We start from the raw sequence: 72,089 nt of genomic DNA, 5'->3' as shown, positions 1-72,089 counted from the left end.
TAATGTGTGGCACTTCCTCATTCTTGCACACTCTCCCTATTGAAGCCTGGTGAAGAAGGTGTCTGCTTCCCCCTCACCTTTCACCATGATTGTGAGTTTCCTGAGGCCTCCTAGCCATGCTTCCTGTTAAGCCTGTGAAACTGTGAGTTATTAAGCCTTCTTGGTTTATAAATTACCCATTTTGGGGAATATCTTTATTGCAATGTGAGAATGGACTAATACAGTAAATTGGTACTGAGGTAATAGGGCGCTGCTATAAAGATACTTGAGAATGTAGAAGTGACTTTGGAACTGGGTAACAAGCAGAGGTTGGAACAGTTTGGAGGGCTCAGAAGAAGACAGGAAGATGTAGGAAAGTTTGGCACTTCCTAGAGACATGTTGAATAGTTTTTATCAAAATGCTGATGGTGATGTCAACAATGAAGTTCAGGCTGAGGGAAACTTCATGGAGAAATTATTGGGAACTGGAGTAAAGGCGACATATGCTGTACTTTAGCAAAGAGACTAGCAGCACTTTGTCCCTGCCCTAGAGATCTGTGGAACTTTGAACCTGAGAGAGAGCATTTAGAGTATCTGGCAGAAGAAAACAAAACAAAACTAAACTAAACTAAGCAGCAAAGCATTCAAAATTTGACCTGGGTGCTCTGAAAATCATTCAGTTATATGCATTTACAAAGAGATGGCTTGAACTTGGAACTTATGTTTTAAAGGGAAGCAGAGCATAAAGGTTTGGAAAATTTGCCGCCTCACCATATGGTAGAAAAGAAAAACTCATTTTCTTCCAGTCAGCTGCAGAAATTTGCATAAGTCATTAAGATCCCAATGTTAATCATTGAGACAATGGGGAAAGTGTCTCCAGGGCATGTCAGTGACATTCAAGGCAGCCCCTCTCATCACAGACCCAGAAGCATAGGAGGGAAAAACTGTTTCATGTGCTGGGCTCAGGGCGCTAATGCTGCTCTGTGCAGCCTTTAGAATTTGGCACCCTGTGTCCCAGCCATGACTACAAGGGGTCAAGGTACAGCTCAGACTGTTTTTTCAGAGGGTGCAAGCCCCAGGCCTTGCTGGCCCCATGGTGTTGGGCCCGCAGGTGCACAGAAGTCAAGAATTGAGGTTTGGGAACCTCTGCCTATATTTCAGAGGATGTATAGAAATGCCTGGATGTCCAGGCAGAAGTCTGCTTCAGGGGTGGAGCCCTCATGGAGAAACTGCTAGGACAGTGAGAAAGGAAAGTGTGAGGTCACAGTCCCCACACAGACTCCCCACTGGGGCACTGCCTAGTGGAGTTGTAAAAAGAAGGCATCTGTCCTCCAGTCCCCAGAATGGTAGATCCACTGACAGCTTGCACTATGAATATGGAAAAGCCTCAGGCATTCAATGCCAGCAGTGAAGGGGCTGCCCAAGGCCTTGGGACCCCACCCTTTGCATCAGTGTGTCCTGGATGTGAGACATGGAGTCAAAGGAGAATATTTTGGAGCTTTAAGATTTAATGACTGTCCTGCTGGATTTTGAACTTGCATAGGGCCTGTAGCCCCTTTGTTTTGTTGCTCCCATTTGGAATGGGAGCATTTATTCAACACTTGTACCCCCATCGTATATTAGAAATAACTAACTTGCTTTTTATTTTGCAGGCTCCTGTTGGAAGGGGCTTGCCTTGTCTTAGATGAGACTTTGGACTTGGACTTTTGGATTAATGCTGGACTGAGTTAAGACTTTGGGGGACTATTAGGAAGACATAATTTTGTTTTGAAATGTGAAGACATAAGATTTTGGAAGGGCCAGGGGTGAAATTATATGATTTGGCTGTATCCCCATTCAAATCTCATCTTGAGTTGTAATCCCCATAATCCTTATGTGTCCCAGGAGGGACCCAGTGGGAGGTAATTGAATCATGGGGGCAGTTCCCCCCATGCTCTTTCATGATAGTGAGTGAGTTCTTATGAGACCTGACTTTTTTTTTAGGTGTGGCACTTCCTTGTTCTTACACACACTCCCTCCTACCACCTTGTGAAGAAGGTGCCTTGTCCCTCCTTGCCTTCCACCGTGATTGTAAGTTTCTTGAGGCCCTCCTAGCCATGTTTCCTGTTTAGCCTGTGGAACTATGCATCAAGTGAAGCTCCTTTGTTTATAAATTATCCAGGTTCGGGTAGTATCTTTATAGAAGTGTGAGAATGGACTAATACAAAGAACAAGTCTCAGACATACACTTTTAAATTTATATATCCTAGATATTAGAATAAATTCAAAACTTGTGAGGTATATAATCGATTTGATAACAATAACCTGAGTTTTTCTTGATCCCTCTAAGAAAATAGTCACATACTATTTCTGTTCACACTAGCTTCTATAATCTCTAATATTCTAATGAATTAATTTTATATATATCCACTGCTTCTCATAAAATGTAATGTAAATATGATTTACTGCATGTGTATAAAGTCATCTTTCCCTTGGCTTTCATTTATTTTACAGAAATCCGTTTTGTCATATTATTTTGTGATGCTTCATTTATCATATATCATACTAAATTTTATAACATGGAATCTTTTTATAACTTTCTATTACAATCTTTTCTTCTAGTCATCCACATCACCACACCATCTGTGAAACTTTTGTTTTATAATGGCATTTAATATCCTTGATATTTTAAGTTTATATGTACTGCAATAAATGAGAAACATTGCCTCTTAAGAGAGGAATATAACTATCTTTTTCCATGCCCGTTACTATTTTTATAGCATGCCCATTTTGCCTTGTAAATCTCATTACAATATTACATTTTTAAACAAAAAAGCAAAGTAAGTCCCTTACTTGCCACACTTTATGATTCTTTCCATTCTATTTTATGATGAAATTGTTTTTTATTTCATAATCAATGATTATATAATTTTTATATCCTGCCTTTTAAAAAATTACTGAACATATCATATCTATTTTTAATGGAGTTTCTTAGGCTTAGGGTCATAATTTAAATTTGTTACTTAAACTGCTTTGAATGGATGTATGCTCATTGATATTTGGTGATTCTTAATATTTCACTCCTGAAAAAGCATTATTAATATGTGCTTCACGTATTTTTGGTTGAGATGTTCTCATTAACTCTGGGGGTCTTGTGAATTTCTATGTATTCTTTAAGACTGAATTCAAACATAATTTATTTAATATGAAATTTATCTGAATCCCAAACTCCAGCTCATTCTTCCAGCAGAGTTTCGCATATCTTTTCCTCACTCTTGTAACTCTGTGTGTACCTACCTTTATTTCCTCAAGCATAATACTGAATTATAATTGGCATCATGTATATAACCTCTTTCTGAATGTAAACACCTAGGGAGTTGAGGATCTGTTTAATCATTCTTTTGCATTACTAATTTTGGCAAAGTGCTTGCGGCATATAAATTTCATTCAATACTAGTAGTTACAATTGTGAACCATGTACGTAAATTATCTGTGTTGAAATCCTGACTTTGGTTTTTCTTGTGTGACCTTGAACAAATTGCTTAACATTCCTGTGCCTCAGTTTTCTTATCAGTAAAATGTAGAGGATAATAATAGTGACTACCTACCTCTTAGGTTGTATTGAAGATTAAATGTATTAATTAGGGCAAAGAGCAAGGAACAGTGTCTAGAGCATAGTATGCACTTATCTTATGTCAACTGTTATTATTATTATTACTACCATTATTATCATCATTATTTTAAAAGTATATGTTGAGGGAATGTTATACCCAAACCTTAAGAGTATATAGGTAATTTCTTTGGGATTAGGATTTAAAATATCCAATTACATTATTATAGACTATCAAAATCATAACTGTAGATTTGGAGTAAATATTGTAAAGTGCCTCATTAAATCACTAGCTCCAAATTTATTTTTAAACAAGTTAAGGATAATTTAAAGAAAATGACCCAGATTACAGATCAGTTTGTAGATGAGGAGGAATCTTACCAGACATGCTTTATTTAAAAAAATGGACATTAGATTAACTACAGTCCCATTATTTTCCCATATTAACTCATAATAACTTGCTAAATAGATAATTTTTTACTTTTCTATTATCTTTGCATAATGAAATAGTTATATACAGGCAAAAAAATGTTCTATATGCCCATGGGGAGGATAGAAAAGCTATCTAATCAACTTTGGATCTGATTAAGAAGATTTTGAGGCAGAATCTTGAAAGTCACAACTGGATTTTTAAAGCTACCTATGGTAAGCACAAGAAAGCATTACATAATTTTCAGGCAGACTATAAAAGACATATAGAGGGCCCAAGACTGTATCTCCAGCCACCAAGTTTCTCAATATAAAAAAGTGCCCCAGGGCAAGGGTCCAGTCCAGGGCAGTGTCAGTAAAATGTGGCCCAAGATCAGGATCAAATCCAGGGTGCCTTTAAGTTTTTACCAATATTTACAGCAAAGCCTCTTAGTACCTTTCTGATAAACAAAAAGGCCTCTAAGATTCTTAGCAATGTCTTCCCATAGTATTCTGACTCACATCCAAAACTAGACTTGAGCCTGATTTGAAGGGGATTTTTGTAGGTGTGGCTTTGTCTAATGGAGTGGTTTATAAGTTTGTGCATAGAAAACCCATAGAGTTTTTAAAGGGATTGTACCAGCTTGGATGAAAAGTGACAGAAAAAAATTCAAAATAAAAGGAAGAAGGCTGGGTAAACTAGTTACAAACATATGGAACATTTCCTTTCCCCAGAGCAGGAGGAACTGATAAAAAGTATCCAGTCGGATACCACAACTGATGTGAGCCAGTGACTGTCCTGTGCTTCTCATTTCCTCTTATTTTAACAGGAGTGTTTATTGTAATAATCCTAACTTCATTTTATCTGTGTGCTGTGTCTGTTGAGGGCTGTGTGGTGTGAAGCAGGTCCACAGTGCACGGGTTACCAACTCATCTGAGTCCAGTGAGATACCACCCACTTACATGCAGCAAGTTGCATAAAATTGATTTATTATTTACAGATAGACAGCAAGGGATGACAAAAGCCTAAGATTTATGGTGAGCTCGTCCCGCCAAGGCACAGAAAGCTGACTGGTGCAGATAGGGTCTTGACTGCATCTGCCCCACTTGCACCACAGATGATGAACCTGGAAAAGAAACTTACCTTCTTGGGTTATATACCTCAGGGTCATGTGACTCGATGAGCTAAAGCGTTGAAGGACGACATCCTGTTGGTGATGGGAAGTAAGTCACTGGAACACAACATAAAAGATAACTCCGTTATCTCAGGATGTTGCATTCCCAGCATATTCTGCAGTTATTCTTGAGAACTATAGGCAAGAAATGAGGGAGAACTGGGTTAGTCAATGTCACCTGGAGAGCTGTCCTGAGGTGGAATGACTCATCAATTTAGTTTCCACATCTTCCAAATGAAAATGACTATATTCATGGAGTCGCACCTAAGAATAGGAACCAAGAAAATCTGGACTATATTTATATTATATATATATACACACACACGCAGACACACACACACACATATACACACATACATACACACACACATTATATATATAATCCTTGATGCTAAGCCAGAGTCTGATATTATAATTGGATCAGACTTTGTAGGGAATTGGGAGGTGGTATGCTTTACTTGAATTGTGTTCCCTAAAACATATGTTAAAGCCCTAACCACTACCTCAAAATGTGGCCCTTTTTGGAAATAAGGTCATTGTAAATGTAATTAGTTAAGATAAGGTCATAGGAGATTATAAAGAGATAAGGTCATAAGGAGTAGGGTGGGTGAACTGTTAATCCAGTGTGACTGGTAGGCTTTTAAGAAAAAAAGAGACACACAGAGAAGATGGCCATGTGATTATAGCGGCAGAGATTGGAATGAAACACCTACAAGCCAAGAAATACCCAGGATTTCAGACAAACTCAGAATTTAGAAAAGGAAAGAAAGTATACTCTTCTCCAGGTTTCCAAGGGAGCATGGTCCTGTGGACGTCTTGACTTCTCACTTCCAGTCTTTGAAACTGAGAGACAGTAAATATCTGCTTTAAGTCACCCATTTGGAGGCACTTTGATATGTCAGCCCTAGAAAACGGACACAAGGTGTGTGTATTTTTGCCTGTGGGAAGAATGTAAATAATTTTTGGTCATAGAGAGGACTATGGTGGATTAAAAGTAGGTATCAATTCTTTGCCCCACCTCTTAATGGAAGGCATAGCTTATTCCTTTTCCTCCTAAATCTAGGCTGAATTTATACCTTTATTTGATCAACAGAATATGAAGAAAATGATTCTGTATAGTTTCAAGGACTGAGCCTGAAGAGATCATCAGCTTCTGCTTTTGTGCACTGGGAATACCCTCTCTTTGACCATGTCGAGAGAAGCTCACGTCACATAGAGACAAGATAGAGTAACACCGAGGTGATCTGGCTACAGCCCCAGCTGAGCTCCATGCTAACACACCAGGCTTAACTGTCAGTCATATGAGCAAGCCATTTTGGATCGTCCACCAGCCAAAGCTCAGCAAACCTGTGGCACAAGCATCTAATTGAACACTGTCAGGTTATAGACTCTCAAGGGCTAATAAATGATTTCTGTTGTTATAAGCTATTGAATCTTGGTGGATTTGTTATATGGAAACAATAAACCAAAATATCTGTATTGAGCTCTCATTAAGTGCCAGATACTGTGCTGGAAAGTTTATATTTCTTATCTCATTTAATCTTCACCAAAATTTATATATTAGATAGTAGTCCCACTTCAGATACGAAGAAAGTGAAACTCAGGGAGTTTCAGTTAGAACATTTCTCAGCTATTAATAGAAAGGAACTGAGAAAGGAATCCTACCCAAGATATATTAGAATGAAAAGCCTGTCTGCTTACACATTTAAGTATAATTTTATTAACTGACTGTATGACCTTGGTGAGTCATTGACTCTCTTTGTAAAAGTTTTTCTCATTCATAAAACAAAGCTCAAAATCTTCACTGTCTAATTTGCAGGGTTATTTTGATGATCTTAGGCACATATAAAGTACCCTGTATAGCTTAATAGCTGAGATATCAATCAATCAATCTATCTATCTATTTATGTAAAGTTTGACACTATTTATTTAAAATGATATCTTATATAAGACAAGGAGGCTCCTTGTATAAGGCTCCTTATACGACATACAAATTTTTGGCTTGAATGGAAAAAGTAATGCCTCTTTTAAAATATTTTTATTAATACACTTACTGTTCCTTTAATTTTGTGTACTATTTTGCCATTATTAGGAAAATAAGCCACATGTAAGAACAAAATAATGCTCCTCAAATTTGAAGGTTTATAAAAATTCAGAGACATTGTTAATGCTTTATTTTCCATTGCTTGTTTGTTTATTCACAAAATCCATTAACTTTCAGATTGTTTCTTCAACCACTATTGTGTATTAGCTTGACTGTTAGTGAATTCACCTCTTCAAGCCATATCACTGTCTGTTCTAGAGCTAAACCACCAAAGCTGAAGGCGTTATTAGTTAAGACCCACATTCACATACCCGCACGACTCCTTCAGTTTTAGAAAGATGGCAAGGAGCAAATTTTAAAGAGTGGAGTGTGTCAGGTAGCCACTTGAAACCTGGTACTTAGAGTATGATTTTTCTGCTTGTTCCCAGGAAACTGTGTTCACTAAAATACATTTACCTGAGAAATATTTCTGTTTTCAGGAAGGCAGTTAGCTTAAGAAGGCATTGTTATTACAGTTTTCAACTGCAGCAATATTAGACAATATACTCACATGTTAAAGGCCAATATTTTTTCTTAGTACCTCTTTGCTACTAAGAAAGCTATGGTTCAGCTTCATAAAAATAAAACAGCATCATCTTTTAGACCAAGGAAGTTATTATTTAATGGGAAAAATAGGTCAAATTATAAATAAATATAGATAGATGCTTGTAAATTCATATATAGTTATGTATTCCTTAATGACAAGGATATGTTCTGAGAAATGTATCATCAGGCAATTTCGTTATTGTGTGAACGTCATGGAGTGTACTTAAATGTAGATGTTACAGCCTTCTACAAACCTAGGTTAAATGGTGTAGTCTTTTGTTCCTAGGCAACAAACCTGTACAACGTGTTACTGTACTAAATACTATAGGTAAGTGTGACAAAATGGTAAATATTTGTATATTTAGATATAGAAAAGGTATATTTAAAATAGAGTGTAAAAGATTTATTTTTTAAATGGTGCACCTCTGTTAGGCACATACCAAGAATGGGGCATGAAGGACTGGAAGTTGCTCTGGGTGAGTTGGTGAGTGAATGGTGAGTGAATGTAAATGCCTAAAACATTACACTCCTCTAGACTTTATAAACACTTCACACTTAGGATATAATACATTTTTAAAAATATATTTTTCTTTCTTTAATAATGCATTAACTTTAGCATGCTGGAATCATTTTTTACTTCATAAAGTTTTTTTAACTTCTACTCTTGTAATAAACCTTACGTTAAAACACAGACACATTGTACAGCTATACAAAAGTATTTTTCCTTATATCTTTATTCTACAAGCTTTTTCTGTCTTTGCGTTTTTAATTTGTTTTTTACTTTTTTTAACTTTTTGTTAAAAACTTAAACACAAACACATACCTTAGCCTAGGCCTACACAGGGTCGGGATAATCAGTGTCATTCTCTTTCACCTTCACATCTTGTCCCACTGAAAGATCTTCAGGGACAATAACATGCATGGAACTGTCATCTCCCATGATAACAATGCCTTCTTCTGGAAAGCCTCTGAAGGACCTACCTGAGGCTGTTATACAGTTAATTCTTTTTTTTTTTTAAATAAACATAGAAGGGCCATCCTCTAAAATAATAATAAAAAGTATAGTATAGTAAATACATAAGCCAGTTACATAGTCATTTATTGTCATTACCAAGTATTATGTGCTATACTTTGAGTGGCAGCACAGTAGGTTTCTTTACACCAGCATTACCACAAACATGTGAAAATGCATTGCATTGCCACATTATGATGCTTATGACATCACTAGGCCACAGGAATTTTTCAGCTTCATTTTAATCTTATGGGACCACTGTAGTACATGCAGTTCGTCATTGACCAAAATGTCGTTAATGGAGTACATGATTGTATAGATACACATATAGAAATATAAATGGAGATAATGAAATAGATGATTATTTAATCAGAGACTCTTCATTATAGTAATATCCTCTTACTAGTACATTCTGTTAGATTTTCTTCCTGAACTGGCTTTTCACACTGGTATTCCCTTACTCAAAGCTCTTTCCTTTTGTCTAAACCTAAGGATCAACTGAATTACCTTTATATAGTCTTATGCAGTCATGTGTCAAGTTAAGCTCCTTGTGTTCTTGACACACATCTCCTGTGTTAGTCAAAATGGACTTTTCATTGTCCCTCAGAACAATCACGTGATTTTACCTATGCACCTTTGTACCCATCAAGGTATTCTCCTTGCCTGGAATAATCTATTTGTTCCTTTATACTTGTTCAAGATGAACTGAGCTAAGCTCCATATATCCTGCCATAAATGTTCTTTCAGTGATTTTTTTTTTCGTTCTCTGAAATTCTGTAGTACTCATTGCCTCAACCCCTCTCTTGGCATTTTGCCTTACATTTTTGATTATTTTATATATGAATCCTGTCACACCAAAGAGCTTGACAAGTCTTTAAGAGCAGAATCCATATCTCATAACTATTTATCTTCATTGCCTAATATAGAAAGCCCTGTAGGTAGTGTGCTTATGATTAATATTTGATACTGATTATTTTAATAAATTTCAGTTATGCACAGATCATATGTTCCACTTAAGTTCCTGCTCTGTCACAGCTTTGGCATTTGGGAGAATTTGTATTTGTCATGTTATAGTTGCTTTGCCTATATGTTAGCATAGGCAAAGCAACTACAAACATTTTGGTCCAAAGTCATTTTTCTTATAATTAACCAACTTCTAAATTAAAAGCCAACCAAAAGAATTATTGGCCAAACAAGAATAGGCTTCCAAAAACAGCAGAGCTTGATTGGGTTCAGGTTGGAAGACTGTTGCATGAGAAAAAGAAACAGGGACTGAAAATGCTATAAAAAGGGACCTCTGATGGGTGGAGTTCAGATTTTTTTAAAATATCACCTCATGTGTCGTATTAATCAGGATTCTGTAGAGGGACAGAGTTAATGGAGTTCTTGGAGTCCAATGTTCGAGGGCAGGAAGCATTCAGCAGGGGAGAAAGATGTAGGCTGGGAGGATAGGCCAGTCTTTCTTTTCACATTTTTCTGCCTGCTTATATTCTAGCCACACTAGTAGCTGATGAGATGGTGCTCACCTAGATTAAGGGTGGGTCTGCCTTTCCCAGCCCACTGACTCAAATGTTAATCTCCTTTGGCAATACCCTCACAGACACACCCAGGATCAATACTTTGTATCCTTCCTTCCAATCAAGTTGACACCCATGTTAACTATCACATGTGTTCTTTGTCATGAGGGCCTAAACACCAGAAGGTTTGTGCTATTCTTCATATAGATTGAGTAACTACGAATGGAGAACTGACTGACTGGTTCCTTCTTCCCTTGAGACAGTTTTTTGTTCTCTGTGTGTACACCTCAGACTGATAAGGACTATCTCTTCATCTAAGCACCGAAATCTTAGGTGCAATCTTAGCCTACTTCAAAACCGTCACTGTGTTATCCATGCCTGTCTGCATTAGAATTCCATAATAAACCACTCGAATGTGGTATGAGATGCCAAACAACAGTTCCACAAAATGTCTACATTCTAATTTCTGGAACTTGTAAATAGATTACATAGCAAGGAGGAATTAATGCTAAAGCTAGAATTAAAGTTGTTAATCAGCCAGTCTTGAGATGGGAAGTTAATCCTGGATTATCTGAGTGAAGCCAGTATCACAAGAATACTTATAAGTGGAAGAAGAAGGAAGAAGGGAGAGAACTAGAGATACGACAGCATGGAAAAGACACAGCCCTATTAGATCCAATGGACTAAGTTGGCTTTGAAGATGGAAATAGTCCCAGAATCAAAGAATGTGAGCAGTCTTTAGAAGCTGGAAAAAGCAAGGAAAGAAGTTCTTCTCTAGACTCCCAGAAAAAGTATGGTCCTGTCAACGTCTTGATTTTAGCTCAGTGAGACCCTTCTAACTTTTAACCTCCAAAACAGATTATAAATTTAGGTTCTTTTAAGTCACTGGGTTTGTCTAATCTTCTTCTTTTTTTTTTTTTTCTGGTTCCCTCTTTCTTTTTTTTTTTTTTTAATTAATTTATTATTATTATACTTTAAGTTGTAGGGTACATGTGCATAACGTGCAGGTTTGTTACATATGTATACTTGTGCCATGTTGCTGTGCTGCACCCATCAACTCGTCATTTACATCAGGTATAACTCCCAATGCAATCACTCCCCCCTCCCCCCTCCCCATGATAGGCCCTGGTGTGTGATGTTCCCCTTCCTGAGTCCGAGTGATCTCATTGTTCAGTTCCCACCTATGAGTGAGAACATGCGGTGTTTGGTTTTCTGTTCTTGTGATAGTTTGCTAAGAATGATGGATTCCAGCTGCATCCAAGTCCCTACAAAGGACTCAAACTCATCCTTTTTGATGGCTACATAGTATTCCATGGTGTATATGTGCCACATTTTCTTAATCCAATCTGTCACTGATGGACATTTGGGTTGATTCCAAGTCTTTGCTATTGTGAATAGTGCTGCAATAAACATACGTCTGCATGTGTCTTTATAGCAGCATAATTTATAATCCTTTGGGTATATACCCAGTAATGGGATGGCTGGGTCACATGGTACATCTAGTTCTAGATCCTTGAGGAATCGCCATACTGTTTTCCATAATGGTTGAACTAGTTTACAATCCCACCAACAGTGTAAAAGTGTTCCTATTTCTCCACATCCTCTCCAGCACCTGTTGTTTCCTGACTTTTTAATGATTGCCATTCTAACTGGTGTGAGATGGTATCTCATTGTGGTTTTGATTTGCATTTCTCTGATGGCCAGTGATGATGAGCATTTTTTCATGTGTCTGTTGGCTGTATGAATGTCTTCTTTTGAGAAATGTCTGTTCATATCCTTTGCCCACTTTTTGATGGGGTTGTTTGTTTTTTTCTTGTAAATTTGTTTGAGTTCTTTGTAGGTTCTGGATATTAGCCCTTTGTCAGATGAGTAGATTGCAAAAATTTTCTCCCATTCTGTAGGTTGCCTGTTCACTCTGATGGTAGTTTCTTTTGCTGTGCAGAAGCTCTTTAGTTTAATGAGATCCCATTTGTCAATTTTGGATTTTGCTGCCGTTGCTTTTGGTGTTTTAGACATGAAGTCTTTGCCCATGCCTATGTCCTGAATGGTACTACCTAGGTTTTCCTCTAGGGTTTTTATGGTATTAGGTCTAACATTTAAGTCTCTAATCCATCTTGAATTAATTTTCGTATAAGGAGTAAGGAAAGGATCCAGTTTCAGCTTTCTACTTATGGCTAGCCAATTTTCCCAGCACCATTTATTAAATAGAGAATCCTTTCCCCATTTCTTGTTTCTCTCAGGTTTGTCAAAGATCAAATGGCTGTAGATGTGTGGTATTATTTCTGAGGACTCTGCTCTGTTCCATTGGTCTATATCTCTGTTTTGGTACCAGTACCATGCTGTTTTGCTTACTGTAGCCTTGTAGTATAGTTTGAAGTCAGGTAGCGTGATGCCTCCAGCTTTGTTCTTTTGACTTAGGATTGTCTTGGAGATGCGGGCTCTTTTTTGGTTCCATAGGAACTTTAAAGCAGTTTTTTCCAATTCTGTGAAGAAACTCATTGGTAGCTTGATGGGGATGGCATTGAATCTATAAATTACCTTGGGCAGTATGGCCATTTTCACGATATTGATTCTTCCTATCCATGAGCATGGTATGTTCTTCCATTTGTTTGTGTCCTCTTTTATTTCACTGAGCAGTGGTTTGTAGTTCTCCTTGAAGAGGTCCTTTACATCCCTTGTAAGTTGGATTCCTAGGTATTTCATTCTCTTTGAAGCAATTGTGAATGGAAGTTCATTCCTGATTTGGCTCTCTGTTTGTCTGTTACTGGTGTATAAGAATGCTTGTGATTTTTGCACATTAATTTTGTATCCTGAGACTTTGCTGAAGTTGCTTATCAGCTTAAGGAGATTTTGGGCTGAGACAATGGGGTTTTCTAAATATACAATCATGTCATCTGCAAACAGGGACAATTTGACTTCTTCTTTTCCTAACTGAATACCCTTGATTTCTTTCTCTTGCCTGATTGCCCTAGCCAGAACTTCCAACACTATGTTGAATAGGAGTGGTGAGAGAGGGCATCCCTGTCTTGTGCCAGTTTTCAAAGGGAATTTTTCCAGTTTTTGCCCATTCAGTAGGATATTGGCTGTGGGTTTGTCATAAATAGCTCTTATTATTTTGAGGTACGTTCCATCAATACCGAATTTATTGAGCGTTTTTAGCATGAAGGGCTGTTGAATTTTGTCAAAAGCCTTTTCTGCATCTATTGAGATAATCATGTGGTTCTTGTCTTTGGTTCTGTTTATATGCTGGATTATGTTTATTGATTTGCGAATGTTGAACCAGCCTTGCATCCCAGGGATGAAGCCCACTTGATCATGGTGGATAAGCTTTTTGATGTGTTGCTGAATCCGGTTTGCCAGTATTTTATTGAGGATTTTTGCATCGATGTTCATCTGGGATATTGGTCTAAAATTCTCTTTTTTGTGTGTGTCTCTTCCAGGCTTTGGTATCAGGATGATGTTGGCCTCATAAAATGAGTTAGAGAGGATTCCCTCTTTTTCTATTGATTGGAATAGTTTCAGAAGGAATGGTACCAACTCCTCCTTGTACCTCTGGTAGAATTCAGCTGTGAATCCATCTGGTCCTGGACTTTTTTTGGTTGGTAGGCTATTAATTGTTGCCTCAATTTCAGAGCCTGCTATTGGTCTATTCAGGGATTCAACTTCTTCCTGGTTTAGTCTTGGAAGAGTGTAAGTGTCCAGGAAATTATCCATTTCTTCTAGATTTTCCAGTTTATTTGCGTAGAGGAGTTTATAGTATTCTCTGATAGTAGTTTGTATTTCTGTGGGGTCGGTGGTGATATCCCCTTTATCATTTTTAATTGCGTCGATTTGATTCTTCTCTCTTTTCTTCTTTATTAGTCTGGCTAGTGGTCTGTCAATTTTGTTGATCTTTTCAAAAAACCAACTCCTGGATTCATTGATTTTTTGGAGGGTTTTTTGTGTCTCTATCTCCTTCAGTTCTGCTCTGATCTTAGTTATTTCTTGCCTTCTGCTAGCTTTCGAATGTGTTTGCTCTTGCTTCTCTAGTTCTTTTAATTGCGATGTTAGAGTGTCAATTTTAGATCTTTCCTGCTTTCTCTTGTGGGCATTTAGTGCTATAAATTTCCCTCTACACACTGCTTTAAATGTGTCCCAGAGATTCTGGTATGTTGTATCTTTGTTCTCATTGGTTTCAAAGAACATCTTTATTACTGCCTTCATTTCGTTATGTACCCAGTAGTCATTCAGGAGCAGGTTGTTCAGTTTCCATGTAGTTGAGCGGTTATGATTGAGTTTCTTAGTCCTGAGTTCTAGTTTGATTGCACTGTGGTCTGAGAGACAGTTTGTTATAATTTCTGTTCTTGTACATTTGCTAAGGAGTGCTTTACTTCCAATTACGTGGTCAATTTTGGAGTAAGTATGATGTGGTGCTGAGAAGAATGTATATTCTGTTGATTTGGGGTGGAGAGTTCTATAGATGTCTATTAGGTCTGCTTGCTGCAGAGATGAGTTCAATTCCTGGATATCCTTGTTAACTTTCTGTCTCATTGATCTGTCTAATGTTGACAGTGGAGTGTTGAAGTCTCCCATTATTATTGTATGGGAGTCTAAGTCTCTTTGTAAGTCTCTAAGGACTTGCTTTATGAATCTGGGTGCTCCTGTATTGGGTGCATATATATTTAGGATAGTTAGCTCTTCCTGTTGAATTGATCCCTTTACCATTATGTAATGGCCTTCTTTGTCTCTTTTGATCTTTGATGGTTTAAAGTCTGTTTTATCAGAGACTAGGATTGCAAACCCTGCTTTTTTTCGTTTTCCATTTGCTTGTTAAATCTTCCTCCATCTCTTTATTTTGAGCCTATGTGTGTCTCTGCATGTGAGATGGGTCTCCTGAATACAGCAAACTGATGGGTCTTGACTCTTTATCCAGTTTGCCAGTCTGTGTCTTTTAATTGGAGCATTTAGTCCATTTACATTTAAGGTTAAGATTGTTATGTGTGAACTTGATCCTGCCATTATGATATTAACTGGTTATTTTGCTCGTTAGTTGATGCAGTTTCTTCCTAGCCTCAATGGCCTTTACATTTTGGCATGTTTTTGCAATGGCTGGTACCGGTTGTTCCTTTCCATGTTGAGTGCTTCCTTCAGGGTCTCTTGTAAGGCAGGCCTAGTGGTGACAAAATCTCTAAGCATTTGCTTATCTGTAATGGATTTTATTTCTTCTTCACTTATGAAACTTAGTTTGGCTGGATATGAAATTCTGGGTTTAAAATTCTTTTCTTTAAGAATGTTGAATATTGGCCCCCACTCTCTTCTGGCTTGGAGAGTTTCTGCTGAGAGATCTGCTGTGAGTCTGATGGGCTTCCCTTTGTGGGTAACCCGACCTTTCTCTCTGGCTGCCCTTAAGATTTTTTCCTTCATTTCAACTTTGGTGAATCTGGCAATTATGTGTCTTGGAGTTGCTCTTCTCGAGGAGTATTTTTGTGGCGTTCTCTGTATTTCCTGGATTTGAATATTGGCCTGCCCTACTAGGTTGGGGAAGTTCTCCTGGATGATATCCTGAAGAGTGTTTTCCAACTTGGTTCCATTTTCCCCCTCACTTTCAGGCACCCCAATCAGACGTAGATTTGGTCTTTTTACATAAACCCATACTTCTTGCAGGCTTTGTTCATTTCTTTTTCTTCTTTGTTCTTTTGGTTTCTCTTCTCGCTTCATTTCATTCATTTGATCCTCAATCGCTGATACTCTTTCTTCCAGTTGATCGAGTCGGTTACTGAAGCTTGTGCATTTGTCACGTATTTCTCGTGTCATGGTTTTCATCTCTTTCATTTCGTTTAGGACCTTCTCTGCATTAATTACTCTAGCCATCAATTCTTCCACTTTTTTTTCAAGATTTTTAGTTTCTTTGAGCTGGGTACGTAATTCCTCCTTTAGCTCTGAGAAATTTGATGGACTGAAGCCTTCTTCTCTCATCTCATCAAAGTCATTCTCCGTCCAGCTTTGATCCGTTGCTGGCGATGAGCTGCGCTCCTTTGCCGGGGGAGATGCGCTCTTATTTTTTGAATTTCCAGCTTTTCTGCCCTGCTTTTTCCCCATCTTTGTGGTTTTATCTGCCTCTGGTCTTTGATGATGGTGATGTACTGATGGGGTTTTGGTGTAGGTGTCCTTCCTGTTTGATAGTTTTCCTTCTAACAGTCAGGACCCTCAACTGTAGGTCTGTTGGAGATTGCTTAGGTCCACTCCAGACCCTGTTTGCCTGGGTATCAGCAGCAGAGGCTGCAGAAGATAGAATATTTCTGAACAGCGAGTGTACCTGTCTGATTCTTGCTTTGGAAGCTTCCTCTCAGGGGTGTACTCCTCCCTGTGAGGTGTGGGGTGTCAGACTGCCCCTAGTGGGGGATGTCTCCCAGTTAGGCTACTCAGGGGTCAGGGACCCACTTGAGCAGGGAGTCTGTCCCTTCTCAGATCTCAACCTCCGTGTTGGGAGATCCACTGCTCTCTTCAAAGCTGTCAGACAGAGTCGTTTGCGTCTGCAGAGGTGTCTGCTGCGTTTGTTTAGTTTACTGTGCCCTGTCCCCAGAGGTGGAGTCTACAGAGACAGGCAGGTTTCCTTGAGCTGCTGTGAGCTCCACCCAGTTCGAGCTTCCCAGCAGCTTTGTTTACCTACTTAAGCCTCAGCAATGGCGGGCGCCCCTCCCCCAGCCTCGCTGCTGCCTTGCCGGTAGATCACAGACTGCTGTGCTAGCAATGAGGGAGGCTCCGTGGGTGTGGGACCCTCCCAGCCAGGTGTGGGATATGATCTCCTGGTGTGCCTGTTTGCTTAAAGCGCAGTATTGGGGTGGGAGTTACCCGATTTTCCAGGTGTTGTGTGTCTCAGTTCCCCTGGCTAGGAAAAGGGACTCCCTTCCCCCTTGCGCTTCCCAGGTGAGGCAATGCCTCGCTGTGCTTCAGCTCTCGCTGGTCGGGCTGCAGCAGCTGACCAGCACCGATCATCCGGCACTCCCCAGTGAGATGAACCCGGTACCTCAGTTGAAAATGCAGAAATCACCGGTCTTCTGTGTCGCTCAGGCTGGGAGTTGGAGACTGGAGCTGCTCCTATTCGGTGGCCATCTTGCTCCGCCCCCATCTAATCTTCTATAGCAGCAGTAGGAAGCTAATCAAGGGGGTGATTTCATTGATAGTTGTAACAATCTCCTAACCAATGGTAAGGGGAAAAAAAACCCTAGTTTCTATTTTGCAAAAGATCTTTTATAGGTTACCATCTTCCACTTTAATACCAGTTTCTCACTCTCAGCTTAGTGCTTCCAGCTCTTTAAAGTTGTTTTCACATCTATTATCTCGCTAAAATCTCATATCATGACTACCCAGTTGCTATTATAGAAATTGTTATCCACATTTAACTTATCAGCAAATTAGGGGTAAAGAGGTTCAGTAACTCACATTCATGAACCAGTAGAGAAGACATACAACAGTATAAAATTGAGAGCAGGGGGAAATGAAACAAACATTTGGAATCTCAAATACCATTTGCTCTTCTATTGTAAGTTACTGCAGAATGGATACAACCATCTGTCATTTTCTTGTACTGCTGGATAATTATTCCCACAATTAGTGTTATGAAACACATTTATAGGCCGGGCGCGGTGACTCAAGCCTGTAATCCCAGCACTTTGGGAGGCCGAGGTGGGCAGATCAGGAGGTCAGGAGATCGAGACCATCCTGGCTAACACGGTGAAACCCCGTCTCTACTAAAAAATACAACAAAAAAACTAGCCAGACGAGGTGGCGGGCGCCTGTAGTCCCAGCTGCTCGGGAGGCTGAGATAGGAGAATGGCATAAACCCGGGAGGCGGAGCTTGCAGTGAGCTGAGATCCGGCCACTGCACTCCAGCCTGGGCGACAGAGCGAGACTCCGTCTCAAAAAAAAAAAAAAAAGAAACACATTCATAAGGTATGAGTGAGGTCATTTCTGTAAAGAAACTAAAAAGCTATAAAGGAAACTGAATAGTTTGTCATGATCTATAGTAATTTTGGAAATCATACAGGGACCACCCTTGTCTATCTCTTAAACCACATTTCCGTGTCCATTGTATTTCAGTCTCATCAGCCTTCTTTCTATGTCTTGACACAGTGAGCTCTTCTCTGTCCTAGTGCTTACGTGCTTATGTTCCTTATGCCTGGAATGCTGTCGCCTAGATTTTTTCATGCCTGACTTTCTTATTTAGCTTAAATGTCACTACTCGGGCCTTTTCTGATCAGCACTTCTAGAGTGGACAGTACTTTAATAGTATCTGGTTTGTTTGTTTGTCTTCTTTTTTTATGCATAATGAATTACAATCTATTCCTTTATGATTTTTTTTGTTGTTGTTGTTTTGTTTTGTTTTGTTTTGTTTTTTTTGAGATGGAGTCTCGCTCTGTTGCCCAGGCTGGAGTGTGGTGGTGCAATCTTGGCTCACTGCAACTTCTGCCTCCTGGGTTCAAGTGATTCTCATGCCTCCACCTCCCAAATAGCTGAGATTACAGGCATGTCCCACCAAGCCCAGCTAATTTTTGTATTTTTAGTAGTGATGGGGTTTCACCATGTTGGCCAGGCTAGTGTTGAACTCCTGACCTCATGTGATCTGCCCACCTCGGCCTCCCAAAGTGCTGGGATTATAGGCATGAGCCACTGTGCCTGGCCTATTCCTTTATTTTCTATCTCCCCTTTTCACTAGAATAGAAACTCTATGGAAGCAGGAGTCTTCTCTGTGCCATTCGTTTGTACATTCTCAATACTTAGAATATTTCCAGGAAGACATTAAGTCCTTATTGAAGGAAAGAATGCCTCTCCTATATTCTTGATGCCTCTGGTACCTTCATAGATCCAATGGTCTGAGTTAATAATGAGCAGGACTCTAAGGAATAGATACAATCAGTTTAGAAAAATCAGGCATGAATAAAGGGACATTATGACTTTCCCTACTGAAAGTCTGTTTGGCTTAAAAGTATATAAAATTAGATGCACTTGAGGATAAGTATGCATTGAACCTGTGCTTCGGCATTAGAAATAGATCTCCATTCCCTTTGTCCTGTTTTCATCATTGCTAAACATTTAATGTACTACCAGGTATAATGGAATAAGGAGGAAGAAGTTGTTGTGTCTATTTTATTAGTCCATTTTCATACTGTTATGAAGAAAATACCCAACACTGGGTAATTTATAAAGAAAAAGAGGTTTAATGGACTCAAGTTTCACATGACTGGGGAGGCCTCACAATCAGGGTAGAAGGTGAAGGAGGAGCAAAGGCACATCTTACATGGCAGCTGGCAAGAGATCATGTGCAGGGGAACTGCGCTTTATAAAGCCATCAGATCTTGTGAGATTCACTCACTATCATGAGAACAGCAGCCCATAGGGGACAACTGCCCCCGTGATTCAATTACCTCCCACCAGTTCCCTCCTATGACACATGGGGGTTATGGGAAGTACAACTGAAGATGCGATTTGGGTGGGAGGACACAGCCAAACAATATCAGATATCTAGCATAAACATGATGAATGTTGTTCTGGATCACAGTAAACTAGGGACTACAGAGGCTGTGTCTGTACATGGCAATTAGGCAGTCTCTACCATATGAATTCGTGTCTTAGGTAACTGATGTTGAGATTGAGAGGTTATACTGTTTTCATCTCAGAATGATTTAAAAAAATAACTTTTTTTCAATTTATAAAAATAAAATATTACTTTTGAAGATATTTCATTAAATACAGTTATTTAGGGAAGAAATAAGCCAGGCCTACTCACAATACCCAGTGATAACTACAGTTATCGTTTTGATAAACATTCCAGCAATCTTTTCTTTATATATATGCACATTTATTTATTACTAAAGTGTAATAAGTACTTAATAGATTTTTTTGTAAATAAAAACATGAATAAAGGAATGAATGACCATTGGTGAATCCAATTTGAAATTGACAATACAGGCTGTTTAAAAGATTAGTCACTTGTTCCATTGAAAATGTTGTAAATACTTCACTATTTTGCTTTATTCATTCTAATTTTATTTAGCTATTCTACCAAGAATAAGACTTTTAATTTATCAATCCTGTTCCACTTAAATGTAAGAGGTCTCCAAATTCAATTTGGAAAAATAAAACCTAATGAAATATGACAGACAATACTAAAGCTGAATTTGTTTTCCTCACATCTATTCTAACAGAAGTATTTATTTAACATTTTTTAAAAAGTGTATCTTCATAGAAGCAAAATAAGCATTTAAAAAATTAACATTTATGATATGTACTCCTAGCAAATTGGAAATGAAAGTGAATCTCCACAAAATGAAATATGGTATTTATGGAAAACTTGGAGCGAATATCAAAATTAATGGTGGAAAACTTAAGTCTTTTCTCTAAAGTTGATACATTTGGAAATGTGCAAGATTTGCACACTCTCATCACTTTTATTCATCAGTGTGCTAAAGGTACAATTCAAGTAAAGTAAATAAAAGTCATAGAGATTAGAAGGGGAAAATTGAAACCAATTTTATATGTAGACAGCATGATTGTGTGAAAAATCTTAAGTAATTTGCCAAAAAGTACTAGAACTAATAAGTACATTTCATAAATTAATGGAAGAAATGCCAATAACAAAGATCAATTGAATTTTATATATGAGTAACAAATGGTTAAAGTGATGAAATAGATATGATTTATACCAGCATAGTAAAATAACAAAATGTGTAGATAAATTTAATGTGAGGTTTTCAAATTTCTACAATGAAAACTACAAAACACTGCTTCCAAGAGAAATTAAATAAGACCTAAATAAATGGAAATACATCCCATGTTTATAGTTTGTAATTCTCAAAATTGTTTAAAAGTCATTTTTTCCCCAGATTTACAGATATTATTCAATCCCAGTAAGATTCCTGGAACATGTTGATAGAAATTGATAAGCTGATTCTTTTTTTTTTTTTTTTTGAGACGGAGTCTCGCTCTGTCGCCCAGGCTGGAGTGCAGTGGCGCGATCTCGGCTCACTGCAAGCTCCGCCTCCCGGGTTCACGCCATTCTCCTGCCTCAGCCTCCCGAGTAGCTGGGACTACAGGCGCCCACAACCGCGCCCGGCTAATTTTTTGTGTTTTTAGTAGAGACGGGGTTTCACCGTGGTCTCGATCTCCTGACCTTGTGATCCGCCCGCCTCGGCCTCCCAAAGTGCTGGGATTACAGGCGTGAGCCACCGCGCCCGGCTTGATAAGCTGATTCTAAAATGTATATGGAAATGCAAAGGACTTGAAAAAACAAAACAAGTTTGAAAATAAAAATCCAAGTCAGAGTATCTACATTAGTTGATTTCAGGACTTACAAATTAACACTAATTAGGATTGTTATTAATACAAGAATAGACAAATGGATAAAAGGAATAATTTATAAAATCACACATATTCAGTCCATTGATTTTTGAAAAAGGTGTAAAAGTGGTTATATGGGGAAAGGAAAGGGAAATTCTTCAACAAATGATTCTGGAACAACTGCACGTCTGTATTCATATGACATCTACTTTGCACCAGGCACACAAATTAATATAAGAAAAATGATGACCCAAATGAATAAATTAAAAATAGTAAGAGTATGGAAGAAAACAGGATAATTTTTTATAATGTGTGGTTAAGAAAATGTTTCTTAAATAGAATTGACAAATAACTCATTTGCAGAATATATAAATGATTGCTATAAATCAACAATAGGAAGATAAATAATCTAATTAGAGTGAGCCGAGGACTTGAACAGACCATTCACATGGCAAAATTTACAAATGGTCAATAGTCTGTTAAATGGTATAATTACTTTCTGCACCCAATATATATTTTTCCAGGTATAAGAAGCTCAACTGATACTATCCCTTTGTACTCTCTGCTGTTTTACTCACTATACCCCAAAGGCAAGAAGTGATTTAGTTGTCGGATGATTTTGAGAAGAATAGACAGGCCATACTTAACTCAGCAGTTATCTTTTTAAAGGAGCTTTCCAGAGGCAGCACATACCCTGCTGCCCAAACAGGATGAGGCTCTATTTCTGCAGCAAACTAGTGTAAGGATAGGAAGGTCTTTAGGTATCAAAACTGTATAATTCCGGGGTTATCAAAACTGTATAATTCCATATCAAAACTTTAGGTATCAAAACTGTATAATTCCCAGTCAATTCTGGGGTTCAGTGTTAGAAAGCCCATTAGGTCCTTATACCCAAGCTATTTTTTCTCACTCATAATTTATAAGCAATAAAGTTGACAGCCTCTATATTAGTTTTCAATGCATTTAGAAATTGGGTATGGAAGAAGGGAGCTATTTATTAAATCTTCTGAGGGGCCTCAGATTTGGTACATTGGCTACAGGAAGTGAATATTTAGAAAGGAGTAAAATTCTGAAGCGAAAAAGAGTACATTAGGAAGATTTTGATGGGATCACAGCTCTATCTCTGGACACTGGACTTTTATGTGTCACCATGGTTTTCTGATATTGGAGGTTTTTTAGAGACTTATAGTCAATGACCAATCTTTAGCTGCTACAACTTTAGCTGCTTCACAGTGCAGGCTAAAATAAGGCCAGCCCAATTGTATAAGGCTGCTCAGGCCTCAGGCAAGGACACCAAGGAGTCTGGGAAAAGCAAGAGGGCGCCAGCAGAGGTACATGGCTCAGATGGGTGGCCTCAGGAAAGGTGCACAGGAATCACAAAGCTTCTTAGCTGCAGTATAGAGAGCCTGGATGAACTTCTAACAGTTGTATGTGACCAAAGCTTAATTTATAAACTGAGGTTTTGCTAACAGATATTTCTGTGGCAAAGATTGTACGATAGGAAAAAGAGAATATATGCTTCCTTTGTATTGATAGGCATAAAATATTTGCTGCATTTACACATTAAAAGAGCCAAGATCACATAGTTCTATGATTTACCGTTCACAGAATCTAGTTTAAAGTCTTAGTACCAGGCATAGTTAGGCATTGCCAGATGACTGTTCCAAATTCTGTCACATATTCAGAGCTGAGGAGAAACTGATGAAAGAATTATCTCTAATGTAGCTCTTTCGTGAATGAGAATGAGTAATTCTTAAAGAACTAGTGGAAATATTTCAAGATGGTTGAGTTACTCTTGGTGGCATGCTTGTGCCCTGAGAGAGCATGCTTCAAAAGTATATGGAATTGGGCCAGGCATGGTGGCTCACACCTGTAATTCCAGCACTCTGGGAGGCTGGGGAGGGTGGATCACCTGATGTCAGGAGTTTGAGACCAGCCTGACCAACATGGTGAAACCCCATCTTTATTAAAAATAGAAAAATTGGCCAGGCGTGGTGGCTCACGCCTGTAATCCCAGCACTTTAGGAGGCTGGGTTAGGCGGATCACAAGGTCAGAAGATCGAGACCATCCTGGCTAACACAGTGAAGCCCCATCTGTACTAAAAATACAACAAAAATTAGCCAGGCCTGATGGCAGGTGCCCCTAGTCCCAGCTACTCGGGAGGTTGAGGCAGGAGAATGGCATGAACCCGGGAGGCAGAGGTTGAAGTGAGCCGAGATCACACCACTGCACTCCAGCCTGGGCAACACAGTGAGACTTCATCTCAAAAAAAAAAAAAAAAAACAACCAAAAAAACAAAAAACAAGAAAAACTATCCGGGCATAGTGACACAGGCCTGTAATCCCAGCTGCTTGAGAGGCTGAGGCATGAGAATTGCTTGAACCCAGGAGGCAGAGGTTGCAGTGAGTCAAGATTGAGCCATTGAACTCCAGTTGGGTGACAAGAGTGAAACTGCATCTCAAAAAAAAAAAAAAAAAAAGTATACGGAATTGATTGAAAAGTGGAAGAAAGACTGTCTTGAGGGACGTAGGCAAAAGTATTATTGTATTCTAATCCTCTAGGGTGGGGATCAGCAAACCAGTTATTTTGGTAAATAAAACTTTCTTGGAACACAGCTACAGCCATTTGTCTAAGTCCACTTTCTCTCCACAGGGGCAGAGGTTCATAGTTGTGACAAAGACCATAATGTCCACTGGCTTTTCACAGAAAAACAGTTTTGTCAGCTCTTAGAGGTGCGTAATAATTCTCAAACTTGAACATGCATCAGAATTATCCAGCAGGCTTGTTAACTTACCTATTAATAGGCCTGTCTCCAAAGATTCAGATGCAAGTCCAATAATTTGCATTTCTATCAAATCCTAGTAATGCTTATATTCTTGTCTAGAGCCCATACTTGAGAACCATTTTCCTAGGCACAAGCTTCAGAAGCAACAATAGCAATGTCTATAATTTGCTAAGCATGATTTGCAGTGAAGTTAAATGAGGTGAGAAAGCCTTAGACCAAAGAATCTATCACAAGAAGTAATGACAGGCACTGTAAATGAAAGAAAACAAACAAACAAAAACAGAAAAGAAAGGGGGAAAAACAAACAAACAAACAAAAACCTCAGCATGTTAACAGAGTTTGTATTCAAGTACCGGGATTCAAAAATCATGTGCCTCTAAGAGGAAATGTACAGTTACGGTGGCTCATGCCTGTAATCCCAACATTTTGGGAGGCTGAGGCAGGGGGATTACTCGAGGTCAGGAGTTCGAGACCAGCCTGGCCAACATGGTGAAACCCCATCTCTACTAAAAATACAAAAATTAGCTGAGTGTGGTGGCAGGTGCCTGTAATCCCAGCTACTCGGGACGCTGAAGCAGGAGAATAGCTTGAACCCGGGAGGTGGAGGTTGCAGTGAGCCAAGATCATGTCATTGCCCTACAGCCTGTGGGACAAGAGCGAGACTTCACCTCCAAAAAAAAAGAAAAAAGAAATTTAAAATATACAGACTGCATGGGAGAGAAAGGCTCTCCCGTCCTTCTTGTTCCCCCAACTATTATATATACATAGCTGCAAAATGAATTCCATCCTGGGAGATTTTTCTCAATTCATTTTATCTTTGACAGGGAAGGGTACCAAATTATTCCATTTGAAGGAATGGTACAAATGACAGTAGACTGGTACAACTAACAGGGTAAATATGTATCGGCCCCATGGCCATGGGGAAGCCAGTCTAGGCTTAGCTCTAAGTCATCGCTGTCTCCTGGGATGCACATGTCACAGACACTTGGCCTAGCTGGGGCGGGGCGGGGACAGGGAAGGGGGACTAGGAGGACCACCCCAACGGGGCAGGGAGGGGCACTTCCGTCTCGCGCACCCAATTCTTGGCACCTGCCTATTCCTTCAGGTCGTGAATCTCAAAGAGGGCACTCATGTGAGTATTGTTTTTGGCTGCGGCCAGTCTGCGCAGTTGCCGTAGTGATGGGTTCACACCGTTTTCCAAGTGTGAGCGGCTCTGCAGCTCTCCCACCCGGCCAGGCCGGGCGCTGGGCTTCCTCCGTCTCCCGACGCCCTGTTCCGTAGCTTTATGGGTTTCTCAGCTTGTTTCCTTTCCTCATGATACTGGTGAAGAAAATACTTGGGAAAGTTCCTCCAAGTCACCGCGTCGTGGTCAAAGTAGTAGGTCACGGACAAGCAGAAGGAAGGCTCCTGCGGACCGGCGGTTGGTGGCGCCACGGAGCCGAGCCCTGGCGCAGACGAGGACGATAATGGCGGCGGTGGCCGGTCCCCTGCGGGGCTCTGCGAGTTTGTGGGAGGCTGGCTCTGAGCGCCCATTCCGCCCAAGCTATAAGAAGCAGGACACCCGGCCTCTCTCTGCCAGGAACGTCTGACCTCTCCACTCCTTTTTACGTTCTTCAGTTGGGGATTCTAGATATGTGGACATTGACCTATCTTGGCAAGGCTGAAGCCATCAAAGCCTCGTCAGCCTTTACTGTGGCCTTTTCAGCACTAAGTACCAAGAGCACGGTGTTGCCTGACATAATGGCTCTGGGGCCTGGATATTGGCTTTGTTTCCCACTTTGGCGGTTGTGAGGCCAGTGCTTAATAGTCATGCATGTCCTATCTCTGGGATGTTTCAAATTGGAATATATCAGACTTGGTATTGCAATTTCTGATCCCAAAGAAACTATCTCCCTTTCTGAGACTATTTTAAAAAACTGAATTCCACACCACCAAGATTTTGCTAAAAAAGATGTTTGGTCTTTAACTTAAAAATTTGAGGACTTGGGACCGGGGCACAGTGGCTCATGCCTGTAATCCCAGCACTTTGGGAGGCCGAGACAGGCGGATCACTTGAGGTCAGGCATTGGAGACCAGCCTGACCAATATAGTGAAACCCCATCTCTACTAAACATACAAAAAATTAGCTGGGTGTGGTGATGCGCGTCTGTAGCCCCAGCTATTCAGGAGGCCGAGACAGGAGAATCACTTGAACCTGGGAGGCAGAGGTTGCAGTGAACCTAGATCGTGCCATTGCAGTCCAGCCTGGGTGACAGAGCAAGTGACTCTGTCTAAATAAATAAATTAATAAATAAATATTGAGGATATGGACTTTTCAATCAAGAGGGCAAATTAATTGGAGTCCAATTGGCATTTGAATTTTGGGGCATTATCTTGCAAGAGGACTTAACCATTTTCTCTTGGAATTTGATAAGCAGAGAGTGTTTCCTTCCTCGAATTGGTTGTCTTTACTATTGTGGGCATTTTTATTATTAGAATGTTTTAATGCCATTGTGAATTTCTGGAATGCTATATGGGTGATATGGTTGGTTGTAATTTGGGATGGCAAATTGATTAGGAAATAGATTTTTACTCTTCGGTACAGAGAGGCTTTGGAGCTGATTTAGGTAATACATTGTTGCCATCCATTTTAGCGAAATCTAAAGTGACTACCAGTCGTTCAAGGATGATTCCCAAAAAGCAGTGGTTGGTAATGGACATGCAACCTAAGAAGGTCTGGTAGGATTTTCCTGATGGACCACTGATTCCATCTTCCAAAGAGGACAGCCATATTCTTGCTTGACTACAGGATTTGTGAAAAAGCTTAATGGGTTTTGAATAAAAATAGGAAGGAATTTTATGGGGGAATACTTAATTCTCACTCTTTTTTCTCCCTGTAAATGAATCTGTTTGTCCCTTTACTCACTTCAACCCAGGGCAGGGGAGTGACATATACTGGTAAAATTGGAAAGAAGAAAAACATAAACTTGCTTGCTTAGATCTATCACTTCTTCCTCTTAGAAATGAAGTAAGCTGCCTACTAAGCACACAAGTTGTTCAGCTTTTCCAGAGGTACTTCCTGCTTTCTGCTACCTCTGACCATGAGAGAGACTGGGTGGGTAAGTTTGTCTAATGCTTGGGTTCAGTGTTAGGTGTCTATTTAGTTCTCACAACTAAGCTGTGACCTTTAATTTAGCATTTAAAGTAAAAGAAATAGCCGGGCATGGTGGCTCACTCCTGTAATCCCAGCACTTTAGGAGGCTGAGGCAGGTGGATCACGAGGTCAGGAGTTCGAGACCATCCTGGCTAACACGGTGAAACCCCGTCTCTACTAAAAATACAAAAAAATTAGCCGGGCGTGGCGGTGGGCACCTGTAATTCCAGCTACTGGGGAGGCTGAGGCAGGAGAATGGCATGAACCTAGGAGGCGGAGCTTGCAGTGAGCCAAGATCACGCCACTGCGCTCCATCCTGGGTGACAAAGCAAGACTCCGTCTCAAAAAAAAAAAAAAAAAAAGTAAAAGTATTTCACTCTTCATATGTCATTCTGTTTTACTGATGTTCAGAAACTAAGTGTTAAAGAAAGATACAAATATTTTTGTGGGGTGTGGTGGGGTGAGGTGTCTTCTCCCACAACAACTTCATTTCATTCATTATTCTTAAAATTTAAAAACAAGCAATAGTTTTTTCTTAGTAACCTGATGGATGAAGAGGCTTTGTCAGTTAAGAAAAAACAGTAAGAAAGTTTAATACCCATGGAAATTCACAGTACATGAAAGTGTCAGCATCACTCTGAGGACAGTGTGTACATTTACTTTAAATAATTATTCATTTGCTAATATTGTGGAATTCTTTTGTAGCAGATGAGAGTAAAAGAAAGCCAAATTAAACTCCATCCCTTGCATTATGCATTATAGCATTAGGAAAGAGCATTTTTTTTTTTTTTTCAGAAAATACTCAACAAATAGGCTCTCTTTAGTCCTGGAGATTCTGTAGTAAGAAACAGAATAAAATCCAGTAAAAATTAAAAAATTTTTTTTTATTCTTTGTCATCACCTTTAATTAATGGTATATAATCCTCAATTTTTAAGTACATAGAATATGTTTGGCTGAACTGAATGTTATTATTTTAATTCCCTTTGCTAAGCTCAAAGAATGCTACCAATCCTCTTCTGTCATTCTAGAAATTTTTGCATACTTGCCCTTAGTCACAGTTCTTCTCAGAGCTATTTTGTAAAATATTATGTATCTATAACTTAAATTATACCTAAAATTTGAACAAGAAAGAAAGTCAGAAATAAGAATAATTTTAGATATTATTTTTCACGTATCTGAATCTAATAAGCCCTGTTTAGAGCCACAGCTATCTTTATCAAGGTACACACTGTTTTGCTTTTATTATAACATCAACTTTATAGATGTATAATTGGAATATAATAAAAAGACCCATTTAAGCAAACACTTTGATGAGTTTTTAATTCTAACCCACGTACTACAACCACATTCAAGACACAGATCATTTTCCTCTACCTAAAATTTCCTTAGGGCACAAAACGTTTTTGTATGTGTGAGTACACATGCATTGATTTACAATGAAATTATAATAACATGCCATAAAAGTAACTTTTTATGTGTGTATTGTTTATCTATTAGATTTTTGAAAGTAATTTTATTTTTGAGGGGTTTGTTCAAGGGATTACAACATATATTCTTTTCACAGTCTACTTAGAATGAATATTTTACCATTTCAAATGGAATGTAGATACCTTAAAATCATGTTTCTTTTTACCTCACCACCCCCTTTAAGTTTTAGTTGTCATAAATTACATCTACATACATTGGATATCCCAGTACCCAAAGCAGTACTTTTTGTTTTCTACTGTAATGTGTATTTTAAAGAATTAAAAAGGAGAGAAATGGGCTTATTTATCTACTGAAATATTTAGCATCTCTGTTGCTTTTCCTGCATCCCCCATGTTCCAAGTTTCCCTGTGCTATCACTTCCTTTTGCCAAAATAACTTCTTTTAACATTCTTTTGGATTACATCTGCTGGTGAAAACTTATCTTAGTTTTTTCATTTAAGAATGAGGATGTCTGTACTTTGTCTTCATTCCTAAAGGATGTTTACACTATATGTATTCTGTGTTGACTATTCTTTTATTTTGGCACTTAACAAATGTTCCATTACCTTCTGGTCTCTATAGTTCCCTCTAAGAAATCAGTAATAATTTGAAGAGTCATTTTTCCTTGCCTGTTTTTAAGCTTTTTTTTTTTTTTTGTCCTTGGTTTTCAGCATTTTTATTACAATTTAATTACAGCATTTTCTTTGAAATTTTCCTGGTTGGGCTTTGCTGAGCCTCTTGAATCTCTAAAGTTATGTCTTTGCCAACTTGAGATGATTTCTGCTTTATTTTCTTTAAAATTTTTCTTCAATCACATTCTTTCTCATGGTCTTCTGCAACCTATATGACACCAAATTTAGACCTTGTTATATTGTCCTACAGGTATCTGAAATGCTCTCTCTTCAATTTTTAAAAAATCTCTCGGTCAGATTAGGTCATTTTTATTGATCTGTCTTCAAGTTCATTGACATTAATTTTACTATTGAACTCATCTAGTGAATTTTTAATTTTGTTTATTTTGTTTTCCAGTTCTAAAATTTCCAGTTCCAAAATGATCATTCTTTTTAATATCTTACTTCTCTGCAGAGACTTTCTATTTTTCATTTGCTTCAGAAGTATATGCCCTTTGTTGTTAGAGAAACATTTTAATTTATTTGTCTCTTAAATTTAACATCAGGATCTATTTGGGATTGCTTTGTCAATTGTCTTTTCTACTGAGATTTTGTCAGAATTTCTGGGTTCTTTGAATATTGATTAGATGTTGATTGTATTTCAGATACTTTCAAAATTGTGTTATGAAATGTGGATCTTTTTTAAATCCTATGGAGAAGGTAATTAGTATTTTTATAGTAAACCATTGGCCCAGTTAGGTTGAGGCCGGAGTTCCAAACTGCATTGATTCCATTAGTTGTTTTCAAAACTTTTGGCAGTGCTATTTGCATCTGTCTCAAAATGTATCCAGCCCAGAGGACAGTCTTAGACATCAATGGCAGTCTATTGCTTGATTATTTTCTGAAAGCTCCCTGTATTTTTTTTTTTTAAGGTCAGATCCATGCATGTGCAGCTCAGGGGAAGCCTATGAATTCACCTACATCTTTACGAGATCCCCTTCTCAAGTATCCTCTTCTCTGCTCTTTTCTCAATACTCTCTAGCTTCATACTTAAACTTTTCAGAGTTTATTTAGAATGAATAGTTTACCATTTCAAATGGAATGTAGATACTTAAAGTCATATGTTTCTTTACTTCCCCACCGCCTTTAAGTTTTAGTTGTCATGAATTACATCTGCATACACATCTCCCTCTTCCTTCATTGTCCTTTGTATAGAAAACTGACCAGCCTCCTCGCTCTGCTGTGTACTTTCCATAAGGGGAGCTAAATAAAAGAAAAAAACATAACAAGAATTTTTCCTACACTTTATGGCTTCCTTTCTACTCCTCATACCAGAAGGATAGGGGATTACTTTGGAGCTATTTCTGTCTACACTTCATGTGTAGTTCTGAGAAGTGCACTGCCTTTAAGTACATATAAGCTGGGAAATATGGGAGGAAGGGAAAAATACACACGATCAGTTCGTTTGTACCTTGAGTTTTAACTTCTTTCCCCAATTTACTCGCTACTGTTTTCTTTACAAAGTCCTCAGATGGTTGCCTACAGTGGGAGAGACAAGATGCCATGTGCTTGCTCTAGATGAGCCATATCTGGGGCACCCATAGTTTTAAAATAAGATTTATGTGTCTTCTTTTAATGTGAATACTGTAGAATCACCCTTATATGTCCAAATTCACTTGTTTTAAAAAGGATAATGAAAAACAGTTTCTCCTTTTTCCTCTTGCTTCTTACATACCATCAAATCTCTTTCCTCTTTGACAGAAAAAGGAGGCATACTTAAACAGGATCTCATCACACTCTTTCTAGAACAATAATTCTATTTTTAATGTGTAAATACTTCTCTATCCTGGTAATATATTTTTCTGGGAAGTACATAAAAGAAGTGTCCATACTTGGTAGCTCTCTCTACTTTCTTTTTTTCCCTCATATTGTCAAAATGAGAGAAGTCAAAGAGGAATAGTGAGATAACTACAAATATTAATGGCTTTCATAGAAGGATTCAAAATGTGATTCCAGTGGTATCTTCTGTAGGGTTAGTGTAAGTGAATGTTTATCTCTGTTCAAAAATAAAATAAACTACACCAAACATAAATAATACATTTGAGACGGTGGCAAACATTCAAATGAATTGTGGCTTGGCCCAGAGTAGATTCTGACAGTAAGAGCTATACCTATGCACAGAATAACTTAGGCAACCACCCACTAGACTCTTAACACCATCTACCTACCATCCCCTTCTTTGCCTTTACTCAAAGGCAGGTGAGTTGATGATGCTTCATTGTAAAGAACAAAGTCTAGACATTAATTGTTTGAATACTATATTTTTCCACAACACTCAAGGGCTTATTCCAATGCCTACACAACATTAGTTTCCTATATCCTGCATTAATTGTTTTGTGAAGCCAAAATAAAATCCATTTTCCTTTCTCTTGTCTTCTACCTTTCCTAAATAGCTTCATGCCAAGCTGGAACTTGAAAGCAGGATTCCTATTTCCAAAGCAAATTTGCTTTCCATCGTGTTAAGCTGATGAGCTACTAGGAACAGTTCCTCTAGCCATCTCTGCATGACTAAATCCTAATTTATTTTTTCTAGTAAAGCCCTGATTTCGTTAAGTCATTCCTTGTTATCTAGAAATGTGGGCAGTGGAACTAGAACAAAGCAAATTATATCCTAGTTTTTCCTCTGACCGACAGTATGACTTTGAATAAGTTCACTTGACTTCTCTAAACCTCATGCCCTCATCTGTCAAATCAGAATGATAAGGGGACCTCTCTCATAGAGTTGTGGCAGTGACCCAGCAGTAACTCTGTTAATGCTAGCTGCTTCTGCACTTACCACAGTCAGCCTTTTATTATGGTTGAATAGATATGTTTTCCTTACATGGTTATAGAGTTCAAGGACATTTAGACATTACATACACCATTTTTATTCTAGGTAAAAATACTGAAGCTTAGAAGCTCAGAATGATTTTTTCCTAAATGGCACAGATATAGTTAGTATGACAGGAATTAGCCAGGCTTTAATGAAGTTCCACTGTTAAAGGGTGAATATCGTGGTATTCTAAGAGGATAACAGAGGAAGCTCAGTAACCCATATAGCAAGGAATTTTTAGTTGCCTGCTTGATTTTAGCCACCTGCCTTTCTCCTTCCTGAACACAAGGCAGGGGGCAGGGGAATTGGTTACAGAGAGTAAAATGGCATCAGGGCTTATGCCACACAAAAAGATCTGGTGATTCTCCTTAATTCTGATCCAGTAGGCTTGCAGAGCCCTTCTTAGAAGTGAATTATTTTAGCGTTAATAAGAAGTCAGGCCGAAGATATATTAAATTCTTACTTTTCACTTGTGGTTGCCATGTCATCCTGTATGCTGACTTGCTTTAGCTTAGTAACCTATTTTTCAAGTAGTTAATACATTGATGGTAATGCAGAGGCCTTTGTGAATATCTTTTGGCCACTGGGTTGAGACAAAGTGTTCATTTTCTGATTCTGTGGTGCACAGGCAGAAAAGCGTAGGCTGTGGAACAGATTTTCCATGCACTGCTGCTGCTCTGCATTATTGAACACGGGCTCAGCCACTTGGCTTTTCTTGGGCTTTTCATTTTCAGCAACAGAGCCCCATTTTACTTCTGTTTTTTTTTTTTTTTTTCTGGTAATCAATAAGCTGCAAAAATAATTGCTGAAACCTGATTTCTCTCCCAGAGTACTTTTTTTCTGTGGATGCTTCAGATTCAGAGGGACTGGAGTTTCCAATGAGGATTGTTTTGACTTTTAAAAGAGGAACTGTAGTTCTGCTCCTGAAAATAAAGGAAGTTAACATTTCAAAGTAGGTCTCTGAACAAAACATCTGCTGCAAAAACTTTGTGATTGCTTTTTAAAGAATATATCAGGAAGGCCAAGAATAAGAGAAGATGAGGATATTAGGGGATGGAATCAGTCCTCCTTCTATTCATAATTATTTAGTGTATGAAGACAATCTACACCTCTTCAGCCTTCTTTTATTTTATATCTTTAAACTTCAGCAACATGACCTATAAATTACCCTACTCCTTTCAAAATCTCTTTTCAAGGGAAGATCTAAGAAACTATTTCATATTAAGATTTAAATGACTGATCAAACTTTCAATGTTATTCTTAAAGAGGAGTATCTGAACTTAAATAGATAACCCCTCAAGCCAAATTAATGATGCGTTGGTGGTGTGTTTAGAGCTGCGTTCTTATTTATTATTTGACAGAATTAAAAGGTCTCTAAAATCGTGTGTGACTGCCTTTGTGTAAAACTGTACTAGATTTGAATCATTGCTTTTCCTGACAGCTTCTTCTAATGAAATCTTCCTCATTAACTGCAGGAACAATTGCAGAATCCCACTCCACTCCCTGTAATCGTGTTGGAACCTGGGAAGGAAATGATCCAAGATGTCTTTTATTATAAAGCTTGACAGTAATCACATTGTATAGCCTGGCGTCCTAGAATGAGTTGGGTCAAACAGATTCCTTTCTTGGGAGGAATCTTCATCCCTTTTGTCGCTTCCTCCAGCAATACTGTCATGTTCAAGAGAGGTCAGACACTGAGGCAAATTAAGTTTATCATTACTCTCTCTCTTATTTTTAACTCATTGATTTCTTTTGCTGAGATTCATTCCCATGACAACAACATAGGCCACTTGGGTTAAGAGCTCAAAGGAGCAATGAAACTTGAGAGGATCCCTTTTGTTTTTGTCCTATTTGGTACCATTTCCAGATGCTACTCACTGCCTTATATGTCACACTGTCCCTGAGTCCTCAGGATATCTGTGATAAATTTTGAGATCTTTTTATTTCCTTGCCCAGTAAGAAAGGGCACTTTGTTTTTTCTGATATGGAAAATATTTTTACTTTCTCAGAAGCTTTTGTTTCCCATACTTGGATTAACGTTACTAAGTTACAAAATCTGTGAGGACAGGATGTGTCAAATGCATCATACCCTCCACAGGGACTTTGCATAGGGCATTTTCCCCATCTTTCCTGATCTCTCCCTTCCCTCTTTCCTTAGCCATATCAGCTCACACTGATTGTTTCTCTCAGCTGAAAGGTTACTTCCTCAGGGAAGACTGCCCAGGACACTCAGAATGGATTTGTCCCACTGCTTTTCCTGCCTATCATCTCCTTTTAATTCTTCCTCAAAGCATATACTGTAACTAGTAACTATATATTTCTGTGAATATTTAAATAAAATTCTTTTCCCAACTAGGCTGTGAGCTCCTGAAGATAGGGAACTGGCACTTGGGTTTATGTTTAAATCTCAGCACCTAGCAGAATGACTGACAACTAGTAGACTTGGTAGGTATCTATTTATTGCATGGATGGAAGAATCTCTAATTTCTCCCTTCTTAAGGCTACAATCAATTTGACAGTTTATCTGTGTGTGTGACTCAACTTGAGTTGCTGTAAAAAATATCATAGACTGGGTGGCTTAAATAACAGAAATTTATTTCTCAAAGTTCTACAGCTTCTCACTGTGTCCTCACAGGACAGAGCATAAGAGAGGAAGAGGGAGCTCTCTTTCTCTCCTTATAAGGCCAGTATAAAGAAAAATAAATAAATAAACAACAAAAACATAAGGCCAGTATAATGCCGTATCATAGCTGTGGCTTTCCAGAGAAACATAACAAAAAAGAAGTATGTGGATAGATAGATAGATGGATAGATGATAGATTAATAGGGATCTATATAATGGAAATTGGCTAATATGATTATGGAGGATAAGAAGTCCCATGATCTGCTGTCTGCAAGCTGGAGGATCAGGGAAGTTAATAATGTAATTCAGTTTGAGCCCAAAGGCCTGAGAATCAGGGGAGCCGATAGTATAAATACCAGTCTCTGGACAAAGGTCTGATGACTAGGGGTAGGGGTAGGGGTAGGGGTGGGAGTGGAGGGTGGGTGAGGTGAAAGTCTTCGATGTGTCTGAGGGCAGGAGAAGATAGATATCTTTCAAACACATAATGATAATTCACCCTTCTTCTGCCTTTTTGTTCCATGTGGGGCCTCAACAGATTGAATGGTACCCAGGATGGGGTGAGCTATCTACTTTACTCACTTCATCAATTCAAATGCTAGTATCTTCTGGAAACACCCTCACAGACATATCCAGAAATAATGTTTTATCAGCATCCTGGGAATCTCTTAATCCAGTGAAGTTGGCACATAAAATTAAGCATCACAGTCAACAATCCTGTTGCATTAGGGGTCTATGGTTATGACCTCATTTAACCTTTATCACCTCCTCATATGCCCTATATCCAAATACAGTCACATTGGTGGCTAGAGTTTCAGAACACACACACACACACACACACACACACACACACACACACATTTATTTTAGGAGGGGCACAATTTATTCTAGTAGCACTGGGTTATATTTATTTGACTTGAAGTTGCCTCAGTCCTTCCAGCAGATACTAACTTAGCACTCTATACTTTTCACTTTTCTTTTTTGCAAACAAATGTTTATTTTTTTACAAAAGAGTGTTCAGTTTCTGTTAACTCTACAGGTTCTCTCTTTCTTTCTTTCTCTCTCCCTCTCTTGATTTCCTTCTCTGTGTTGCTATTTAGCTTTGAAGAAAATAAAAATCTTTTTCTGAGTATATATTTTATCTGAATTGAAAGTTGTGGTGCAGAATGGCAACAATAGAAGTGTATTCATATAAGCAAGACTCAGAAATCATTATTTATGCATTCATAGAGTAAACATATTTCCAGTTTTTGTGTGTGCCACTGAATTTCATCGGATTTTGATATTTTTTCTTCTGTGGTTTTTATTTTCCTCCCATTCACATCCTTGATTGAAGGTGAATCCTAGTTCTTATACTCTGCCTCCACAGAAAAGTTGTATTTGTCTCCAAGTGCTCTATTTAATTTTTTTAATGATTTTTATTACTCCGTACAAGGGAGTCATCTGGAAATGACATTCTTTAATAAACTGCCCTTATTTTTTCTTGTGAAAAAAGTTCTGTTTTCTGTTTTTCTTCTTCAAATGGCCATTGGCACTTTTCTGATGGAAAATACAGGGATACTAGAAGAGTAGCTCCTGCCAAGTGAAAAGGGTTTGTTTTCTTAAAATTTCACCCTGTTTTTGTGGTATATTTAATTAGAAACATGCCACTTCATATTCTTCCCCTTCCTCCCGATTTTGGTTTAAATAATTCTTTTGCAGTTGATTTTTCAGTTGCCATTGAACTTGCAAATTAAGGTAAAAATCTGTTAAAAGAAATTTTTAGTTTGTTAATTCTCTGCTGGATTTGCTGGTCTTTCTCAAGGACAAAAAGTTGTATCAGGTGTGAAATAGGTGTGTGAAAAGGCTACTAGAATACTGATTTTGAAAGTCCATGGTGAATAGCATCCCACTTGAAAAAGCAGTTTCAGTCTAACTTACTGCATTAATGAGACTGTCATATTGACTAGACTTGTGGAACAAGAAATAAGCTTCCTTTCTTGTCACCTTACTCTATTTGAATTTTATACCCGAAAAGATTTTTTTAAATGTCCCTTTTAAATGGAGGGACTTTGCATCTTTCTGATCCATTTGGAGTAGAGCCAAGAGCATTTATGATGAAGGTGACTAGGTAACAGGTAATGGCAAAGAGCATTTATGACAAAGGTGACCAGGTAATACAAAGCAGGGTAAAACTCTATCAACTGGCTATGCTGATTCATTCCCTGCTCATGCTAATCCATTTGTTACCTAGAGAGCACCAAAGGCCAATTTATCTATTAAAATGTTAGTACTAAAATGTTACATATATATTTTTACCTAAATGTGTTGAATATTCATTTATGTTCCAAAAGATAATGGACAAAAAAAAATTGGATTGATCATTGTTTCTGCCTTCAAGGGTGTTACAGTCTACCAGAAAAAGAAATGCGTGAATAATTATAATGAGAGAGAGTGGGATCTATGACAATTGAGTGCATAGGAAATCAGAGCAATGAGTGATGACTGTCATTTGTGGAAATTGGGGAAGGCTTTCCAGCGTAATGGTATTTGTACTGCCATCTGAAAGATGGATGAGAGACAAACAAATGGAAATGAGGGAGGTGTTTATTCTGGGCACAAAAAAAAAATAACAAAGGCCCCCCGATGAAAGGAACGACAGTAGTTTGCTTGCTGAATAGATTGGAAATACGGGACTGAGAGACAGAACAGAAAACTTTGAATGCCACTTAGATTTTAGACATACTGTGAAGATTTGGGGAGATGAGCGTATTGAAAATAGAGGAAGAGATGGCAAGAAGCTATTTTGTATAGGTAGCGTTGATTAATTTGACAACCTACTGAGAAGCAAGAAACTAGCAGTCAAATTTGAGCCTGTAGTTTTGATCCTGGGTGATTGGGAGAATGATGCTATTCTTAACAGAAAGAGGATCTATGAAGTTTGGAGCAAAGTGGTTTTGGAGGAGAGGAAAAAAGGTGATTTTGGAATGAAAAACATGTTCCTATAGAATCTTTAGAAGCCCTGATAATTTAAAGGAATATCTGGCTTCCAGCCAGGGTGTAAACTTACTGCTTCTGGATTTTAATTTTGATATAGTTCCAAGAACTTTTTGTTTGTGAGAAGTTTATATAATCACCTATGTGCCAGTTGATATCCTGTGTTGCCTTCTACTACCTTATATAAATGAGGTTACATAATGACTTGAGGGTACATAATGATTTGCATATACTTTGCTTTTTCCCTAATATGCAATCAAGAAGGAAAATATATGTGTAAATAAGACTCCCAAAAAGAATTTTAAAAGGGCTTTGCTCCTACCAAAAGATGGCAAAAGCTTAATAAAAAGCAAAAATGTTGAGGGAACAAATGAGAACCTAGGTGAAGACAACAGGTGATTATGACACAAAACACTGACATTCAAACCAGATTCATCTGACGGCTCTGGGCTCTGGGATAATAGATTCAGATGCTGTTTCAAAGTATACTTCACCATACTCCTTTCAAAAGTCTAAGAGAGTTCTATCTGGTGTCAGAGTTCTACATTTTCTGAGGATTCAGATCAATGGTCTATAGTGCTATGATAATTCGATGGTATATGGAAACTCCACTGGAAAAGACTGGGCCTGAAGTGGGAATATGAAGTGGAAACATGGTTACATGAAAGAATCTCAAGGTCTGTCTTAAAATGTAAAAAAATGGTGGGTATCTGTAGGTGTCTGAGTGTTTAACAATTATTTTGTTTAAAAGAGAAGAAAAAAATATTTTGTTTTAATTCCTCCTCAAGTGTTCTTATTTCTTTTTACCTAAATCCCAGTGAGATATTTTTTCTTTTTAATCAAAAATCTTTAAAGAGTGCTTGAGTTCTTTTCAGTATGATTTTTATTACTCTCCATTTCAATTGCTTTTGAGAAAGTGGTAACAATAGAGAATCAAGTAATATTCTCTGCTTTACTCACATAATCTGATTTATGGACTAGATATTCGTGGTATACGAAGGTATAAAAGCTATAGGCTGTTTCAAGTATTCATTACTCTCTATTTTCTGCAACTTCTGGGGTTTGGTTGAGATATATCAGCAATATCTAAGCTAATGTTCTCCCACCCAGGTCTACTTAAAATCTACATTCTCAATTTTATTCCTGTGGAAAATACCTGGAAAGCTAATAGAACTAGATAATGGGAAGATGCTGTTTGATAAACCTCTTTTTTTATTCTTACATCAGTAAAATAAATCTTGAATTTCTTTGAAAGTAGAAGCAAAGGTAAGTGGAGTATATCAGAAAGCTCAGGCAAATTTCATGAGACAACCTAAGTAAGTAGACATCTATTATATTAATATATCCTAAGCAAACGAATTGAGGAATAATGAGTTAGAAATATCAGATAAACTGGTTAATGAGAAATTACAAGAAGAAAGGTAAGGATTGTGGGCAAAAAAGGATCTTGACACTACAATGGTAGCTTCCCAGGCTAGGAACATCTGAACTACATTTTGGCAAAGGAAGTATTTAGTGTTGAGATGGGATAGTTAACTTGACTTCGTGAAGGGGTGGTTCGCTTACTCAGTCCGCAGCTCTCAAAGCCCTTGTTTGAGGGGGAGCATGCAGATAAGTGGCTGCAGAGGCCAGGGCGAGTGCTTCTGGATGCCAGCAGGAGTAGAACTCTGCACACCTCCGTGGAAGTCTCTAGAGGTTGCCCACGACCCCCAGAGCCCCAGGGAGTGTGTATTACAGTGCAGTCCTTTAGCTTTGCCACCCGTGGATGGCTTCAGTGTTAAACAGCTCAGTGGGGGTTCAGTGTGGCAGCCTCTTGCGCCCACACTTGGGTGCTTGTCTAGCATCCAGGAGGAATGAGGTCGCATGAACAGATTGGAGGGTGGTGAATGTGGAGGATTTTACTGAGCAGTGGAAATGGCTCTCAGTGGGATGGGAAGCAGGAAAGGGGAAGGAGTAGGAAAGTGATCTTTCCCTGGAATTCTGCTATTCATGGCTGAATCCCTCTCTGACCATCCCCCACCAAACCCCTCTCCCACTGTAATCTCCAATGTCCTGCTGCTGCTTCTCCTCTTGACGTTTAGATGCCTCTTCTCTTCTGTCCTTCTCTGCTGCACCACTCTCCTGCTCTGCCACTTCTCTGCCAGTGGAGCCCGGGGTTTTTATGGGTACAGTGTGGGGTGGGGCAAGCCAGGGTGGTTTTGATAAAAGCAACATTTAGGTAGGGAAACAGGAATGCATGTTCTCACTTAGGGCTTTGGGTCCAGCCTTGAGGGTGGAGCCCTCGCCAGGGACCCTGCCCTTTTTTACCTAGTATTTCCCTGCCTCCTGTCTGTATCTGTGTTCCCAATAGGGGACTGTGATACGTGGTCAGTGAAATGAGTGAAAAGAGAACCAGAAGCAAAGTGATTGCTGCTAGTGAGATATAACACTTTCTATGCATTGTTATATTCATCCAGAAAAAAAATTATGAGAAAATTATCAAAGAATCATATCATATAAAACTTTGGTAATCCTTAAATTCTAATAATCATTCAAATTTGACAGTCATTATCTCATGGTCTCTTTCATACAATTAGCTTACAATAAAGCCACACAAAAACAAGAGTTTCTCATTTGTTCATTTTGAGTGATCAGGAAGATACAGCCAACAGCAGATAAATGGCCCTGATTCTCAGTGTGTGATTCTCAGTGTGTATGTCTCACTAAAATCGAGTTTTTGCTCTTCTGAGACTGTTCTCTTTCTGGTTGTTCTAACTGCCTGCCTACCTTGATTGGCCCCTAACATCAGCTGATGTTGCTAATAGTTGCAGTAGTCACTTTTGCCTGTGATCTAACAAGTAACTGAGTTTACCACTCCGTTACTTGCTACCAGCAGGCAAAAGAGTTATTAGGTGCTTGGAATGAAGAGCAAACATTTGACCCAAGGAGTTGAAGTTGGGGGGGGGGGGGGATTTCTTTCATTCTACAAAAATTATAACACTGATTCAAGCAAATCAATTGCTAAGGTCAGGTTTTTAGATGTGTATGTTGCCTCATGAATTCAACACCTTTTTGGCTCTATTCCAAGGTACAGAAGTCAGACCTTCACTGCCTGGAATGGTAGAAAGGGGGAATGTAAGTAGGAAAGCTGGCCATCTCATGACACAAGTAAAAGGTTCTTGTATTGGTTCAAACCCCAAGAGCGTGCCAACAGACAACATGAGGTGGTGTGTAGCAACATGCTGTTTTAATGAGCGCCTGGGTACAGGCAGGCTGAGGCCTAAAATGGCATTAGGCCCAAATGAGGACAGGGCAGGGCTTTTGTACTCTCCTGTAAACAGGAAGTGTCCCAGTCTGACAGGACTGCTACCTAGTACCCGGATGGCCTCTTTCTCAATCTTCAGGGGAACGTGTCTTCCGGCCAGGGTAGGTGTCTTCCGGCCGGCTCTCTTCCTGCTTCTGCTATCTTGCTGAGGCACACTGCTGGCGCAAGTAGCCTTGTACCTTGGGACTGGGCCTGAGGTGGGAGGAGTTACTCATTCCTTCAAGCTTTCAGGCCCCGGGGAGAATCTTTCAACAACTATAAACCAGTACCTATCTTTACTGTTTACTATATTGTTTCTTTTTTGTAAGTATATTTTTAACTGGAAGTAATGAAGTTCCTCTTATGTTAGTAACAGGTGTTTGAGACAGTTACTTTTGATTTTGATAGCTCCTAAGAGGTAGAATCTTGAAAGAAGGGATGTGGTTAGTGACTTATACTGGAATGCAATTTCTTATCAATTTTCTCCTGATATTTAGTCCCTTATTGTATTATAGAAAGGTCTGCTATTTTATGGCAGGTTTGTCTAGGTAAAACAGGGTTCTGGCTCTGAAATACACTTCTGCCTGTGGAATGAGGAGAAAATCTCTTAGATAATCAATCTAACGTAAAAAGTAAGATTAATCCTTTCCCCAAATAGTATGTTAGGACTCCTAAGAATGAGAATAAGCTGCAAAGCCCAAAGAAAATGTAAATTTTTAGGTTTTTCAGAAAACACTAGGAGAGTAAAGATTATTCATTTCTACTGCACAACAAAGAGAGGATGCCTTTTCTACTTAACAGAATGTGTTTTGTCCTTGAAGATTAAATTTTATCTCCCCCACCCCCACCTCCACCCCCCCCCCCCGCTATCAGGGTGCTAAACTATCCTCACCAACTGGGTGGTGTTAAGATCTTTTAACTCAGTCCTTGACCTCTGCCTGCCTTTCCTCCTATGGAAACTACCCGCTCTCACCCACGCTGATTCCGTGTGCACAGTCAACAGACTCTAAAGCTGATCTGACATTTCAGCCCATTTCCTTGTCCTGATTTCTATCTATAGTTGTATCAAGGGAACAGTATGAGGGGAAGTAGAGTAAACTCTCTTAAACTTAATCTGAATTTCCAGTAGTTTAGATGCTATGAATAAGTCTATGATCTCAAGTGAAAGAAGATACGGCTGAATCTCCCTAAATTCACATTAGGGGAAAAACTTTTTATTATTATGTAGCATTTCTATGTCTAAACTCCATTTATGATTTATCAAGATTATTATTAATAATCACTCAAATGCTTCCTGAATTATTAAATTTACAACATGCTTCAAAATTCTTTAACAAAAATTGGGACAAAATTTTGATGTAGAAGTCAAGTTCATAAAGTAAATGTATTATTTAGCCACCATCCATTTTATTGAAGATGATAAGTACATAGTAGAAACTTCCTTTGTAGCAAGACTAGGTACAGACAAGAACCCCTCAGACACTGAGTTGTAGAAGGAAAGGGTTTTATTCAGCTGGGAGCATCGGCGGACTCCCGTCTCCAAAAACCGAGCTCCCCGAGTGAGTAAGCAATTCCTGTCCCTTTTAAGGGCTTACAACTCTAACGGGGTCTGCGTGAGAGGGTCATGATCAATTGAGCAAGCAGGGGGTGCGTGACTGGGGGCTGCATGCACCAGTAATCAGAATGGAACAGGACAGGGATTTTCATGATGCTTTTCCATACAATGTCTGAAATCTATAGATAACACAAGCAGTTAGGTCAGGAGTTGATTTTTTTATTTTTTATTTTTATACTTTAAGTTCTAGGGTACATGTGCACAACATGCAGGTTTGTTACCTATATGTTGATTTTTAACTACCAGGCCCAGGGCACGGTGCTGGGCTGCTTGTAGATTCCATTTTTACCTTTTAGTTTTTACTTCTTCTTTCTTTGGAGGCAGAAATTGGGCATAAGACAATATGAGGGGTGGTCTCCTCCCTTAGCTTATCAGTCTCTTAGATGAAAGAATTGAATACTTCCACCTTAAGAGTCTTAAATACTGAAACTGTTTTTCACACCCAGCAATTATTCAGAATGCATTTTTCACATAACTGACAATCATATTACTGCTGCATGAACAAATACAAATGCCAGAATGTCAGGAGAAAGCAGGTTGAGACCACATATACTCAGGCAAATCTGAGGTTTTTATTTCCAGAGAACTGTACCTCTTCCTCTCCTAAAAACAGTCTACAAAGTTGTTTGGCTAATGCTCATAATGTCACAGCTGCCCTGCCAAGTCATCTGTCTCTCTTCTTCTATTGAAACTATAGAGACGGTCCTCGTTAGTGCCTTTTTGTCCTATGACCCAGTCCCATTGTGGCTCAGAATGAGAAAGTTAAAAGGGTAAAAACAATTTATGGGGCTAGCTGAGCAACTGATTCCCTGGGGATTCACCCTTGACCTTTACAAAGGCAATATTTCCATAAATAAATTGGGGCTTTGTTTTCTTCCATGAAGGCAGCTAATCCAAACTTTAAAGACATTTGAAGTCTGGAATCATTTTACTGTTCTTTTGCTGTAATGATTTAGATTGAATGTCATTGTGCACTCAAGCTTACCAGGTAATTGAGCAAATATGTGCTTTATTTGATGATGCAGTCATGGCTTTTTAAATATCAATGACTGTGGTTTTAGAGTATAAAATAATGGTTGTCAAATATGTTGTCATTATGAATAAGATACATAAAACTAAAAAAATTGTTATTTTGAAATTAATGGATTTGAACTTAGAATAGATTATGCCTTTCAAAAATTATAATTACTTAATTATGACTCATATTTCCCTTAAAGAGCAAAGTACTATACTGAAAGTATAGGTTTAATTTTTTTTCTTTTGAGGTGGTGAGAGGAGTAACTATTTTAAAAATAATTATTATTTTCAATGAAATTTTTATTTGGGGTTTTCTAGTAATCATGGCACATTCTCTCATAGTCTATTTATATTTTATTATTTTCCTGTATGTTCATCATCTATGTTAATAAAGAATGGGTTGTTCTCAGAAAAATACATATTTTTAATTTTTTTTTTTGGTTGGAAACTTTCTAGTTGATTAATTCTCACCCTGTCATTTAGGTTTTCTGGTGGGTCCTCTATTCCTGTAATGGCTTGCCAGGTATGTGGTATAATCTTTCACTATGAACCAATGAGAAAATGTAAGAAGGAAGCAAATTGATGTTGAATGGCTCCAGCTCTGTGGGAGGCAGTGGGATGGGAACTTCGACTACCCACCACCACCACCACCAAGATGATTAGGCACTGATTATGTGCATCAAACCCAGTTCTTTAGATGCGTTACTTCATTTAATTCTTACAACTGCTGTTTGAAACAGGAATGAAAATTACCATTTTGGAGGTGAGGAACTTAAAGAGTGGACAGGTTATTAAGGAGCAGAACGGCAATTTGAACAGAATCTGTATTTCCCACAATGTTTTTGCTGAGTAGAGTCAAATGAGATTAATACTAAAACAGCAATAAATATACACACGAAACATTTGTTGAATGAATGAATGAAATTATGAGAACCCACTTTTATTACAATTAAACTAATAGTTATGCACTGTTATTTTTTAGGACTATACTGATTGTTGTCATATATGATAACTCATTTAAACCTCATCGTACCCTGTGATATTGGTTAAATTATTCTCATTTCACCTATAAATTTACTGAGATACAGAAAAAGTTAAGCTAAGTTATTCTCACTGTATCTTGAAATATTGGTTAAAAAATTGTTCTCCTTTCACCTGTAAAAACGGTGAGACACAGAAAAAGTCCGTGTCTTTTTTATCAAGATCAAATAGTAAGTAAATTAAGAAACAGCCATCTTCAGTGGATTTCTCAATCTACCACAGCTAATCATCCCCAGTGCACAAATATACATACTTTTCCTGAGAGGTTTGCCTTTGCATTTCTTAAAAAATGAATTAATTTTGTTGTACAAATTGGAGGTAGTTTTTTAGTGTATCTGATGTAACTTCTCATATATTAATTCATTTTTAGATTTGGATGTTGAAGGAATTTAGTCCCACAGATATTCACCAGTGCCTCCCTCATTTTAAAAATCCAATAGAAAATAATGTGTCACTTAATAATCAATTAAAACAAACTTTGTTTTTCAAAAATTGTAAATAGGAGACAAGCTACGTTGTCCTCTCCTTAGATTTCTTTCCTTAAGTTACTCCATTGTCTGATATATTTAAGCTGTCCAGGTTATTATATAATAAAAGAAAGAATTTTTTTTATTTTTTATTTTTTTGACTTGTACTTGGCTGGTGCAAAATACTTAATTTAAAAGATTTTTTAATACCCAATGCTGATGACGGTGTGAGAAAATGAGCACTGTTTATACTGTATATGGAGATGTCAGTTGGTGCTATCCTTTTGCAAGGTAATTTGAAAAGTAAGTGTCAAAATTTAATATAGTCATGCTATCCTACTTACCAACCTGGGCCTAGAATGAATCCTACTGAAATAATGGTGTGTATGTATAAGGATATTTATCACAGTGTTTTTTATAGTGGTGACTTTAGAACAACCTAAATATCTTTAAAAAACAGATATTTGTTTACGTATGTTATAGTACACATACACAGTATTTTATTTTGATGACATAATCTATATTTACAGTGGAAGAAGTTCATGATACAGCATTAAATGCAGTAAAAATAAATGAAAAAGAGTGCATGTTTATTCATCCTTTAGGCATATGTAACTGTAGGAACAACCAGTTCATCAAAATGTTCACATTTGTCAGCTCTGAGTAGTGGCATAACACTTATCTTCATTTTAATTCTTATACTTTTTTGTATAATGTTTTGTATAATGTTTTCGTGATGAGAATATACAGGTCTATATTCCCCTTTTCAAAACCAATCTAACCAAATACGTTTTAGAATTGAGAAATGGTTAAATTTTAGGATGATTTTCTGATATGTACATTTTATGTTAGGTTACACCTTCAGTGGGGTCTGAGACAACCTTCTGTAAACAAGTGTATTGATATTTGCAGCAAAATGTTTTAATATACATAATAAGTGATGTTAATACAGCTTTGTGGTAACTCAGTTCAGGTCAGCTTTTTTCACAATAAGTTGTGGCAAAATCTTTATTTTCAAAGGTCGATTGATCGCTTTTTGGGATTTGAGATAAGAAAGTGTATGCCTGTATCGATTTTATAATCAGAGAATAATGTACTGCAAAACATTTATTTAGAAAAAGAAGTGGGGCCAGGTGTGGTGGTTCACACCTGTAATCCCAGTACTTTGGGAGGCGGAGGCGGGCAGAACACCTGAGGTCAGCAGTTCAAGACCAGACTGGCCAACGTGGTGAAACTCCATCTCTACTAAAAATACAAAGATTAGCTGGGCATAGTGGCGGGTGCCTGTAATCCCAGCTACTTAGGAGGCTGAGGCAGGAGAATCACTTAACTTTGGAAGCAGAGGTTGCAGTGAGCCGAGATCATGCCATTGCACTCCAGCCTGAGCAACAGGAGTGAAACTCCGTCTTTAAAAAAAAAGAAAAGAAAAAGAAGTGGAATGTGTCATTCTAAGTTGGAACCATGGAAGTGCCTCCTATGCTAATGATGGCATGTCACTTGGTAGGCAGGTGGTTATGTGAAAATCAATTACTCTGAGGAGACTCCTTTTTTCTTTTTGTGTATCTGCATGATGCAAAAGTGATATAAAAGCTCTTAGTTTCTAGTGAAATGCTACAGCAAGTTAAATCAGTTCATGACAACTGTCTTATATTGTATAAAATGGAAGGACAAAGAGTGTTAATTAAGTATGGGCTATTAAAAAGAAGACCGTATGAGTGATTTTGGAAAACTATCTTCTGCAACTGACATGTCAACAACTTGTTCCCTGGGAAGACAGTAGTTTTGCAGACTCTTCTGTAGTCTAACAGCATGCTTAGCTAGGTGGGGGGTTAATAAGCAACATCTGATGGTGACAAAGAATTCTACCACATATCCTACCACTCATTTCAAGATTGCTAAGCATCTGTTTCTAACTGGGATCATTTTGATTATCTACTTTTCAAAGCAGACCCAGGTCTATAAAAAGAAATCACTTTTTCACACTTAGGGATATAGGTTAGAGAGAGTTTTGGAATGATTTTTCTCTCTCTCTCCTCATGTTCCATGATAAACCTGTAGTGATTACTTTAGCTAAAATGCCCAAATCCCATGGAACAAAGGTTGAATAAAATGTTTCTCTTTGTTTTGTTGTGTCACTACTTGATATTAAAACATTTCTCTTTTTTTTGAGATGGAGTCTCGCTCTGTTGCCCAGGCTGGACTGCAGTGGCCCGATCTCCGCTCACTGCAAGCTCCGCCGCCTCCCAGGTTCATGCCATTCTCCTGCCTCAGCCTCCCAAGAAGCTGGGACTACAGGTGCCCTCCACCATGCCTGGCTAATTGTTTTGTATTTTTACTAGAGACGGGGTTTCACCGTGTTAGCCAGGATGGCCTTGATCTCCTGACCTCGTGATCCGCCTGCCTTGGCCTCCCAAAAAACATTTCTTTATACATAGTTTGATTTTTCTTGAATATGTGGAAAATATAGAAAAATATGAAAGAGTATGAAGATCACCCACAATCGTTCTGCTCTGAATTTTTGTGTGTATCTGTGTGTCTTTTGGTGTTTGTTCCTGTGCATGTGTGCCCAACAGTTATATAAAGTGTACATAAACTACTGTAGCACATTGCATATATAAACATATTTAATCTCAACATCCCCATGAAGTCAATATTATTATTATACCTATTTTATAAATGATGAACATGTGAACTATTGAATCTGCTTTACTTAATTATATATAGTATTGCACAATGTGTTTTTACATTTAGAACTATGATCTCTTCAATTTTCTATATTATTACTTTTGGGAAAATTATTTTTATAACTGCATGATATTTCATGGTATTGACATGCCTTAATTTAACAAGTCCACAGTCATTATATGATAAAATTATGCTCAAATTTTCACTTCTATAAATGATCTTGTATATAATAATTGTATACCAATATTTCTGTAAGTATTTATTTTCTTCTTAAAAATTCCTGGAATTGGAATTATTGGTCAACTTATGATAAACATGTTTAAGGAGGTGGAACCTAGTGTTACAGCATATAGGTTCTAAAGATAGGCAGGCAGTACATATTTAAATCTCAGCGACTCCAGCAACTAATTCATTTTAATATACCAAGTTACTTCCAAGTTTTCAACTAAAATGGGGGAATATCATGGGATTCTGAATAGAATTAAGAGAGATAATACATGAAAAACATTTAGCAACAGAACATACACTGGGGAAAAGACAACCTCTTCAATAAATGGTGCTGAGAAAACTGGGTATCTATATGCAGAAGAATAAAAACTAGACCCCTCTCTCTTCCATATACAAAAATAACATAAAAATGGATTAAAATTTAAGGCCTTAATCTACAGAATTACTGAAAGAAAATATTGGGGAAACGCTTGAGGACATTGTTCAGGGCAAATGTTTCTTAGGTAATATCCTACAAGCATAGGCAGCCTAAGCAAAAATGGACAAATGGAATCACAGCAACTTAAAAAGCTTCTGCATAACAAAGGATACAACCAACAAAGTTAAGAGCCAGCACACAGAATGGGAGAAAATTCACGCAAGGTATCCATCTGACAAGCGATTGGTAACCAGAATATATAATGAACTCAAACAACTTTATAGGAAAAAAAACAAATACTTTGATTGAAAATGGGTGAAAGAACTGAATAGACATTTCTCTAAAGAACCCATACAAATAGCAAGCACCTGGTCCATGGGTAATTTTTCTCCTCTCACATTTTTAATTATGCATTTTGATGTAAAATATCTCTTTGCTAATTGCAGAGTAAACTTTAAGATTTTAACATGATCAGCATAATTGATCATCAGAGAAATGCAAATCAAAACTATAATGAGATATCATCTCACCCCAGTTAAAATGGCTTATACGCTGGAGAGGATGTGGAGAAAAGGGAACCCTCATACAATGTTGGTGGGAATGCAAAGTAGTACAACCACTATGGAGAACAGTTTGGAGATTCCTCAAGAAACTAAAAATAGAACAGCAATATGATACAGCAATCCCACTGCCAGGCACATACTAAAAAGAAAGGAAATCAGTGTATCAAAGAGATATCTGCATGCTGATGTTAATTAAAGCACTATTCAGAATGGCCCAGATTTGGAAGGAACCTAAGTATTCATCAACAGACAAATGGATAAAGAAAATGTAGTATACACAATGGAGCACTATTCAGCCATAAAAAATGATGAGATCCTGTAATTTGCAACAACATGAATGGAGCTGAAGGTTATTATGTTAAGTGAAAAAAGCCAGGTACAGAAAGACAGACTTTGTATGTTCTTACTCTTCTGTGGGAACAAAAAATTAAAACAATTGTTCATAGAGATAGAAAGTAGAATGATGGTTAACAGAGGCTGGAAAGGGTAATGGTGGGAGGGAATGAGAATGGTTAATAGATACGAAACTATAGTTAAAGAGAATGAATAAGATCTAATGTTTGACAGCCCAAGAGGGTGACTGTGGTCAACTATAATTTATTGTACATTTTAAAACAACTAAAAGAGTATAGTTGTATTGTTTGTAATACAAAGAAAGGATAAAGGCTTGAGATGATGGATACCCCATGTATTCTGATGTGATTATTATGCATTGTATGCCTGCATCAAAATATCTCATGTATCCAATAAACACATATACTTACTATGTACCCACAAAAATTAAAAATTAGAAATAAAGAAATTTAAAAACATTTACCAATAGATGAATGGATAACAAAATATGGTATATATTCATAGAACAGAATATTATTCAGCCATAAAAAGAATGATGTACTGATAGATACAACAACATGATGAACCTTGAAAACATTTTGCTAACTGAAAGAAGCCAGTCACAAAAGACCACAAACTACATGATTCCATTCATATGAAAGTCCATAAGAGGGACAATCTATAGAGATAGAACATAGATTAGTGGTTGATTAAGGCTGGAGGGTGGGGATGGGAAAATCTGAGGGTGGTAGTTAAAGAGTATGGGATTTCTTTTAGAAGAGATTAAAATGTTGTAAAACTGGCCGTGGTGGTGGCTGCACATATCTCTGAATATTTTAAAAACCATTTAACCATTTAAAATGTTATACACTTTAAATAAGTGAATTGTATGAAATATGAGTTATATCTCTATAGAACTATTAAAAATTAGCATTGCACCTGGTTCATGGGTAATTTTTCTCTTCTCCCATTTTTAATTCTATGCATTTTTATGTAAAATATCTCTTCGCTAATTGCAGAGTAAACTTTAAGACTTTAACATGATCAATTAGCTTAAATGTTTTATAAGTGTATTGGCCATTTGTATATTCTTTGATTTTCTTCTTTATATGTTTTTCTATAACTTTAATTGACCTTTAAAACCTCAATAAATTTTCTATTCAATTTTTCAGTTGAATTAAATTTTCAATTCATTTTATGACATTGATTTAAACTAATTTTCTGCACATTCGTATTTGACTATTATTTGATAGAGTTTTAAAAATGTATAAGGTAAAAGAAGTTAGTGTAGTAACTTTTTTCTGTTGTTTAAAATAATTTTTCTGTTTGTTTTATTGCTTAAAGAGGTTTTTATCCACATTTAGATCAAGTGATACATATCCATTTTTTAATCTAGCTACTTCTTATTTAGAAACTATAACTCTACAGTCTGATCTGGAATGTCATTTTAATGATGACGTTGTGAGAAGAGGTTTTCATATTTACCAAGTATCACTTGACATCTTCCTCAGTAAAAATGTACTTGAAAATTGTATGGAAGGGGTAATAATTTATACTTTGGAATTTTTTCTTTGATTTTTACATGTCGACCATCAGCAATATTTTCTAAAACCTTCTCTCTATAATGAGAATGTTGATACTTATTAACAGAAGTGAATACAAGTATGAGGTCTCATTCATTGTTTTGAGTGGATCTATTTAATACCAATCTTGACTTTGAAATTAATTTTCATTAAGGTTCATTCTCTCTGACCACAGGTCTCCCTATTATAACTCAGTTGCCATTTGAAGTGATACTCAAAAGATTAAGCCGGGTTTAAATCTTTTTGAACTGCCAGTGGATTCCATCTAACTTTTGATCAATATTTATATGAATGTTGCAAGCCTTATATTTTCATGTTAGTATCATATGATTAAGAGCATCTTTATTACTCTAGAAGAACTATCATACCTATGCTGTTGGTATGAAGAGAAAAGAAACTGTTGTTTTCAAATACTGTTAGCATAATTGGAGTGGAGGCTTGACTCATTTCAGTGACCTTTAGAAAGGGCGTAATGTTGATTGTTTAGATTCGTTTGGCATTGTTTTGCAGATGTGTGTAAGGTAATACTATTAATCCTATTTTCTCAATTGAGGAGTGGGATAAAGATTAAGTACTTTGTCCAAAATCAGATAGGTAAAAATTGGTATTCAAATCCCGTGGTTTTTACTTTCAGATCTCTTAGTGTGTTTTTAAATATAAAACTTACTTTCTGTCAAAAAGCCCATTGATTTATTTTATTCAATACAACAGGAAAATTACGTATATATATTCTATTTTTATTTGGAGACAGAGTCTTACTCTGTCACCCATTCTGAGAGTGCAGTGGTGCCATCTCGGCTCACCGCAGCCTCCATCTCCCAGGTTCAAGAGATTTTCTTGCCTCAACCTCCTGAGTAGCTGGGATTACAAGTGCCCACCACGATGCCTGGGTAATTTTTTTTGAATTTTTAGTAGAGATGGGATTTCACCATGTTGACCAGCCTGGTCTCGAACTCCTGACCTCAAATGATCCGCCTGCCTCAGCCTCCCAAAGTGCTGGCATTACAGGCGTGAGCTACCGCACCTGACCTATTACGTTTGTTTTTACCGGTAGCTAACTTTCAAAATCAGGCTGAAACAAGACACTTGTGCATTTAAAGTATTCAGACACAACCTGCAAAATATTTGTTGTTTTCATGTATTTTTAACCCATGATCAAATATTTTCTGAAAGGACTTTGGTAATAATTCTTTTTGAAGAAATCCTAATGAATTATAATATTCCAGTTTTCTACAGTGAATTGGCAATTAGGTATAGCTATGTCAATCCTGGATGGAAACTTGGCTTTTTGATCATAAAGATCACTTGGACTTTGTATAGCAAGTGTGTATCCTTGGAGATGGCCTAAAGGTTATGATGAAACAAATCAACCAGGCGTCTAAAAAGTAACTCTGTACTCCTTCCTATTGGTTTCCCTTTAAAGAACTTTGGGGGGGAAAAAATCTGCAAATCATCGTATAGCACATAAAAAATGTCAGATTCTGATGTTATGATAGAAGCAAAAATCCAGATTAAAATCTTCTCAAAACAGCCATGTTATTCCCTAAGTAACAGAGATCCAATTTCTGGAATATGTGGGACTACCCATGCAATCTTTTAGTTTTCTTCTCCATTCTGTCCTCATCATGATAAACAACTTACTTTCTAGATCAATTTGAGTGGTTGGTAAAATTATTTTGACTTTTAATTCCAGGTGATTTGGTATTAACTGTAGACCATTTCAAGAAAATGTAACTTTTCAGTTTATAGTTTGATTTCACTGATGTAGTTAATCCTGAGTTTGTTGTTTGCCCAGTAAGTTAAAATATGTGGAAGAAATGGGCATTTGCTTTGCTAACATCAACTACTTTTTTCAAAAGAGCTTTATTGAGATATAAGTTATATACCATAGAATTCACCCATTCTAAATATAAAATTCAGTGTTTTGTTTTGTTTTTGTACATTTACAAAATTACGCAGTCACCACAATCCATTGTAGGACATGTTTATCACCCTCAAAATAAAACTCACCCATTACTAGTCACTTCCCATTTCCCCTCAACCCTTCCACGACTAGGAGACTATTAATCTACTTTTTTTTTTTTTTTAATTTTTTAATTTTTTTTTTTATGTAGGACCCGTGAGTCAGAAGACCAGGGTTCTAATCCTGGCTCTGCCTCTTGGTGACTGTGATTTTATTTTATTTTATTTTATTTTTTATTTATTTTATTATTATTATTATTATACTTTAAGTTCTAGGGTACATGTGCATAACTTGCAGGTTTGTTACATATGTATACTTCTGCCATGTTGGTGTGCTGCACCCATCAACTCGTCAGCACCCATCAACTCGTCATTTACATCAGGTATAACTCCCAATGCAATCACTCCCCCCTCCCCCCTCCCCATGATAGGCCCCAGTGTGTGATGTTCCCCTTCCAGAGTCCAAGTGATCTCATTGTTCAGTTCCCACCTATGAGTGAGAACATGCGGTGTTTGGGTTTGTGTTCTTGTGATAGTTTGCTAAGAACGATGGTTTCCAGCTGCATCCATGTCCCTACAAAGGACACAAACTCATCCTTTTTGATGGCTGCATAGTATTCCATGGTGTATATGTGCCACATTTTCTTAATCCAGTCTGTCACTGATGGACATTTGGGTTGATTCCAAGTCTTTGCTATTGTGAATAGTGCCGCAATAAACATACATGTGCATGTATCTTTATAGCAGCATGATTTATAATCCTTTGGGTATATACCCAGTAATGGAATGGCTGGGTCATATGGTACATCTAGTTCTAGATCCTTGAGGAATCACCATACTGTTTTCCATAATGGTTGAACTAGTTTACAATCCCACCAACAGTGTAAAAGTGTTCCTATTTCTCCACATCCTCTCCAGCACCTGTTGTTTCCTGACTTTTTAATGATCGCCATTCTAACTGGTGTGAGATGGTATCTCATTGTGGTTTTGATTTGCATTTCTCTGATGGCCAGTGATGATGAGCATTTTTTCATGTGTCTGTTGGCTGTATGAATGTCTTCTTTTGAGAAATGTCTGTTCATATCCTTTGCCCACTTTTTGATGGGGTTGTTTGTTTTTTTCTTGTAAATTTGTTTGAGTTCTTTGTAGGTTCTGGATATTAGCCCTTTGTCAGATGAGTAGTTTGCAAAAATTTTCTCCCATTCTGTAGGTTGCCTGTTCACTCTGATGGTAGTTTCTTTTGCTGTGCAGAAGCTCTTTAGTTTAATGAGATCCCATTGGTCAATTTTGGCTTTTGCTGCCGTTCCTTTTGGTGTTTTAGATATGAAGTCTTTGCCCATGCCTATGTCCTGAATGGTACTACCTAGGTTTTCCTCTAGGATTTTTATGGTATTAGGTCTAACATTTTGCTTCAAAGAGAATAAAATACCTAGGAATCCAACTTACAAGGGATGTAAAGGACCTCTTCAAGGAGAACTACAAACCACTGCTCAGTGAAATCAAAGAGGACACAAACAAATGGAAGAACATACCATGCTCATGGATAGGAAGAATCAATATCGTGAAAATGGCCATACTGCCCAAGGTTATTTATAGATTCAATGCCATCCCCATCAAGCTACCAATGAGTTTCTTCACAGAATTGGAAAAAACTACTTTAAAGTTCATATGGAACCAAAAAAGAGCCCGCATCTCCAAGACAATCCTAAGTCAAAAGAACAAAGCTGGAGGCATCACACTACCTGACTTCAAACTATACTACAAGGCTACAGTAACCAAAACAGCATGGTACTGGTACCAAAACAGAGATATAGACCAATGGAACAGAGCAGAGTCCTCAGAAATAATACCACACATCTACAGCCATCTGATCTTTGACAAACCTGAGAGAAACAAGAAATGAGGAAAGGATTCCCTATTTAATAAATGGTGCTGGGAAAATTGGCTAGCCATAAGTAGAAAGCTGAAACTGGATCCTTTCCTTACTCCTTATACAAAAATTAATTCAAGACGGATGAGAGACTATTAATCTACTTTGTCTCTACACAACTACCTATTCTGAACATTTCATGTAAATGGAATTATATCATATATGATCTTTTGTGACTTTTTTCGCTTAGCATAATGTTTCAAAATTCAAAAGTTGTAGCATGTACCAGTACTTCATTTCTTTATGCCTGAATTAATATTCCATTGTATGAATATACAACATTAGGCAATAGATAGATGAGTTTTATCCACTTATTTTTACTATTATAAATCCTAGTGCTATGAACATTTGTTGTGTAGATATGTTTTTATTTCCCTTGAGTATGTATATATATATGAAATTGTTTATTCTTCTGCTAATTTTATGCCTTCCACTTAAAGGAACTGATTCCAACAGTAGTCATGCCATTTTACATTTCCAGTATATAAGGGTTCAGATTTATCCATGGGCTTGTCAATACTTCTTATTATCTCTCATTTTGATGACAGTCATTATACTGGGTGTGATTACCAGCAATTTATTTTTTTACATTAAAGAAATTTCCAAATTTTCAAAAATAAGCCATTGTTTAAAATGAAATAAATACTGTTAGAAAAGTGGTATCTCGTTGTTTTGAACCAACTGCTTTTTAATAATTTTTTAAAATTCAAACGGTTTAGATGGCTTTGTTGATGTTGAAACCAAGTCAATAGTTCCATAGATAGTTTTATTGAATAGACATAGGAATGTTCACTTATGGCCTTAAAACGTGAAACATATTTGTTTTATCTGAGTTTCTTCCTCAGGAAATGACCTTCAGACTTCTCAAAAAAAGTATCAAAGAACTGAAATTCACCAGATTACCATATCCGACAATGATGTTGAACCCTTCATTCATGATGATTGCTTCCTTTTCCTTCCCTAGTTCCTGTTTTCTTACACATTGTTTCATTTCTTCTCTGCTATATGAGCCCCAAGTTTCAGTCCCCCAGGGAGATGGATTTGAGACTGGCTGCGGTTAACCCTTTCTTCCTTGGCACTATTCATTGTTTTACTAACTGTCTCAGCCATTGGATTTCTGTGCAGTGAGCAGCAGGGCCTAGACTGAACCCCTTGGTGTTTTGGTAACAGTGTGAAGAAGTATGAAGAATTAATTGGGGTTTAGAATGTATGGTTTTTATTCTAGAATCATATCAGGGACTAGTTTCTTCATCTAAGAGGCATCTTTCCTCCCTGGTCTGGTGGTGAGTTTGAGATAAAGATAGTAACATGTTTAGTTTCCCAGGAAAAAGTCACACTATCAGTACATAGGATGAGTTGACTACTAAATCTTTACAGGACACTTTTTTCTTTATTCCCTAACCTAGATGCTACAGCATAAAATTATGTGCCTTCGTCCTGAGATAGAGAAACTCTGTGGCTGACCTAAAGAGACTGATTGGTCCCATGGGTAAATATTTTTATTTACCTTTTAAATCTGTATCGTACATATTCTTAATAGAGTTTAAAATTTGTTTTAATTTTTACATATTTAATCATCAATGTCTTTAGTTTTAAATTGATTAATACCCATGAACATGCAGGAATCTGGTGCCCTAGACTTGTACTATTGCTTGCCTTATAATTACATGTAGTTTCAAGGGTATTTTTCAGGCAGTAGTTCATGTAAACGAGGAGTAATTCATGGAAGAAATGTTGAAGTAATAATTAGATATTGGAACAAGAGAGCAAGCTTTAATTATTGTTTAATATATTTTTATTGGTTTTTAAAAATATTCTAAATATCCCTAAGAAGGGCAAATTCCACCTATTAAAACAGTTGCTTTAAGATATAATAAACTAATGATATAATTTAAAAATGTGTTAAATGATTTATATTATTTAGGTCTACATCATTTTCAAGTACAAGAAGAAGCGGGTATGAAAAGTTTCAAGTTGTTTTATTAGTCTTACTGGAAATGTCACGACAACATATTTCAGGTAAAATTATGAAAGCTGCCAATTTTGATGTAAGAAGAATTTGCTACTACAGAATCCTTTTTCTTTCCGTTCTGTAACTCCCACATACCCTGAAGAAGAAACTGCCTCAGTGACCTTGGCAACAGAAAGCTGTCCATGGCTATAGGTCAAGCTCAGCTTCAGCATCACGTTTCCGTGCAAAGTGAGTGTAGTGAAAGAGCAGAACTTTTATAAAAGGGTCAGAACGAAGACTGAAAGCATCATCAACATGCATCAGCTACAGACCCCCCTGTGGTAATGGCTTTTAAACCACGTTCTCACAGCTTCAGAGTTACTCTAAGATGTTTTTGAAGCTCAGTGTGACAGGAGACAATGGGTGAAGGTCAAAGCTTCCTATTTCTGCTCAGATTAAAGCATTTCTTAAACCTGTGGAATATTTTGGGTTTCTGTGTAAGAAAAAGCTACATGGCTTAATATTATTTAAATATTCTTATGTAATATATTTCTGTTAAAAATAATTTTAAGCACATTACAATAGCCAGAATCTTCCTTTTACATTTAATATTTCCATAGAAAAGACAATCAAAACCATGCAAATAAGAAGAGAGATATTCACTTGAACATTAAGCTCTAATATATAAATGCTGGAACTATATATCAAAAATATTGATTGTTTCTGAGAGATGGGATTATTGCTAACTGTTTTAAAAATATATTTTTAAATCTCTAGTTTTAAAAAATAAGTATAATACGTTTTGTAATATGGGAGGAATATTAGAATAAGAAGACAGAGCTTCATATTAGTGATAAAGAATAAGAAGGATTGGGTATTAATTCTGGATCTGCTGCTAATAATCTGCCACCATGATCAAACCATTAAATATCTATGATCTTCAGACTTCTCATATGAAAAAAAAAAAGAAAACTAAGCTAACTAGTTCGAACAGTTTACAAGGTGCCTTCTAGGTCTAAAATTCTAAAATTAATATGTTAGGAAAGCATTTGGATCTTTTAGATCTGTTTAGAGTCAATTGCATCAAATATTTTGTTATTTACATTAGCAGCACTTGAAATGAGAGAAATACCAACCTTCTGTAAGGAAGATATGGTGTGATCCTTTAGTTCTAGATTTTTAAACCAAACATTAATGTACATGTGTATGTTAATATATAAATGTATGAAATAAGTACATGTGTTTTAATAGACTTATGGGCTCCTGTATATTTGGAAGCACAAAAGAAATGTACCATAATATGAATTTCCCTTCAAATAATTCATAATAAATTTGCATAGAAGAACCATAAATAGAACAATATAGTTAAAAATAGTATTCGGTATTATGATATAGATGGGAAAACATGATAATGTATAAGGTTAATGCAATCAATAAGTGGAAAAGAATATATAAACATTTCCTGGTCTACTCAAGAGCAGATGCTTATTGAGCCTTAGGAGTGGATCTTGGAAAAAAAGTGGGTGCTTTTTATGTTTATCTTTATAATATATCTCAATGAAACTCATTCAGGAATACATATGGGATATGTGTTGGCCAATTCTAATGTTAACAGGTAGTTGTTCTCCTTAAAAAATTTTTTTTCTGTAGAAATGACATTTCATTGAGAATCTCCCCAAACATACCATGATTTTTTTTTCCACGTTATCCAGAAGGAACAAAAGAGAAGCCTCACATCACATTCTTTGGCACGTAGAGAACTGAAGATGATAGAGGCAGAGTTTGTGAGACTCTGCCAAAGATAGTCTGCCTTCTAACAAGAAGGTTGAGAGAAGAGAATTCTCTCAGAGAAAGGAAAGCCTCGTGGAATTGGAAGAAAACAAACCCTCGATGTTCCTCTTTTCCTTAAATATTTATCTTTCTCCATTGTCTTCTTTTTTGGCTTCATTAATTTACCCTTACTTTCTTATAAACACGGCGAGTCTTTCATAGCTTTCCAGAATGACTTGGTTTAAGTTATTTCCTTAAGTAAAAATTATAATCCTTTTACATATAGCATAGCAATTTCTCCTTATTCGTTGAGGGTTTTTTTTTTTTTTTTTTTGATGAAGTTTTGCTTTGTCCCCCAGTCTGGAGTATAATGGCATGATCTCGGTTCACTGCAACCTCCGCCTCCTGGGTTCAAGCTATTCTCCTGCCTCAGCCTCCTGAGTAGCTGGGATTACAGGGGCCTGCCAACATGCCTGGCTAATTTTTGTATTTTAAGTAGAGATGGGCTTTCACCATGTTGGCCAGGCTGGTCTCAAACTCCTGACCTCAGGTGTTCCATTCGCCTCAGCCTCCCAAAGTGCTGGGATTATAGGCGTGAGCCACTGCGCCCAGCTTCATTGAGGTTTTTTAGCCTTATCCTTGTATAAAACTTCATTTAAAAATGCACAAGCTGAAATTAGGGAAGGTCAAGAAAATTTCATGTATCATATGCATGCTGAGGTCCCACAGTTTTCATAATGGTGAAGGGTAAAATTCATACAGGATGTACAATGGCAGTGTAGGAGTATCCTTTTGAGTAGGGTGATAAACTGACTTTTGCTTCATTACATGACTGGCTTCATTATAGCAAAACTGTGCATACTGTTTCTGTCAGTTACATCCTCATTTACTTCCTCAGGCACTAATTAAGAAGTCCTTTCATTCAGGTAGGGATAAATAATAGGAATAATTACTGTCATATATAGACGTATTTAATAACTTTGAGCAATCCACCTGTCTACTCTTGGTGACAGCCTTCTATTTCCAGCTTCGGAGTCAGAGGCTCAAGTTTCCCTGTGAGTAAAAGCCAGTGGCATCAAGTTAGGAGAGCTGCTGCTTCCTGCTGAGCTCTGCCTTAGGAAAGCAACATTGTCGGCCCCATTCTCTGTGTTTTGGAGAGGGCTACTTATAAAATAAAGTCTCTTACATGCATTGGTATATGAGTTGGCAAAAATCACACCAGAAATGGAGTAAATAATGTATAATTTGTCAAGGTTTTCTCAGAAATATCTCAAGTAACTAGATGGGACTCTCGGTTGCTGGCATCTCCATTTTTTGAGTTGATTTGACCATACTGTTTATACCCGGTTCCCTCTGGTCCTTCAGAGTCTTCTTCAAGTGGACCTATATTTTCTTCATCAGGCTAGCCTAGGTTTTTTTCCCTGACTGCTGGATGATGAATTTGCTGCTGGCTATCATCCAGACTTTCATAATATTCCTTTTTTTTTTTTTTTTTTGAGACGGAATCTTGCTCTGTGGCTCAGGCTGGAGTGCAGTGGCCGGATCTCAGTTCACTGCAAGCTCCGCCTCCCGGGTTCATGCCATTCTCCTGCCTCAGCCTTCCGAGTAGCTGGGACTACAGGTGCCTGCCACCTCGCCCGGCTAGTTTTTTGTGTTTTTTAGTAGAGACGGGGTTTCACTGTGTTAGCCAGGATGGTCTCGATCTCCTGACCTCGTGATCCGCCCGTCTCGGCCTCCCAAAGTGCTGGGATTACAGGCTTGAGCCACCGGGCCCGGCCTTATAATATTCTTTCTTGCTGCTACAGTTCAATCGGTTGATAGTGAATAAATTGGGAACATTCATTGTGAATCAGGGCTGGGAACAGGCAGTATAGAGTGAGAGTTCATGCCTCTGTGTAAGACTCTTTTCTATATTCCTGTGGCATTTCCCTTCATTATGGACCATTTTTGTCCTTGAAGTGTACCACTAAACTGGAAATAATGTTCCATCAAGAAGTAAAGCTGGGTAGAAAAATGTTCTGATTGCCAAGGAATCTGACCCAACTGGGACTTGGAATCTATAGGAAAAATTAAATAAATGGTTCACTAAGACTTGTTTTAAATGACTTAGCAGATTTTTGTTAAAAATAGCAATGTCATACACAAAAGTCTCCAACCATAAAGAATATCCTTATGATTTTTCTCATATTGACAAAAGGTGAGTGATAAGGGTCTTTAAGAATGGAAACTTATTACAAATATCTGAATGATAGCTTCAATATAAGTATAGTGATAGCCTTGAGAAACTCTTAAAACATGGTCATGTATATTTGATTATACACAGATGGTAAGAAAGGATGACATTCATTAAAAGGTATGCAAGGAAGATTGTTGCAATGCGAAAGAGTGGATATTCCTTCCTTTTATGGACACACGAGATAGATGAAGGAATCTTAGCTTACCCTCCACCTTTTATTCTAATTTGATAGAGTTCTGTCTTGATAAACATCCCTCCTGGGAAAAAAAACATAGTTGGCGAGATATGACTTTAAATCCCAACTCTGCAATTTGCTAACTCTGGGAACTTCCTGAAAAATATATTCAATTTTTTTGAGTCTCAGTTTGCTCATCTATAAAATTGAGACAAATTTGGTACTTTATTGGTTGTAGTAAGGAATGTTAGATAACCCTTATGCATGTAGTATGTGCTGGATATTTTTCTAAGCATATAATATGTAATCCATTGAACTTTTACAATAGTTCTGTGAGGTAGGAGCTAGTATAATTCTAATTTTTTCAAGTGAGTAAAGCGAGGGACAGAGAGGTTAAGTAATTTATCTCAAATTACAGAATGTATGACATATATGAGATTTGAACCCAGGCCTTCTGTTTTTAGAGTCCCTCTGTAGCCCCCTTGTGCTACGATACTGAATTTTCAGTATATATCCAGGATATAGTAAATGGCCCATAAATGTGAGACTTAGATGCTATCACTGGTACATCTAAAGATTATTTAGGGGGTTCATAAATAATACCCCTGTTCTCCCGCTGAGTTCAGAATCAATATAAAGTAAGTGTAAGGGTAAGGTACAGATCTAATTATTACTAATACACTGATTGGAAATGTGGTTTCAGAGCTGCAACTAAAGGGTAACATTTTATTCCTGAATTAACGTAATTCTCCACCTGGAACTATGCACAACAAATATCTCCTCCAGGGACAGTCTCCTACCATACAGCAGAGAGGAAACCAGAACATGTGTGTTCTGTCAATAGGCAGGCTCTGAAAAAGGAAATCCAGATGGCTCTTAGTCAACCTGCTCAGATCCTTTTTTCAAACTCTCCAATCAGATAAGACTATTATCTGTTTCTGAGGAGGACTAAAGGATAGTTGGGGAGAAAGGCCACAAGTATCAGATGATGTTCCTCCACTGGAAAAAGAATGCCAGATTCCTCTTCTCTTCTCTTAGTTTTCTTGGGCTGCTATAACAAATTTCCATAGACTAAGTGATTTAAACCACAGACATTTATTTCTCACAGTTCTAGAGGCTGGCAAGTCCAAGATCAAGGTGCCAGCCTATTCTGTCCCTGGTGAGGGCTCTCCTTCTGGATTGCATACAGCTATCTTCTCTCTGTGTCCTCGCATGGCCTTTCCTCAGTGCATAAATGAGATCTTCTTCTTGTAAAGCCACTCAGTAATCTCATCATAAGGACCTGGCTTTCATGACCTAATTTAACTCTAATTACCCCTCAAAGACCCCATTATCAAATACCATTACATGGGGGATTAAGTGTTCAACATATGGATTTGAAGATGACACAATCAGTCCATGACACACCGAACCCCATAATAGCTATTGTTTTCACTACTCCCATTGTTGTTATTGTTATTATTACTTTTCCAATAAATAGAGGAAGATTTAAGGGTGCCTCCTTGCTTCAAAGCCTGTGCAAAAAGCTGCACAAAAGAAGATAAAATTGGCTGTACCCTAAGCATATACCACCCTAGATTGGCCAAGATTCTGACCCAGTTAAAGAAAAAAACTGGACTCCGCAGCATGTCTGCCCTTGCTTGCTAGGAGTGAAGTGGAAGCACTCCCTTTATAGGACTACAGAAGTCAGGGGAAGTGTTGCCCTACATGAGGGGAACATAGAAAGAGCAGGAGTGATCATTCTTTCTAGATGCCATCTGTTGAATTGTATCTGTTATTTGCAGCTCAGAATATCTAACTGAATGCATCATTAGGGGGCATATAACAGAGGAATTGCTCTGTTGGTCATGTTAGCACAGGTATCCTCTGAAGTGTCATAAGCATGAGATATCTTTTCCATAGAGCTGATTTTTATCTATTTCATTGAAAGCATTTGCATGAGAGTCTAGAGATGAATATATTCATAACTGCCACATTTTCTAAAAGAAATGGCATTTTCCACAGAAACTCCTACAGTGACCAGAGAGAGATAAGCCTGGGAAATTAGTCATGGTAGTGCTAGATGATGCCATTATAATGAGGGTATAAACCAAGAGGCCATCTGATCCCTGTATCTACGCTAGTGGAAATAATAAGCCACTTAGCATGAGAGCATTTCAGGGGTAGACTTGAACACTATATGCACTTTCAAAGCCCAATTCTGGTAGTTTTACAAACCTTTAATTTAATGCTGCTCTAGCTATTGAAAGCCTTGCCCTATAGTTGTCAAAACAATTGGTTATCCTTTAAAACAATTATTGGCAGATACATTTAGTTAAAGGCATCTAATATGAAACTAATGGTGCATTAAACCCCATGAAGAAAATAATCACAATACTATTAATCTGTGGCTTCAAACTCAGGAAAGCAGAGAAATTTAGGTTAGTGAGTCCTCAAGGAGAGAACTACTCGTGGATTGTGGATTTTGTTAAAAGCCAGGGGCTAAAATCTTAGTCAATCCACTCCACCTCCCTACTCCTGTTCCTAGGACAAATCTCAAAGCAGTAAACTTGCTGGGCCAAGACATAAAATGGCCCCTAAAAGGATGCGTTTACTTACCTGAAACAGTGAACTTTATTTATCAGGGTGTTAGGGCTTGAATATTCCATTTAGTTTAAGAGCACTAAATGGTTTCCTGGTAACTCATGGCGTTAAATTAAGTGAAAGGAATAAAACAAAAGCACAGGAAACTCTAGTTTTCTCTCAACTCTACTTTTTATGGGTCACAGAACAATTTTCATCTTCCCTCGTTTACTCTGGCAGCACTTGAGGGGGTCCCTCTGTCCTTCTGTGCTAGAGGAAGAATGTGAAGAATGGGGCTCAATACAATTTTTTCTTTCTGCTGCGATCACCCAGAGCACATGACCACTTCCAAGCCATATGATTCTTCATTGTTAAATATAGAGGTATTCATGTACATTGGGCCTACATCTTGAGAAAAAAAATAGTAATTATTTACCAAGTCATTTTTGTTCGTCCTTCTTCTCCCACCCTCAACCAGAAGGTGGTTTCTCCTTTTGGAATGCTCTCTCTTCTTATATATTAATATTCTGTCCATACTTCAAAGCCAAATCAGATCTGGAATTTTGCAAAGTTATTTATCTGCTCATCTTAAATTAATGTATCTTTCTTTTGCCCCAAATGTACCTCTGTTATGAAACTAATATTCTTCTGTCTTGATTTAGACTTTTCTTTCCCTCTAGTTTTTAATCTCCTTGTTTCAATATTTTAGCTTATACACTGCTCATTGTTGTCAGATTTTTTTAATCCATTTTGGTAAATAGCTGAGATTTACAGTCCTCAAAACTTAAGATATAACACAATTTTCCTAAACCTTTTAAAAAAGCTTCCCTTTACTTCATTACTTTACAAGATTTCTTACAAGCACGCTGAACAAATATCAAGTGTTGTGCAGTAGGCATTGCCACTTCAAAAGAAAGTTTTGATGTTCCTTTGTGATTATAAGTACAAAAATATTAGGATGTTGTATATGTTAGTTTTTTCAATGGATGGATTTTATGGGCAATATTATGCATTCAGAGCTGAACTTATTTCCAAAAAATGGTATAACATTAAGATGTTAATTTACTTTAATGGAAATATTAAATTCCTTTTTAAAATGTTATATACTATTTTTTTCCTAGTGTCACGTAACTCTGCATATTACTAAGGAAATAGACTCCAAGAATACAGGTAGTTTGTCCAAGACTACAGGCTATTCTGTGATAGATCTGGGAATAAAATCTGTAGGGCTGAGGCCCACTATGCCAGGAATCTACTTTGACCTAGCCACATTCAATTTCATGTCATCTGTAATGCCAATAAAATCATGATTGTGAAGTGGCATAAATGCTCTAAATATTTGTGAAATAAAGAATTTATCAACTTGAGAAAGGTAGAATCTAGTTTTATAGAGATTAATGGAATTCTCTGACAATGACTGGTAGAGGAGGAATGAGAAAGAACAGAGGTTTTTTCCTACGTCAAATCCATACCAAACTGGTGGGGTTCCTAAGCCAAAAGAACATTGGCCTTTTGAATAAAAATGTCTCAGAAATCCTTGAAAATTTGAATTTCTGACACATGAAAATATTTCTTCTCCAGAAAAAAAGTCATGCTACTCAGATATGGTCTAAACATTGTTTTTGGTTGCTTCCTGTACCATTTTTATTCATTTCCTATAGATTTGCATATAATCAAATATACAAATAATTTGGAAGTTTATAAATACAGTTCCTTTTTAAAGAGTATTCTTTTTATTAAAATATTTGCCAAAAATTGCGTATTTTTACATATCTGATTCCAAGTGTTAAATTGCAAATGAAGATTTGTGTCATTCTCTGAGATCTCTGATGTAGCAGAGATGGCCATAAAGCACATGGCTTCCTCAACAGTCTGGTCTCCACACACTTTCTGAAATTGCTCAGTTGCAATTGAGATCTTTCTCCCTCTTCCTCTCTCTCTTTCTTCCTTCTCCCTCTCCCTGCTCCTCTCTGTCATAGTAATGTCTCTCATTTGATTAGTATTCACCATGCGTGGACAACCAAGATGTATTTCACAGGACTGTTTGAGATGAGACAAAAGCCTCGGCTACACAGTAGAGAGGATCAAAATACCCAATTAAAAGACTGAAAATGGTAAAATTCCAGTACCTCTTCCTGATTATATTGTGCAAAAACAGAGCTGGACTCTGGGCAGAAGACAATAGAGAACTGTTAAAATGTGAATTGAAAACAGGCTGAGGAATCTCAGATAAAGTATGTAACACATAGTTAACTGAAACCAGGAAAATCTTCTGGAAGCTAAGAAAGAGGGAGCTGTACCTGAAGGAAGCACTAAATATGGAAAGGAAAAACTGGTACCAGTCACAGCAAAAACACACCAAAATATAAAGACAAATGATGCTATGAAGAAACTGCATCAACTAATATGCAAAATAACTAGCTAACATCATGATGACAGGATCAAATTCACACATAACAATGTCAACCTTAAATGTAAATAGGCTAAAGCTCCAATTAAAAGACACAGACTGGCAAATTGGATAAAGAGTCAAGACCCATTAGTGTGCTATATTCAGAAGACCCATCTCACATGCAAAGACACACATAGGTTCAAAATAAAGGGATTGAGGAACATTTACAAAGCAAATGGAAACAAAAAAAACAGGGGTTGCAATCCTAGTCTCTGATAAAACAGACTTTAAAGCAACAAAGATAAAAAAAAGTGGGCAAAGGATATGAACAGACACTTCTCAAAAGAAGACATTTATGCAGCCAACAAACATATGAAAACAAGTCCATCATCCCTGGTCATTAGAGAAATGCAAAACCACAATGAGATACCATCTCATACCAGTTAGAATAGCGGTTATTAAAAAGTTAAGAAACATCAGATGCTGGCAAGGCTGTGCAGAAATAGGAATTCTTTTACACTGTTGGTGGGAGTGTAAATTAGTTCAACCATTGTGGAAGACAGTGTGGCGATTCCTCAAGTATCTAGAACCAGAGATACCACTTGGCCCAGCAATCCCATTACTGGATATATATGCAAAGGATTATAAATCATTCTACTATAGAGACATATGCACACGTATGTTTATTGCAACACTATTTACAATAGCAAACACTTGGAACCAACCAAATGCCCATCAACAATAGACTGGATAAAGAAAATGTGGCACATATACACCATGGAATACTATGCAGCCATAAAAAGGAATGAGTTCATATCCTTTGCAGGAACATGGATGAAGCTGGAAGCCATCATCTTCAGGAAACTAACACAGGAACAGAAAACCAAACACTCCATGTTCTCACTTCTAAGTGGGAATTCCACAATGAGAACACATAGACACAGGGAGGGGAACATCACACACTGGGGCTTGTCAGGAGTGGGGGAAAGGGGAGAGAGAGCATTAGGACAAATACGTAATGCATGCAGGGCTTAAAACCTAGATGATGGGTTGATAGGTGTAGCAAACAACCATGGCACACGCATTCCTGTGTAACAAACCTGCACATTCTGCACATGTATCCCAGAACTTAAAGTAAAATTAAAAAAAAGAAAATAGAGGTGCTATAGAGGGGGTTGAACTGACCACACGATGAGATAGAGGAAGAGAGGAACACATTATCCAAGAATCTGTCAGTTTATCATTTGAAAATAGACTCAACCCATGGAACTGGAAAAGGCAATGGTCCAGAAGTCCTCCCTATACATCACAAGGGGACAATTTTTAGAAACAGTCTTCATTATGACACTCAGCATTAGAATGAACCACTCTCTCCTGATTTAAGAAAACTAGTGTAAAATGAAGATGACATGGAGATTTTGGATAATGTCTGCTTTGGACACATTACTGTCTTCAACTACATTTTAATAATGCATTGACTTTTAGTAGTAAAAAATAGTACATTTTTTCCCAATGACTTCTGTAGCAGAATGGGGCCCATTTTTCAATGTATTCCATTTTCATAACATTCCTAATTTGACCATGGGCTCGTTTAACATGTCGCCTCTCTCCACACAGTATTTCCAGCCAACTTATCTTCCTATTTTGCCTATGGGCTCTTCAACATGTCATCTCTCTCTACACGGTATTTGCAGCCAGCTTCTCCTGGAACATTTCTGCTGACAACACTCAAGTCAAAGTGTACCTCTTCAATGGAGGCAAGTATCCTCTCCCTGTCTACGCTTAGCTTCTCTGAGCACTCCTTGTTTATACTTCCTTCTGGTTTTATGAGCTATTACACACCAGTTTGTTTGTAAGCATTTAGCACATTCCAACAATTTTGTAACATCGACTTTGAATCAAAGGCAGAGGTGTTTATTTCACAGTTCTCCTCTACATTTTATGTTATTATTATTTAGAGATGAGGTCTTATTCTTTTGCCCAGTGTGTGGTGCAGTGGTAAGATCATAGCACACTGCAGCCCCGAACTCGCTCAAGCAATCCTCCCACCTCAGCCTCCCAAGTGTCTGGGACTACAGGTGCACAACACCACACTCAGGTAAATTTTTTATTTTTGTAGAGATCAAGTCGCACTGTGTTGCCCAACCTGGTCTTGAATTCCTGATATCAAGTGACCCTCCTGTCTCAGCTTCCCAAGTTGCTGGTATTGCAGCTGTGAGCCACTGCACACAGCTCATATTATTTATCTTGGTACGAGGCACACAAGCATTATTTTAGAAATACTGTTGCTTGGTTAAGAATATTTTCTGAAAAATGTCAAAGAGTTTACCAATGAGAAGCTAAATTACTTATTTTTTAAAAATCAGTACAGATTAAAGATGAATATACTCTAACCACCAAGAGCTTGCCCTCTAATTATTATAAATTATGGCCTTGAACATTTAGACCATTCTAAATTTCATTTCCCCCACAACTTGAAATCCCGTCAAGCATTTGCTTGCTGCTGTTTTCTACATCCACATCCAAGCACCCATTGTAACCTACATGCTAATTTTGATTATTTTAAATGATTTGTTTTTAATACAAAATTGCTTTAGTACAAGTTATATTTAATACAAAACTATAGATTAGTCTGGTATAGTCCATTATTTATCATTGCAACAGTTATTTTGCCACCAACTTCCAAAAATAATTCAACACCTTATTCTTGATAGGTAAATCAGAGAGCATTATCCTATTGCAGCCATCTAGGGAGATGGTTCTCCAGTTTCACCTTGTCCTGAATCCACCTGCCCTCTTCCCTAATAGGAAACACGAAACCCTTTGTGATGTTTTTAATTTCCTGCTCCCGACTGAAATGTGCACTTCATTCACCCCTTTCCTCATGGCTCTATTGTCTTGGCATTCAGCAGTAAAAGGAAACCCCTGCCAGGTGTCTTTGTGAAACTTGACTACAGGGTTAATTTTTTTTTTTAATTTTGTGTGGTATCTCATTTAATTCTGATGTTGTCTGGACCACCTATGTTAAATTTTCCCCCCAAACTAATAAATTTGTCAAGCTTTACCTCAAAATACATATTTTGGAGGGTTTTATCTTTTGAGTCCAGAATGAACTTTAAATTCCTTTGATACATTGTCTCTCTAGCTATTAATTTCTTATCTGAAAGCCTTTCTAGAGGGGTGAAATCATCTGCCAGTAACTCAGATGCTTTGCCTATGACCTCCATTTTTTCTCAGTTAACCTTAAATGGTGAAAAATATTACTTGCTCCTGGCTATCTCTTATTTCCCAGGTTGATCCACATTTTTATTACAACTCAGGATTTGAGAATTCTTTTTTCAACTATAATTATTTCAACATGATTGTTTCTCTATTCCCAGTGCAGGTCACTTTTATTTTTTCTGTACTGAAGTTATCAGAATAAAATATATTCTGCTATTTAGGCCTTTGAATGGAAACTTTTTCTCATCAATTTCAAAAGTAACATCAGAGTTAAGAAAAAAATGTAGGGTTACTCAATTTGGAAGTTAGATTTCTTTCAATTTTAAACTTCTGGACAGACAGAGCTGTGAACCAAGATGCTAGGCAAAAAGCTACACAAGATTGTAAAAAATCTAGTGGTTTCACTCTTAGAACATGCGCTACCAATGATACCAAGTCACCAAGAAAGTTCTATTTCATCCAGCATCTTTGGTTTAAGAATGAAATAAAGTATTTAACATACCATTAAAATGTTTTCATTGTTAATGATGACAAAATCTTAATATTTGCTATATTCATGATAAAATCTACCATTCTTTAGCCCCTAGTACTGGTCACCTATTTAATATATATTGTCTCATTAAATACACCCACCAAAACAGATGATATTTTTCTGATTTCCCAAATGAGGAAATAATAGCTTTGAGAAGCATAAGTATTTGCCCCTGCTTATCTGAAAAGACAGTTGAAATCTTTGTATACGTTTCCAAACCCCTTGGAAAAAGATTGCTTAAAGTCTGAATATGCTCTGATAGTTTTTCCCTTTAAACTTCTAGTATTACTAAATTACCCTTCATAATTCTTTAGCAATTAGACCATTTTATATAATTGTCTTCAGATGAAGAACTTTGTCCTTTGAATAGAAGTAAAAGGCCTCAGCCAGGCATGGTGGCTCACGCCTGTAATCCCAGCACTTTGGGAGGCCAAGGCAGATGGATTACCTGAGGTCAGGAGTTTGAGACCAGCCTGACCAACATGGTGAAACCTGGTCTCTACTAAAAATACAAAAATTAGCCAGGTGTGGTGGCACACGCCTGTAGTCCCAGCTACTTGGGAGGCTGAGGAGGAGCATCGCTTGAACCCGCGAGGTGGAGGTTGCAGTAAGCCAAGATTGCCCCACTTCGCTCCAGCTTGGGTGACAGAGTGAAATTCCGTCTTAAAAAAAAAAAACAAAAAAAGAATAAAAAAGAAGTAAAAGGCCTCTGGCCAGCTCATATCTTCTAAGAGCTCACTGGGCTAGTGAATGTGCAGTACAGGGTGGACCCACCAGCTTTATCTTAATATGATTCCTCTTCTGCAAACCTTCTAACCACATACTGGACTATTAAGCTCTACCTTATTCCTTGATAATATTGCGTAAATGATAATTTGGCCAAGTGCTCAAATTTTCTGTAATCAAACCCTACTTCTTTAAATGTAGAAGCAATGTGTGTGTGTGTGAAATACAGTGACTTACTTCTGCCTTTTATTACATACATTGCCTTTTAAAATCACTATCTTGACATTCAGAATATTTCTCCATAGGGTCTGATTTTCCAGAAATAATTCTGACATATGAGTTAACAAATTGGGAGAAATACATAATTGTGATTGTCCTTAGGCATCCAGGCTCTTGAAATAGTGGCTATCTCTCTAGAGATAATTTCTCTACAATTTTAAACATAATGTATGGATTGTAATTTCTTACCAACAGAAACTATGGAATTTTTCAGTGTACTCTCAAATCAAAGTCAAGAAAAGAGGGTGGGATGATGGATAAGCCAAAGACAAGATGTTTGAATATCAATATTTTGGAATAAAAAGAGAACAAGCCAGAAGAGCTAGGAAATCGACTGTTTGAATATCCTGTTTATATAAGGCTTAATTTTGAAAAATCTATGCTTGACCTGCCTTCTTCAGAGTATTTCAGTAGGACTCTAGCTTCTAAGTAACTTGGAGAAAAGTATTAAATGAGGTAGATTCCTCAAGATGTTTACATATCTGTTGTCTACTGTTTAAAAGGATTTTCTTTAAAAAGCAGCAGAAGGTTTGGCTCTGTGTCCCTACCCAAATCTCATTTCAAAATGTAATTCCCATGTGTGAAGGGAGGGACCTGGCGGTAGGTGACTGGATCATGGGGTGGTTCCCCCATGCTATTCTCCTGCTAGTGAGGGAGTTCTCACGAGATCTGATTGTTTAAAAGTGGCAGTTTCCCCTGCAGGCTGTCTCTCTCCTGCCAGCAGGTAAGACATGCCTTGCTTCCTCTTCACCCTCTGCCATGATTGTAAGTTTCCTGATGCTTCCCCAGCCATGCAGAACTGTGAGTCAATTAAACCTCTTTTATTTATAAATTACCCAGTCTCATGTAGTATCTTTACAGTGATGTGAGAACAGAATAATACATAAAGAAATTCTCTTAGTTTTCAGTGACAAAGCAAGAAGTAGAAATGAGAGAAAAAGAAAACAAGAATGTTGGTGGATTGCTAAAACTGTTCTTCATCTTCTGTGATTTAATATTGGTTTGTCATAAGGAATAAGGATTATGAA

General features: G+C 37.5%; 1 long non-coding RNA gene across 3 annotated transcripts; it reads left to right on the top strand.

Moving 5' to 3' along the window:
* Positions 1-25,170: 25,170 nt before the first annotated feature.
* LOC105465024 (uncharacterized) lies at positions 25,171-68,238 on the top strand. 3 transcript variants are annotated; one of them, XR_011611724.1, is made up of 4 exons: positions 25,171-25,543; positions 56,623-56,705; positions 57,141-57,235; positions 67,920-68,238. It is a non-coding gene; the product is annotated as an uncharacterized lncRNA (long non-coding RNA). The 3 variants fall into 3 exon arrangements; XR_011611723.1 differs by lacking the exon at positions 67,920-68,238 and adding an exon at positions 58,880-59,172 and having other exon boundaries at positions 25,180-25,543; XR_011611722.1 differs by lacking the exon at positions 67,920-68,238 and having other exon boundaries at positions 25,192-25,543; positions 57,141-58,002.
* Positions 68,239-72,089: the final 3,851 nt, after the last annotated feature.

Source organism: Macaca nemestrina, chromosome 13, assembly GCF_043159975.1.
Source record: "Macaca nemestrina isolate mMacNem1 chromosome 13, mMacNem.hap1, whole genome shotgun sequence".
Taxonomy (NCBI): domain Eukaryota; kingdom Metazoa; phylum Chordata; class Mammalia; order Primates; family Cercopithecidae; genus Macaca; species Macaca nemestrina.
Note: the sequence above shows the minus strand (reverse complement) of the source record. Positions and strands in the feature narration are given on the sequence as shown.